The sequence below is a fragment of the Benincasa hispida genome, chromosome 9 (assembly GCF_027475165.1).
Source record: "Benincasa hispida cultivar pf3 chromosome 9, pf3_genome.v1.1, whole genome shotgun sequence".
NCBI classification, from domain to species: domain Eukaryota; kingdom Viridiplantae; phylum Streptophyta; class Magnoliopsida; order Cucurbitales; family Cucurbitaceae; genus Benincasa; species Benincasa hispida.
The window spans coordinates 4,714,516-4,786,604 of record NC_143486.1 but is presented as its reverse complement, the minus strand read 5'-3'; the positions used below and the strand labels follow the sequence as shown (position 1 = coordinate 4,786,604).

The following is a 72,089-nucleotide window of genomic DNA, read 5'->3' as shown; positions in this document are numbered from 1 at the left end:
TATTTTCTATGTCGACATTCTTCAACATATTTTGGTTTAGGATTCTCATTTTCAGATATAATATCAAGAGCAACATTACGTAAAAATGTTATCAATAATTACATTAATTCGATTCCATCTTTTTCCTAACATGACATAGTTTATTGAAATCTCATTATTATCTTTAGGCATTTCACCTTCCTCACTAGTCATGTCGAAGATTTTTTTATGAATATTTACATACCCAACCAAGTATTTTTCACTATTAATTATTTTTCGTTTTCGAGAATTTTTATCTTTGGAATCCACTGGTCTTCCACGCTTCTGGCATGTTCCAGACTCATTAGTGACAACTTGATATGTTGGGATATCGATTTTTTGATAGAACATTTGCAGTTGGTATATGTGACTTTGTTACATTTTTTGCATCTATAAATGCATATGGTAATTGATTTACTATATCTTGCAAATGAATTATTTTTTGAACTTCAAGTTCACATTGATCTGTATGGGGATCTAATGAGACAATAACGATGCATTCCATGTAATTTATTTTTCCAACTTCTTAATTCCTCCTCTTAATGTTAGAAAATTTATTTCATTAAAATGACAATTAGCAAATCGTGCAGTAAATACATCACCCGTCAGGGGTTTAAGATATTTGATAATTGATGGGGAATCATATTTAACATATATTCCTAACCTCCTTTGAGGATCCATCTTAGTGCGTTGTGGTGGAGCAATTGGAACATATATTGCATATCCAAAAATTCTCAGATGGGAAATATTTGGCTCATGACCATAAGCTAATTATAATGACGAGTACTTATGATAAGCTAATGCGTACAAGTGACGCTGCAAGCAAGATAACATGTCCCCATACAGATGAAGGAAGCTTGGCTCTTATAAGTAATGGTCTTGCAATAATTGCAAACGTTTTATAAATGATTCTGCTAAATCATTTTGTGTATGAACATGAGCTACAGGATGTTCAACACTTATCCCAATTGACATACAATAATTATCAAAAGTCTCGGATGTAAATTCACTAATATTATGAAGACGAATGGTCTTAATTGTATAATCAGAAAATTGAACTCGTTACCTAAATATTTGAGTAAGTAATCTTGCAAATATTAGTAAATATATAAACAAATAAATTAAAATAATGATAAATAAATAAAATAATAGAAAATAGGAAAATTCTTAAAAAATCTCCACTTTCTCCAAAATTGATGGAGTTTCAACCAATATATATATCTTTACAAAATCTACAAATGACCACTTATTTATAGGAAATTTTGGCAAATAGTAAGTGGTACACTTGAACACTATGCATAGGTGTTTGAATGATACAGCCAATACATGTGATAATGAGAAAATGACACTTGACATTGGAGACTAAGCATGACACTAATGGACATCTATTATTATTATATAATATTTATTTATAATAAAGATGTCCTAATTGATAGTAGTTGTAGCAATAATTAACTTGTCCCATCTTGAACAAAAGTTAATGGTTAATATAGTTTCTGAATTTTAAAGAATATGTGCACTTAAACTCAATAATTGAGAAAAGATACCTTTTGAAAACTTAAGGATCAAATGCACTTATTCTTAAAATCTAAAAAACTAAAAATGCAAATATTTAAAATTCAAAGATTAAACGCACGTACTCTTCAAAACTCGGACTATAAAGGAACTTTATACATCCATATCCTACTAGACAACTGTTAAAAGTCCTATTCTTCAAATTGTTATTACAATTTTTTTTTTTTTAAAAAAAGAGTATTGTGAGGAGGGGTGAGAAATTCTCTAGTACTACAGTATTATGGAATTTTTTTATACTACATTCATTCATTGTTTGTTATAATAATAATATTTAAGAATTATATATGATCTATGAAATAAATAAATAATAAATAATAAATTATTTATTAACATGTCAAATAATAAATAAAAGAAGTTGGTATTTTTTTTTCCGGAGAGGATAATTTATAATTGTTAAAAAAAAAAAAATAGCAGCTTTGGAGGCATATTTTCGTTACTTCTCCATTTTCCAACAATTCAGGTTCCAATGCTTTTATGGTCATTTTTTATATTCTATTATCTCATCTATTGAGATGAAAGAATCAAATGCAAAAACACTTCAAACTTTCTTTTTTTTTTTCCTTTTGTGAAAAAATTAAGTTTTTTAAAAACAATACAAAGCTTAAAGATTCTTAAATGGATTATATGCTCTAAATCATCAATGAAGTTTGATAATCTTCAATCAAATTACACTTTGGAGAGTAATAAATTTGATCATTCATCTCTTTAATGGACATGGAATTTTCTTACTTTGTTAAGATTCATTGATATCGAAGTTGAGTAAGAGAGGAATAAGGTATTATAAGTTGTTAAATAACTAGTGGCTCTATTGTCGAGCCAAATTGATTGAGGAAGAATAATTTAGAATATGTTCGATTAAAGTTTTATTCTCGTATCACGTTTCTAATTTAGATTGTATTTTTTATTTATTGTATTTAGTCTTAAAAGAGAAATGTTTGGAATTATATAAAGTTCTCTAACTATATTTATAACAATAATTATTACTATTTAAATTTAAACTTTCAATTATTTAAAAAAAACTAATGAATTTGTTACTTTGGTCCTTTCCCCTCATAAATTGTGTAGATTGGAAAAAAAAAAAACACAAAAACTTTTGAATATTTCTATCGGTAGAAAGCCATTCTTACGCTTGGTTTGGGGTTGTTGAAAATTTAAAATAATAAATATATCAATTGTTCGATTAAAATAATTAATTTGCCATGTGGAGTGAATTTGTATTTGATAAATTTTAGATTAAAACATGGAAAAGTCAATTTTTAGTACACGGAAAAATTAATTTTAAATTGTTGCAAAATAGTTATAAGAATCAAAATAACTATATATATATTTCACAAGCACCAACTTGTTTTAATCTAGGGTAGCTTTTCTTGAACAATTGACTAATAATCTAAACAAACAAATAAGTTATTTTTTATTTATTTATTATTTTTTTTTAATGAATGCCCAACAATTAGATCACATCAACACTAGAAATCTCATGGGCCTCTTAAGACAAGGATGGGTAAGCAATCAATTGGGAAACTCATTCTCCCAAAAAAAGAAAAAAAGAAAAAAGAAAAAAAAAAGAGAGCCAAACTATGAGCAATCTTATTCCCTTCTTGATGCATATATATATGAATAAAGTACACTACATAAGGAAGTTTTTTTATTTTTTTTTATTTTTAATAATACAACCTCATAGATACTAATACCCGTATGCCAATTAAGATATGTTCGATTTGGTTACAACAATGTTGTTAGAGATGTTTTATTTTCATAGTTACCACTTAAGATTTAATAATTTCAAAGTCTTATTTTGAAGGTAAAAAAGTGACAGAAACACAATCTAATTTATAGGAATGATTGTGTTTAAATTGATAATATTGAGTGACTCAACAAAAGCCAAACCCATTGATATATTTTTTTGTTAAAATGTAAATTTAGTTTATATGATTTATAATTAGAATTTAGTCACATGATTTTGATAAAATCCTCATAAACAATTCCTATATTAGCAAAGAAATTTATTAGACCATAGAGATTATTTATAATGTATTATCAAATCATAAGTATTAAAATTTTAAAATTATTTGGATTAGATTTGTAATTTAACTCATTACTTATCACAAAATAAAAATAAACGGCTAAAATAGAATTTTGGTTTTTAGTTAAAAGTGGTAATTACTAAACACATTCTATTTTCTTTTGTGGGAGAAAAAAAAAACGAAAACGAAAACGAAAACATGGGGCAAAGAAAACAACGGTAAAAAAAGGAGTGTTACTAAATTGACCACTTGAGTGTAAGTAATATTTAATTAATTAATTAGGAGAAAAAATAGAGACGTTTAATTATTAATAAACACGTTTTACTTGGTAGCATTCTTTCTTAGTAATTTTTATTAATTTTGTTTATAAAACCGAGTGAGTGCAGGGCAGGTGGGTGTTTCTATGAAACTTACTTCACACTTTATTCATTTATTGTTTTTTTTTTTTTTTTAAAAAAAAATATAAATAAATAAATAAAGAAACTGGTCAATGTCATCTCTCTTTTTCTTTTTTCTTTTTAATCTTAAAATGCATTTAATTTTAGAAATCTTCAAATATAATTTTAATAGGTTAGGTTTGTGAATTATAAAAGTTGAAAAGTACTTTCTTTAGATTTCAATAAATGTGGGATTTATTTATTTATTTATTTTAGAGAAAATGTTCACCAATGTATGTTCAAATTAGTCTCACATTCCATGTAGTCTAGGTCTAAATTGTATGGTATAATTAATTATAAAGAAAGTTTATATAAATTGTATTTAGTTTGAGTTTATAATCCAATTATTAAGTGATTAGATACTTTCTTTTATAGATTAAAAAAAGAGATGGTTACAAATATAACAATTAGACTCAAATTGTATTAGTAGATATAACATAATGTAAAAGAACTTGCAAATATAATAAGATTTAAATTGAGCTCTCGAATTCTATCGATGATAAACTATATCGTCGAAGAAGTCTATCAATAAGAAGAATCTAATAGAGTTTCTCGCTGACAGATTTTGTTATATTTATAATTATTAAATTATTGTTATATACTTAATTATTAGTCCTAAAAATATTACTAACAAAAATAAAATAAAATATAGAGTTTGGGCAAAATGTTCCTCCAACAAAATAAGGCGTCTTGCCTTATAAAAATTAACAATAAAAAGAAGCATTTTCCATGTAAATTTTTACCTCCACATAGCTGAACAAAACAAATAACAATATAACAATCATAACAATAATAATTAATAAATAAATAAGTTTTTGAAAAAAAAAATTAATTTATACACCTAAATTTTAAAGTCGTATTAATTTGAACCATAAACTTTTACAAGTAGATCAATTTACGTCTTTCGTTATTTTTTATTTGAACAAATGTGTGAGACTTATAATATTATCAATTAAACCTCTACGCTTTCATAAACGAATCAATTTAAACTCTCAAATAGAATTGAGCACATCAATTCTCAACGACCATTTTGGTCATTCGACATGTGAAGAAGTAGGGTTGACAAAAATTTTCGCAGGGACCCGCCCCGATCGGGGCGAAGAATCCCCGGTTTGACTGGGGATGGGGTCAAATGGGGGACCTCTTTAGGGTCCCCCAATTGGAGACGGGGCGGGGATGGAGAGAGTGTCCCTGACCCCGACCCTGCCCTGATTAGATTTTTAAATATTTTTTCTATATATATAATTAGATTTTTAAATATTTTATCTCTTTGTATATATTAAGTATTTAACTTTTTACATGTAGCTTGGTTTTTAGTTTAACTCAATCTAAGTCCAAGTAAAGTGTCCAAGCCTAAACCAAATATAATTTTACGAATAAAAAATAAAAAGAAAAGTCTCCATAAGAAAATAAAAGGGAAAACAAAGTCCCTATAGGAAAATAAAAAGGGAAAACGGGGAATAGGTCCTCGCGGGGACCCGTTTCCCCGACGGGAAATCCTCATCCCCGTCCCTACCTTGAAAGGGCGGGGATGGGAATAATCCCCCATCGGGGACGGGGACAAGGAACCCTCTCCCGCCCTGTCCGACCCCGTTACCAACCCTATGAAGAAGTCAACACAATATAAGAATTGGTAATTGGGATTTTTTTAAAAATAATCTTAACAATGAGTTTAAATAGATTCATTTATGATAACATAAAAGTTCAAATAATTAAATGGTAAGTCTCATGCAATATTTAAAAAAAAAAAAAAACATATAAATGGATACATTTATAGAACTTTAAAGTTTAAATGGATATAAATATTTGTTCAACATTTAAATTGATATAAATGTTATTTTTCCTAAGTTTTTCTATAATAATAAGAGAAAATATCAAATCATACCCCTAAACTTTTGAAGTTGTATTAATTTAAATCCCAAACTAAGAATTGTATCTATTTAAACCTATACGTGGAAGGTTATATCAATTTAAACCACGAACTTTTGAAGTTGTATCAGTTTAAACCTCAAACTAATAATTGTATCAATTTAAACTCTGAACTTAGACTTTCATAAATATATCATTTAAATCTTGAACTTTCGTAAGTGTATTAGAATATAATAGAGGATTTAAGTTGATACAAATATGAAAATTTATGGTTTAAATTGATATACTCACACGTTAAAGGTTTAAATTGATACAATTATACATTTGATGTTTAAATTGATATAATTTTCAAAGTTGAGGGTTTAAATTAGTATAATTATTAATTTATAATTTAATTTGATACAACACAAAAAGTTCAGAGTATAAATTGATATATTTTTCTAATAATAAAAAAAAAAGAAAATTCACAGTTCATCAAACAAGTGTGACTTGTGAGTACTGTATACAGCAGAGGAATAAATTAAAGAGAAAGATGAAGAACAATAAAACTTATGGTCAATCGGCGCCCATAGTGTAAAGAAAAAGAAAAAAATAATAATATTTGAAGCATAATAATAAAAGTGTCCTTTTCTCATTTTCCACGTTTTCATTTTCATAACAAAAACTCAGCTTTTCCCTTTTGTTCCTGTAGGGAAAAAATCATGATGGTGGAAACCAGATGTCGGGTAGTGAACCATGTCGTTTTATTATATATATATATATTTTTTTTTTTAATTTTTTTTGGTGTACATCAGTTTTATTTTATATATTATATATAACGTCATATCCGATTCCTTCACACTCTTATCATCTTCCCCGTTCCCTCTTTTTTTTCATCTCTCAGTTTCTCTCTTTCTACAGTTCTATCCTCTGCATAAAATATGCTTCCCAAATTGAGCAGTCCCTTCAGAATGAAGAACAGAAATGATAATTCCAGAAGTTATTTGAAGGGTGTTGGATTAGGAATTCTAGTACATCGATCACCAGAACCAAATCTAGTGGTTAAACAATCCAGAAAATTTTCTCCTTCACTTGTTTCAAGTTCTAATAATAACCCATCTTTTCTGAAAACATGTTCTCTATGCCACAAGAATCTGGACCCCCAAGAAGATATTTACATGTACAGGTACTAAACTTTTTCTAAATTAATTATACCTTAGATTTTGCTTGTAATTCATCATGATTTAGGAGATATATGTCTCATTTCTAAGTCTATAACAAGTTATTTTGTTCAGTGCTCATCATCAGATCATGGAATTTGAAAAATAATTTACCTTTCTTCTTCCTTTGAGCTGTTGAAATTCTTCAAGACCATTGGTTGATGTTGATGATATTATTTGGTGCTGTGAAACAGGGGTGATCAAGGTTACTGCAGCATAAAGTGTAGGAATCAGCAGATTGATATTGATGAGAAGAGAGAATTAGAAGCTTCCACCAGAAAAATGGTGGCTTCTTATAGACAATGTCTTAAAAATGAACAAAGAACTGAAACTCGCTTCCTTTTAGAGGATCTCCGGCAGCAACATAACCGGCTTCCTCATCCAAGAATTCGACCAGTTGTTTCATAGTCGTTTCTCCTCCTTTTCCTTTTCCTTTTTTCTTTCAATCTACTGCAAATGATAACAATGTAATTAAAATGTTTAAAGGAAATAAAAAGAAAATCAAAGGGAAGTTAGATCTTATTTGTTTCTAATCCATCCATTACCAGATCGATGTTGTATCAAGGGGGAAAAGAAGCTGTAAATTTTGAAGCTCTATGAGCTTTACTCTCTTTAATTTTTGGTTAAGAGTAGTATTATCAACTTTCTTTGTGTGTGCGCGCGATAATGATGTAAGGCTAAAAAGACACATGTTAGGGATAATGTACTAACGTTATCCTCAAAATATCTGGCACTGCATTATTGAGTGGTTGGAATCTAGATATGGGTATTTTACACTGACAAAGTGTATATAATTTGTTCATCCAGAAGTTTCTTCTCTTATAACTTCCTCACAAGAAAACAATTACTGTCAGTATAATTGAATTGTAAAAACTACACTGGTTATCCCAATTCTGCTCCCTGGTTTGATCTGCAAAAGATGTTAAGTGACATAAAAGACTGCAAGTCAAGGATTCCCATAAGTTAGAAGTAAAGAAACTGTGATCTGAAAGTTCCCAGTGTGGGTTACTTCAAAAGGGTTGAATATGAAAAATGATCTTAGAAAGTTCTTGGACTTTTAGCTGAAACTGTTAAGTATAGAACAGTTAAGTTATGGAAGAGGTAAGCTGTGGAGAAGTTGCCTGAAACTTCTTGAATGATTGTAATTCAATGTTTGCAAGTTATGAGGCAATCTCATCTGGTTCCTCAGCAAAGTTGAATTGTTCAACCTCAATCCTCTCAGCTTTTGAAGTCGTTATTTCTACAGGATTTTTTTCTCTCCCTGATGTGGTTCTTTATGTGGGTCATCGATATGTGAGAACTTATGTATGTATATAAAAGCCAACAAATTTTTAAGTGAAAAAAAGGGAAAAGAAAAGTTTTTTAAGTATTTAAAGAGTCATAGATATGGTCTAACTTCTAAGTTCTAGGTACCCATTGGCACTAGTGCATCTTAGCCCGCAACTTTTCTGCAAACTCGTACCTTTATGCAAGCTCTATAATACATATGCATTTGAAGAAATGTTAGCGTATGTGAATGAATCCATGCACGATCTTACTAACTATGAACGATATAAATTGATAACAAAGATTTGAAGAAGAAGAAGATCATGAGAATCCAGCAAAGTCCCAAGAGGAACCACTGCCTTAATTCTGTTATGCTTCAGGACCTTGTAAAGCAGAAAGAACAAAGTTGCTCGTGCATCATTTCCTTACAGAAAAACTACCTTGAAATAAAAATACATACTTGAAAGAAGAAAGGAAAAGGGATGTTCATCCTTGGATTGAGTATCTAGGAGCAAGAAAATGGTGCAGGGTTCATAAATTGGAATCTAAAGGGCAGTCGTCTGAAATTCTTGGCGTCGTGGGTTAGACCGTACGATTGGTTTGTTCAAAATTCTTTAGGAAAAGTAAAGAAATCAGTTACTTGTTTTTAATCAACGTAAGGTACTTTTCAAATACACTACGGTCTTTTCCTTTATTTAAATTAAATTTTTTTTCTTTTTGGGGTTTTGGGAATTAGCTTTCTTACTTTATGAATCAGTTCATCAAAGGGCCTTTAATTAATCCCTGATGTTGGTCGTGTATTTTTCCCTTCGAAATTTCGCGTTTATTTGCAATGTTTGACCTTAACTTGGAAATTCCGGAATTGGATGTATTTATCTGACACCCACTTATCAATAGATGGGAATTATTTTTTAATAATTCTGGTGACTGTGAGTGTTTTGAATTTGTGATTTCCGTGAAATTTATAGAGAGAGAAGTATATAGCTGCCTTTTAGTTTCTAATTATTTTTTGGATTGTAAAATTTTAAAGATATGAATTTAAGGGCGTAAAGGATTCTCCTCCTTGGTGGACTCGAATGTTGATCTTTAAAGCTACGAACTACTTAGGGTTTTCGATTTTCCTAATTTTTTCCATTCGCTGCTCGATCTTTCTTCCTCTAGTCGGTGAGTTCGCCTAATTTCATCTTCTGGGTTGCTTACTTTTCCTTCCTTATTTATTATTATTATTTTTTTTTTTAATTTTTGAGATTTTTCATGTTCTTTCCTCAATTTTGAACTCTTTGAAGGTTGAATTCCGAGGGCTCTTTCGCATTCGGAGCCCATCGGCAGAAGAAGACTGGTGTTGTTTTTTATTTTTTTATTTTTTTGTTTTCTGTAATCCAATCTTCTATTCTTTCAAAACGGCTAAGTTCTCTCTGGGTCTCTATTGAATTGTGTGATCATATTTGTGAAGGAGTTTCATTTTCCTGGTTAGAATTTTTTAAGATATAGCTAATCTAGAGCTAGCATTCCTTCATATCTCTCAAAGTCCATTAAGTTTCAGTCAACTCTTTGAGAGACAGTGGCTTTAAAGTTATGAGTTGATGCTGGAGTCAAGGATTTTAAACTCGCTGGAAGTTTGGTATTTCAACTCTCCTGTAAGAAGCTGGAGAGAATACATTGGTAGAGAGGCTCCGTTGCTCTTATATAACGCCAATGGTTTTTTATTCCCAAGTTCCTGCTAGATATACTTGTAGGCTTCTTGCAATCCCCTGCGGGAGTATTCCTGAAGATAAATGTAAGAAGGATAATCCAGAGGATCAGAAGAGATATCCCTTTCCACAATTAAATTCTTCTGGGCGTTTGGAGGTGCGAATTTTTTTACTTCTCTATGATTAATGTTCGCCTGTATGTTCCTGCAACTACCCTGTTAATACTCATACTCCACTGTGTTGTAATTATCTTTCTTGCATATATTTGCAGGTCCAGGTTTTGTCCAATCCTAGTAAAGATCAGTTTTGTAGGATTATTGAATCATATAAACCAAACATTGTTTACTTACAAGGGGAACAAATCGAGAACGATGAAGTTGGTTCTTTAGTATGGGGAGGTGTTGATTTGTCCACAGTAGAAGCGATAAGTGGGCTCTTTAGTTATCCGTTACCCACCACTGTATGTTCTACACTTTTTTTAATTATCAGCTTCATATTTTCTTGCATCCTTATGTAATTGTAACCCTTGCAAAAGGAAAGACTTAACAGAAACAAAATAATAATAAATAAATAAATACATGGTCTTGGTTGAAACAAGGCTGCCTCTGATAATCATCACAACTTCTTGTGTCCTTAACATTTCACTCCAATTTTTACTAATGACTTTGGTGTGTGGATCTTCAGGTATATTTGGAAATAGCAAAGGGAGATGAAGTAGCAGATGCACTTCACTCCAAGGTGATTTTTATTTAGTTCCCATATCTACCTTCAGTGTTTACTGTCATTGGCAATTTTTGGGATTTGAGGTGCTAAGACTAATAGGATTTATTTTGAAAGCTGCAGACTGGAATTTCTGATATGCTTGTATGAAGTGTGACTGTGTGAGCTTTTTGTTTTCAGGGTATTCCTTATGTCATATACTGGAGAAGCACATTCTCTTGTTATGCAGCATGTCATTTCCGTAATGCATTCTTTTCGGTTCTTCAGAGGTATCCCATTAGTATAACAATGCAGATTAATCATTTAATCCAGTGGAGGCTATGTATAGGTGGAAAGTAAAGGATAATTGAACAATGACTATTTTTCTATGTGAATTGCAGTTCATCTGCTCACACATGGGACGCATTTCAACTTGCACATGCTTCATTTAGGATGTATTGCTTGAGAAACAACCTTATTCTTCCTAACAGTAGTCATGAAGAAGTTAGTGAAGAGCTGGGTCCACATCTTCTAGGGGAACGCTTGAAAATAAATATCGAACCCCTTGAGGCAGCTGATGATGAAGAAGGTTCACCGGAAATTCCTTCTGTGAGCATACTTGATAATGATGTTGAAATGAGATTTCTTGTATGTGGGGAGCCAGGCTCATTGGTAAACAAAAACGAACGTCTATTTTTAATTTGCCATGCTAAATCCCAATACACAAATGTGCAAAACTAGTATTAGTACCCTTTTAGTTTCCTATTGGCATGACATGTAGGTTTGCTCTGTACTTCTTAGGATGCTTATGTATTAGGAGCTCTGGAGGATGGTCTTCACGCCCTATTGGACATTGAAGTAAGTAGGGGAAGCTTGTTATTGCTAGGACTTAAGTTTTTAATAGACAATCTAGTTTCTTGATTTGTTTTATGCCACGTTAATCGGAGCAAGAGCTTTCTTCTAACACTTCTCCCCCCTATTTCTGTGTTTTAGATTCGGGGCAGCAAACTTCACGGCAAGTTCAGGTGCTTTGGTTTTTTAGAATTATTCTCCTGATTTATTTCAGAGTTACTTTATGTGAGCTTGTATTATTTTAATTTTGTTTTGTAAACTAAGATTGATTGCATCACCTGGCTAATGGTTGATTGAGATATACACGGCATTTGAGGGTGATTTTTTTATGTTGTTGGAGTTTTATGAATTTAGTCACTGCAAAATTCTTCTGACCTTTGATTGGAATTGTAAACTCCACATTGTATATTGGCTGTCAATTGTATTAATTCATCTGATGTGCACAGTGCCCCTCCTCCACCTCTTCAGGCAGGAACACTCTCTAATGGTGTTGTGACCATGCGCTGTGATATATCGACATGCAGTTTTGCCCACATCTCACTATTGGTATCAGGTAGTGCACAAGCTTGTTTTGATGATCAGGTAATGTAGAAGCTCTCTGGTCAGGTTCTCATTGTGTTTTGCAGCTGTTAGATCTTATTTAACTTCTTACTGGTTTGTATTCAGCTATTTGAAAATTATATAAAGAATGAGATTATAGACAGAGGCGAACTAGTGCAGACATTAATCGATGGTGAAGGAAGTAAACACTTATCTGAGCCACGAAAATCTGTTTCAATTGCTTGTGGCGCAACAGTTTTTGAAGTTAGCATGAAGATTCCTTCATGGGCATCTCAGGTTGTCTGATCACTTCTCATCATCTTTTACGAGATTGTATCCTTGGGATTCTGATTCTATTGTTTGGTTTAGCATCCATATGTTCATGAATCGATAATGGATTATTTCACCTGAGAATCAGAATGGCCCGTCTCCTATCTAGCCTTAAATGCAGCGTACTGATTAGTGATTTCTGTAAATTTGTTTCTCCTGGCCTGGTGCTTGCTTATGGAATATAAAGAAATTAATGCTTGCTGATATCTATCTGACTCCAGTGTTAGGGAATCAGAACTGAAGATCTGTGGAGCAATATCTCCAATTCATTTAGTGATGACTGATGATTATGATCAAGTTCTTATAACGAGTTTTATTTAAAATCTAACGCGTAGATGCTTGTCCGTGGCTGTTTTGCAGATTCTGAGGCAGTTGGCCCCTGATGTTTCTTATCGAAGTTTAGTGGTACTCGGCATTGCTAGTATCCAGGGTTTGTCTGTTGCTTCTTTTGAGAAGGATGATGCTGAACGCTTCCTTTTCTTCTCTTCAAGGAAGGAAAAAGATTTATTTCTGAGCAATTTAACCGATAGCACTCTCCCAATCTGGTTGAAACCACCTGCTCCTAGAAAGAGATCAAAATATATGAAAGATACAAGCCTTGGTTCTCATGATGTTATTGAACATCTGAAGGTTTCGTCTGGTAGGAGAATAGATAGTCCGAACATGAAAATAGGATCAAGGAATGGTTTTAGCACTCCCATGTTTCCATTCACTAGAAAGAGAGGCATGAAAATTGCTGCAATGAGGCCCATTCCTCATGTTAATCGCCATAAGATGATCTCTTTTCATGGGATAGCTGAGACAGGTGGCAATGGAAGCCTGATTAAGGCTAGTGTTCCTTGTAATCCCGCAAAACATGTGACTGTAGGTTCAGCTTCAGTTTTGCAACAAAAATTGTTTCCAAGTGCATCTCAATATAAACAAATCATTCCCATGAATCCACTACCTTTGAAGAAGCACGGTTGTGGCAGAAGCCCAATACAGGCTTGCTTTGAGGTAATTGAATTCCGTTGGAATTTCTGCTCCTAGAAAATATGTGCTTAAAGAATGTCGAGAAGTTCTAATCTTGTGCTTAAAGAATGCGAAGGAAGTCAACTTTAGATTTGTTGCTAATCCTCAGGTGTTCGACCCAAAAATTTAGATTGATTTCTACTAAATTTTTTATTGAACTTATTCTCATGTAGGAGGAATTTTTGAAGGATTTGCTGCAGTTTTTATCTCTTCGAGGTCACAATCGACTTATTCCTCCAGGTGGGCTTGCTGAGTTTCCAGATGCAATACTCAATGGAAAGCGTCTTGACCTTTACAACCTATACAAGGAGGTAAGTCCGTTTTCTGAGTTGGAATCATGGATATAGTGTACTGGATACTAATTCAACCCTGAATGGATGGTCCTCATCAGGTGGTTTCAAGAGGCGGCTTTCGTGTTGGAAATGGCATTAACTGGAAAGGACAGATCTTCTCAAAGATGCGCAATTACACCATGACCAATAGAATGACTGTATGGATTTTATGCCTAACAACAAAATTCTTATCCTGATGAACATTTAGTTTGGTATAACTGTGTGTTCTGGAATATCTAGAATGTTTTATATGCATGACAAATAATGGGAATGTTTTTTCTTGATGCTTTTAAGAAGAGTTCAAAGAAGATTTCCACAGTGATAGAAAATAAAAACTAATTCTCCTGTAGGGTGTTGGAAACACGCTTAAAAGACATTACGAGACTTATCTTCTAGAGTATGAATTGGCACATGAAGATGTAGATGGTGAATGTTGCCTCTTGTGTCACAGGTGTGTATACTTCCATTCCTTCCATTCTCTTCTCAAATATTTTTTTTCCTCCCATTTTTTGAAAAGAAACAAATATTTCCTTGATTGCATTGAAATACTTCATATGTTCCCTTACGCTGAAGTGCTGGATTGCTCTAACAGTAGTGCAGCGGGGGACTGGGTGAACTGTGGCATTTGTGGGGAGTGGGCTCACTTCGGTTGTGACAGAAGGCAGGGTCTTGGCGCATTTAAGGTATTTTCCTCATTCTACTACATCTTGGTGATACAGATTTTAATAAAAGTACAAACTGTGTGGATTAGGACAAGAAAAAATTCCTTTCTACGTGCAAACTTAAGATCCCTTTGTTATTTTTACAAGGTAGGAAAATATGGGATGAGAGATGAGTGTTTACTCATCATAATGATGCATTATGCATGATTTTTGCAGGATTATGCAAAAACTGATGGATTAGAATACATATGTCCACACTGTAGTGTTGCTAATTATAAGAAGAAGAAAGTTGCAAATGGGTTGTCTCCAGGCTTCTCCTCAAGACCAATGTGAAGTTGATTTGATTTTGAGGTCAAATTGGTCTCTGCCGACCTATAACGATAAGAGAACCAAACCGTTGCGGCCGTACATATAAAGCTCAATTTCCTTAACTACGTGTATTGCTGTGCTATTAACCTAAATCTACAAGTATATATACATATATAATGTATCCAGGAAAACAGAGAAAAGTCAAGCAGAAAACTATTGATTTTTTTTTTTTTTTTTGTATTGTAGGATGGGGTTGAGTAATACTTAGGTAATGCCTTAGGATATAGAAGGGGAATGAATACTACAGTTCTCCAACTTAGTTGAGGGCTAACTTAGATTTTATGTAGAAGATGATGAATTGGACGATCCACTTGAACTTACATGTAAGCTCACCATTTTCCCCCTTTTAACAATCTTGTGTATGCTTACAATGTAAAGGTTTATGCTTCTTAATTAGTTTATCTACTTTTTGAGAATAAGTCCATTGGAAATTCAATTCTATGAGTTTGTAAATGAGGCAGAGGTATTTTCACTGGGGACCAAACTAGATAGGACCAGTTGGCAACCTAGCATAAAGTTGTCTGACCTGACCTGGGGTTGGGTTGGTTTTCTGGTTTAAGCACATCAGTTTTCAAATGGGCTGCAAATTTAACTGGGCCAAACCAAATAATCGATTAAATTACCCCTCTTTCTAAATCAAAGAAAATTGGAAGATAATATATTCAGGATTAGATAAACCTGAAACATAATAAAATAATATGGAACATGTATTATTGTTATAAATTATACAAAAAAATGTAATATTTACATCGTATTCGTTCTATTTAAGAAAATATTTGAAATAGGTAAGTATGTTCTAAGAATCGAAAAACTTGTATCATGAAAAATTGAATAATGATTAAAGAAAAAGAAAAAGAAAAGAAAAGAAAAGAAAAAGAAACTATTTAGTCGTTCAACAATAATGAAACAAGTCTATTTACATCTTCTTGGATTGATGGTTGTTTGAATCAAATCTAAAGAGGGAGTTTGGTTACACCTAATTGACTAGAAACATTTAGAAAAGATTGATTAAGATTTTGAAATGGTCTCCTAATATATATCAAGGAACATAATTCAAACAAAACTGAAAAGTAAAATGAGAAGGAATCACCAAGTAAATTTTCGATTTGGCCATAGAAAATGGTGTATTTTTTTTTTTTGTTGTTGATTGAGTTGAAGTTATTTTATGTAGTCTAGCTTTGTGGTTCTATCACATAGTGCTACGTGACAAACTTGGAGCGAGGTTCAACTAACAGTCAAGTATTATTCAAACATATACCCTATAAATTCATAATGAATGTAGATGTCCCACATACATGAGCATGAACTAGAGGAACAGAAGAGCAGACAACAGCTCCACTGCTTAAATGATACTGCTGGAGCATTGATGGATGCATTCAATGCATCACTCTTTTTTGGGCAAACCTCAAATTATTTGTAAACTCAAATGTGGGTTTCCAGTTGTGTTACATTAATGGTTTGTTTGAGATGGATGTTATTTGAGAATGGAAAGTCCTTTTAGTTGAATTGAATTGAACAAATATAAAATATTATGGTAAGGAATTTCGACATGAAGATTTACATTTTTTAACAATGAATTAGCTACATCATAGAGCTGGGCAGAGGTAGAATAGTTTAATTCTAATGTACTCCTCTAAACTCTAGGGTCCAAATCGTAAATAATATAAATATGTCAAAAACAAATTCAAGACATTCCAGTATATTAGAGAACAATAATTAATGGTGTATTTGGGGCGAGAACTATTTTAAGACTATAATAACCACCTCTTATTTGCTACTACATTCCAAACACATATAATTATAACTCAATTATAATAACCTAGAACGGTAATACTCAACTTTTTACCCCAAACGTCCCTTAAAGAGATAGGGAAGAGATGTTCCAATCTTCTGGAAGCATTGAGCTAAAATATTCAGTTGATTTCACAAAGGAAAAGGGCAATGAAGCAAAAAGGAAAAGCTTTTATTTTTCCATTCTTTTGTAATTTGTTCCATTAAGGGTGCAAAGGGATTTTGAAATATGACAAAAAAAGCAATGGTGTATTTAAGATCCACACCTCAAATAGTGAAGAGGCCCCATCCATCCCCTCCCTAACACTCCCTTCTATAACACTTTATTACCAACACTAATTATGACATTGCCAATAATTGCATGCTAAACTGGACAGACTTACCCTCTTTCAATAATAATAATAAAAAAAAAGATAAAAAGACAGACCTGCCCTTTCTTTTCTTTTTTCCTCTAGGCAATATGATTTTATCTTTAAAATAGTTGGTGAAGATATAATCAACTTCTATTTTTGTCTCCTTTATTTATTTATTTATTAGTTATTTTATTTTATTTTCAATCCATCATCTTTTCGTACTTCTTGAGGAAAATACCTTTTATCCATAGTTTTTTTATATCATTTTCGACTAGTCTCTCAATTTCAAAATGTGGCATTTTACTCTTGTTTTTTTAGTTTAATTTCTATTTGGTCTACTCGTATGAGTTTTTAATACTTTTTATTTGGTCAATACATTTCAAGTTTTAGACTTTTATCTCTTAAATTTTCACTACTTATCACTTATTTTAGTCATGGTTAATTTTCTATCCATTAGTTTAAAATAATTAAAATAATTTAAAGTAAATTAGTTTTCATATTTTTTATTATTATTAAAACTAATTAAAAAATTTACATCATAACTATTTTAAATTAACTAATTGAAAGTTGACATTAAAGTGCAAAAATGGGTATAAGTTACACAGAGATAAAAGTGTAAAATCTAAAAATCTAAGGATAAAATGTAAATTGAGCTCAAAATTTAAAAATAAAATTGTAATATTTTAAAATATAGAGAGGTACTCAAAACTTAGTATAAAAAAGTATTTTTCTCAAATTTAATCTATATATTATTAAAATTTTCAAAGCGTCAACATAATAATATAGTATAAATGTGTATTTATAAATCCAGCAAGATTCAAATTTTAATGAAAACATAATCGAAATCCAACACAACATCAAATAAACTTCAAAGTATAATAATAAAAGTTTAAATTATGAATAGCGGTATTCATAAGAGTAATAATAGATACAGGACACGTCACATCCATCTCTATGCATCATCTTTAATCACAAGAAACAATTATGTTATGTTATATATATATTAAAAAAATCACGCGACAACTTGTAATTGGACACTTGGGTGGATGCGTTAGATGCACCAAGTATTTTTCTATTTATAAACATAATAATAAATAAAAGTTATAAAATTTTTTAAAATACAAATGAAAACGTTATCCTTAATGAAATATCTAGTTTGAAGATATCAATAATTTTCTACAAATTTCATTCGATCAATTTTAGATAAATGATTAACTCACATTTATTTTTGCTAAATTAGCATCTGATCATGTTATCTTAATTAGATTTAACCTATATTTTTATTTTAGTACTTCACCTTATCCTTTTGGGCGAATTATCAACGTTGGTGGATTTTGAGCCAACAATAATTTACATACTTCTCTGTTATATGTCATTTATTCATTTATCTCATGAGACTCCAGAGAAGCATTTAAAACCGCTCATAATAATATGGACAATTATTTAGAAACAGGTCCAAATTTTTGTATAATGGCTAACCAAAAATTAGCAACAATAACCAAGTATAAGTTTTTTTTTCTTGTGTAAAATTTAGAGATAAAATAGAATTAATTTATACAGACTAAATCAAGGCATTAAGATGGGACAGAATATATTTAAAAAAGAAAAAAGAAAAGAAAATTTAGAGATAAATAGAATAAATTTATATGGTTTATATTAATTTTACTTGGGAGGTTTAAAATAAAAAATTCAAAAGATTGGAAGTTTGGATCACCGACGGAGTGTCCACCTGAAAGCAGTTACTTTGTCTGTTGGCTTTATTTGGTGTGTTATTAATCTCTTCCTTTGACTTCATTATTCTAATTACCAAATCTTTACTTGCTTCTTTAAACTTTAGTTCTACGAAGTGAATGCTGTCTCTCCTGTTTCTCACTTTGTCCTTTCTTTAACTGAGTGGCCACTACTTGTTTAAAACATGACCACAACAGAGCTTTTTCATGGGCCTGCTCAGTGCTTCAAGCTAAATTCACACAAAAAGGATATATTTAAATTTCTCTCATATAGGATGCTATCGTAATCCAACTTTTCTATTCAAGCTCTTCTAATATCATAAATCATTTTTTCTTTCACTAATATTGATTTATATTGAGGGTTGCCCCAAGCAACGCCCAGAGAACATCGGTGGGCCCATACCGAGGGAAACTAAGAGACGGCATAGAGAAACGCATGTCCAAAAAAAAAAAATCAGAACATCAAGTTTCGAGTTGAGCTGGTGAATATTTACTAATCGAGAAGTAACGGAGTCGTGCTTGATCTAGCACCCTATGGCCTTGAGCGCCACAAACTACCTTAACATCGTAGGAGTTTTAAGTAACTACATGAGAGTGTTAGAGGAAGGTTATTACTCATTCGACGACCCAGGGAAAGTAAGTAATCTCCCAAAGAGAGTCCTAATCTTATTTTTGTGCTTAAATGAACTATATGTTGGGATAAACATTATATTTTTTGGATCAATTGTCACACTCTCGTGTGAATTTAATAGAATACTAATCAACTGCAAACAACAATAATAATCAAGTAAGGATACAAAGAATTTTAACATGGAAAACCCCCCTCGATGTGAGGAGTAAAAAAACCACAGACCAAAGTCAAAACTCTACTATAATCAACAACCGGTACAATAAAGTTCTCCCTAATCACAACTAGAGGCATACACAAATTAATATCTCAAGATTAACAATCTCGGCAACACAAATTAATAAAGAAGAAAATAGAAAGATTAACAATCTCGACAACAAATGACAACAATATAAAGAAGAAAATAGAAAGATCTCACAATAAGTGGCAAACAACTATCTACTAGAATCTGATTGTAGATAGCTCCAAATGGAATCTCCACCGTCCAAATTGAAGACCCTCGTGTCAAGAACACGTTGTCAAAATATCAACTCGATCCACGGATTGACCCTCAAACAGCTGAAAAACGAAATTGAACGGAAAGCCTTCTTTTCTCTAATTTTCCTCTGCAGTTTTTCTCTCCTCGGTCTATGTGTGATTTTTCAACCAATTACTGCTTGTTATTTTCAAAATAAACTAATGCCCACTTAATGAGCCTTAATAGGGTTTTCACTAAAAAGTGAAATAACCCAACAAATCTCCCTCTATTTCACTTTTTGGAGGAACTTGTCATTCCCACGGCGGAACGACAAAACTTAAGCTTCTCTCTTGATAGATTCTTCGTCGATATATCAGATCTGTTGTGATCAGTATGTATCTTCTCAAGCTCAACAATTCATTAATCAAAGAATCTCTCATCTAGTGATACCTCACATCTATATGCTTTATTTTTGAATGAAATGTAGCATTCTTACCGAAATGAATAACACTTGTCACAATATATCACATATCTTCATTGCTTGAAGCCAAGCTCCTGTATAAAGTACTTCATCCACAACATCTCTTTACAAGCCTCTGGTGCTGCAGTATACTCTGCTTCAGTTGTAGAAAGTGCAACACACTTCTGCAACCTTGACTGCCAAGACACTGCACCATTTGCAAATGTCATCAGATCACTGGAAATAGACTTTCTATTGTCTAGATCTCCTGTTATACCCGAATCTATGTACCCAACAAGTGTTGGGTTTCCATCTCCAAATGTGAGCTTCAAAGTAGAAGTGCCTCTCAAATATCTCATGATGTACTTGACTACCTTCCAATGTTGTTTTCTTAGATTGGACATAAAACAACTAACAACACCAACAATATGAGCAATATCAGGTCTAGTATATACCATGACATACATCAAACTCCCAACTGCTGAAGCATAAGGGATCTTGCTCATATCTTCCTTCTCTTTATATGTAAAAGGACTATGTTTACTACTCAGTTTGAAGTGACTAAATAAGGGAGAACTGATTAATATTGCTTTACTCGTGTTGAAACGCTTAAGGACCTTCTCTAAATATTGCTCCTGTGACATATATAATTTCTTGGAAGCTCTGCCTCAAACTATTTGAATTCTAAGAATTTTCTTTGTTGGCGCCAAATCCTTCATGGTAAAGGATTTGTTCAATTGTTTCTTCAATCTGTCAATTCTTGAAACATTTCTGCCAACAATCAAAATGTCATCAAAATAAAGTAATAATATAATAAAAACATCATCAGAAAAATTTTGAACAAAAACGCAATGATCAAAAGTAGTCTTTTTGTAGCTTTGCTCCTCCATAACTGACTCAAACTTTTTGTACCACAACCTCAATGCCTGTTTCAACCCATAAAGACTTTTCTTCAATTTACACATCAGATGCTCTTTGCCTTTCTGCTCAAAACCATATAATTTTTCTATATAGATTTATTTATCTAAATGTCCATGAAGAAATGCAAGTTTAACATCCATCTGCTCGACCTCTAAGTCAAGACTAGCTGTCAAATCCAAAAGTACAAGTATATAAGACATCTTGACAACTGGAGCAAAATTTTCATCAAAGTCGACACCTTTCTTCTGACTGAACCCTTTGACAACCAATCTTGCTTTGTAACACAGCTTTGAGGTATGTTATTCCTGCTTCACTTTATAAACCCACTTATTTTTCAGTGCGATTTTTCCTTTAGACAATTTCACAAGCTCAAAAGTGTGGTTTTCATGCAAAGACTTCATCTAATCTTTCATGGCATAAATCCACTTTCTTTTTGCCCTTCTTCTATGGCCTCTTCATAACTCTTAGGCTTTCTTCCATCAGTCAATAATAAAATATTCATTAACTAAATATCTTGTTGACGGACGTCGATCTCTGATAGATCTCTTCAGTGAAACATTTGTAGGAACTTCTATTTATGATAATTGTTCTTGAACACTGTCATTTGCATCATCCTGCTCTGAATTCTCATCTGAATCAACAAATTGTTCATTCTGAACCTCATCTTCTATTTGTGTAAAAGGTTGAGTCAAAGAAATTGAACTCGAATCAATCAGATTATCATTGTGCTCAAACTCTATTTTACTTGTCGTCTCAATATCTAATATTGTTTAGTCTTCTACAAACACAACATCTCGACTTTTTATGAGCTTCTTCTGAACTGGATCATACAGTCTATAATTGAATTTATCTTGGGCATTTCCAAGAAATACCACGATCTAGTTTTTGTATCAAACTTTGATCTCTCATCTTTAGGAACATGGACAAAAACTTTACAACCAAAGACACGTATGTTATCATAAGATATATCTTATTTGACTATATTTTGTTTGGAACTTTTGATCCCAAAGGAACACATAGTGTGAGATTCAAAACATGTATAATTATATTCAATGCTTCACCCCAGAACGATTATGATAATTGTGACTTTGAAAGCAAGCATCTCTTTCTCTTAACTAGTCTTCTGTTCATTCTCTCAAGTTATACCATTTAACTGAAGAGTCTTAGAAGGTGTCTTTTGATGTCGAATGCCATGATTTCTATAATACTCGTCAAAAGGTCCATAATAATCACCTCCATTATTAATCCTAATACACTTCAACTTTTTATCAGTTTCTTTCTCAATAAGGGCATGAAACCGTTTAACACTTGTAACACCTGATCTTTACACTTCAAGGTATAGACCCACGTTTTCCTTGAATGGTCATAAAAAAACATCACAAAATATGACATACCTCCAAGTGTTTTTATTTTCATAGGACCACACACATTAGAATGTACCAAGTCTAGTATATTTGGTTTTCTTAAATGTTAAAAATACTTAAAAGTAACTCTTGTTTGCTTTCCTACCAAACAATGAGGACACCTTTCTAGGGGTGCACTATTTATATTAGGAAGATGATTTTTCTTAGCTAATATCTTCAAATCCTTCTCACTCATATGACTGAGTCTTTTATGCCAAAGCTCAACACACACTTCATCATTTACTGTATTTATATCACAATCCCAAGGTGACACGGTGAAGCATGAATCTCATTGTGTAAACTCTTAAGGACATGAGAACTAAGAACAATATATTGTATATGTTATTAATCTCCCATTAAAGTGTTCTAACAACATATCATATATGTTTATCAATCTCCCACTGACGTGTTTTACTTGTTCGGATATACTTTTACTTAGGTTTATTCTGACTAATTAAACAACCTAAGTCTATTTGGTTTATCCAAGTATAACGGTTATAAATGGATTTAACCTATGATGTCTAGGTGATAAACCAGTTTTATTACCTCATACCACTCACGCATTACCAAACATCTAGCATTCCCTCACGCTCGGTGTCACAATCGCTCTTTCGGAAGCTTCTCTTAGCGATTGTGCGGCACTTGTTCCCGCTCACGAACAAGCCAGCCAACTCGATTACGGACTGCCGATGGCACACCGAGTGCCTCTTGCAACCTCCACCCCCGTTTTAGGGAAAACGGTTTTAGAAAACGGGTTTGGAGAAAAGGTTTTCGTAAGAAGATTTGTGAGTGTGAATAAAGAAAGAAAGATTGTAGTAGACTAGAAAGCAATAAGCAACAACAACGGCTTTATAGAGTACTACTCCGGGTATGAGGAAATGATGGTTAGTCTTATCCCCATATAGTGCATTCTGAACAAAAAGCCAACTGGCGCCCTTGCATATGCAAAAGGGCGAGTGGTCACTTACAATGAAAATGTAAAGAAAGCAAGCTAACTACACTAATACAATACAGGATGTGAAAGTAAGCTAGAAAGGGGTTGGATTGGGCATGCGGCCATGGGCAACAGGCCCTGGACAAGCATGACCGTTACATTCTCCCCCACTTAATTGGTTGACGTCCCCGTCAACCGACCTTGTTCAAAACCTGCAATGGCTGGAGCTGCATTCTTCAAGTCTTCGGCCCGCTCCCAACTGATCTCTTCGTCGGGGAGATCCTTCCATTTCACTAAGAACTCTGTTAGTTCACGTCTGGGTCTTCCAATACGGCGCGTACGTTTATCCAGGATTTGTGCAACTTCTTTCTCAGCAGAACTCTTCATCGTGACCGGTGGGCGTCTTAGCATGTTTCGCTGTTCGTCCTCGGGATCGGAATGATAGGGCTTCAGGATACTCACATGGATGACAGGATGAATCTTCATCCATGAGGGTAACTGAACCCTGTATGAGGTTCTCCCGACCTTCTCAATTATCTCCACTGGACCTTCATATTTCCTTACTAGCCGTTGGTCTCTCTGGCCTCGGAAACGAAACTGTTCCGGTCGTAGCTTGATCAGGACCTTGTCCCCAGCTTGAAACTCAAGGGCCCTCCGCTTCTTATCAGCCCACTTCTTCATCCTCTTCGATGCTCTTTCTAGGTAGGCGCGAGCGATCTCAGAGGTTTCGCTCCACTCTTTAGTGAAGTTATGTGCCTGAGGACTTTTGCCTGCATAAGGGTGGTCCACCAAGTGTGGCATGAGTGGCTGTCTGCCGCACACGACTTCGAAGGGTGTTTTTCCGGTCGCGGAACTCTGCTGGCTATTGAAGCTGAACTGAGCCACATCTAACAACTGGACCCAGTTCTTCTGCTTAGCATCGATAAAGTGACGCAGATATTCCTCGAGCATACTGTTGAAGCGTTCCGTCTGTCCATCGGTTTGGGGATGATAGCTAGAGGAGATATTCAGTGATGATCCCAATATTCTGAACAATTCTGTCCAGAATGTCCCAGTGAATCTTCCGTCCCGATCGCTAACAATGCTCATGGGGACACCCCATAATTTCACGATGTGTTTGAAGAACAACTGAGCAGTCATCACGGCTGTGCACATTTTCGGCGTTGGGACGAACGTGGCATATTTCGAGAACCGGTCGATGATAACAAGGACCGATTCAAACTCTCCCACCTTGGGCAAATGGGTGATGAAGTCGAGAGACACACTCTCCCACGGTCTAGAGGGCACAGGTAGGGGTTCCAGCAGACCCGCTAATTTCGCCCTTTCAACCTTATCTTGTTGGCAGACAAGGCAAGTCTTGGTAAATTGCATGACATCGTCTCGAAGACTTGGCCAATAGTAGCCTTGCTTCAGAAGGGCATAAGTCCTCTGCCAACCATTATGTCCTGCCCACGGTGTATCGTGACACTCCTTCATCAGTGACCTTCGTAACTCCCCGGATCTAGGGGATGTAGAGGCGATTGCCTTTGGTGTATAGTAGATCATCTTCCACCCAGAACTGGCGTGTCTTCCCCTCCCTGGCCAACTGTAAGATGGCCTGCGCTGCTGTATCATTTGTCAAGTGAGTTTTGACAGTTTCTCGTACTGTTGCACTCAACGTACTTGCTTGTAGGCGGGCGAACATGCACAGGGCCGCATGTTCGCTCTTTCGGCTAAGAGCGTCAGCCGCTTGGTTGCTCTTCCCCGGTCTATGTTCGAATTGGAAGTCGAACTCCGCTAGACATTCCTGCCACCGTGCCTGTTTGGACGACAACTTCGGTTGGTTGAAGAAGTGACAAATGGAGTTATTGTCGGTCTTGACCACGAACTTGGCCCCCAAGAGATACTGTCTCCAGGCCCTCAAGCAGTGAACTACTGCTAACATCTCTTTCTCGGAGGCGGCATACCTCCGTTCTGCATCATTTAGTTTTCTACTCTCATACGCGATGGGGTGTCCGTCTTGGAGGAGAACACCGCCCAACGCGAAGTCAGAAGCATCAGTCTCTACTTCAAATGGCTTGGTCACGTCGGCAATTCCGAGGACCGGCCCCTCAATCATCACTTTCTTCAAGCCCTCAAAGGCGGCTTGACATTCAGGAGTCCAGCTCCATTGGCTATCCTTCTTCAACAGTTCGGTTAACGGCCCTGTTCTTCTCGAGAATCCTTCTACGAACCGCCTATAGTAGTTGGCTAGTCCGAGGAAGGATCGTAGTTCGGTCACGGATGATGGTACCCTCCAGTCTCTAATTGCGGCCACCTTGCCCTCTTCCATACCAATCCGACCACACTCAATCACGTGGCCGAGGAAATTTATGCGCTCTTGGGCAAAGGAGCACTTCTCTCTCTTTACATACAACTGATTTCTCCTCAGCTTTTCAAAGACTAGTTGGAGGTGACGCCGATGGTCCTCCAACGAGGCACTATAGACCACAATGTCATCAAGATATACTACGACGAATTTGTCGAGGTATTCGTGAAACACTTGGTTCATTAGGGTACAGAACGTTGCTGGAGCATTGGTGAGGCCAAAGGGCATCACGAGGAATTCGAAGGCTCCATATCTCGTGACACAGGTCGTCTTGGGTTCGTCTCCTTCAGCAATTCGAACCTGATAATATCCAGACCGTAGGTCCAGCTTCGAGAAATACTTAGCACCGTGAAGCTGATCAAATAAGTCAGTGATGATAGGAAGGGGATATTTGTTGCGGACTGTGAGCTTATTCAAGGCCCGATAGTCGATGCACAACCGGAGGCTCCCATCCTTCTTCTTCTGGAACAGTACTGGGGCTCCATAAGGAGCCTTTGCCGGTCTAATAAATCCTGCCTCTAACAACTCGTCTAACTGTTTCCGAAGCTCAGCCAATTCTGGCGGGGCCATCCGATATGCATTCTTGGCAGGCGGCTTTGCCCCTGGCAACAACTCAATCTCATGGTCAATCCCCCTTCGTGGGGGTAAGGACTTGGGCAGGCTTTTCGGCATGACGTCCCGATACTCTTCCAAGACAAATAGAACGTCTTGGGGGATCTCCTCTTCAGTGGACTCAACTGATTCTATCGGGATGGCCATGAATGTGGGTTCGTCGTGGGCCAGGCCCCTCTTTAATTGGAGGGCTGAGATCATTCTCACCCCATTTGGCTGCTTGATACTGGCTTGGACTACGGTCGGTGTAGATTCGGTAATGACTAAGCATTTGGCAAGGGGCATTGGTATGACTTTATGTTCAAGCAGAAATTCCATTCCCAGTACCACGTCGAAATCATCCATCTTGACAATTACGAAGTCAACGAAGCCCTTCCAATCTTCTAACTTCACTGGAGTTCTCTTCGCTATCCCCGTAATTGGTAGGGCTGCGGAATTCACAGCTTTCATCTTCCCTGCATCTCTTTCCCAATTCAAGTTCAGGCGGCGAGCTTCCCTTTCAGCCATGAAGTTATGGGTAGCCCCAGAGTCAACCATCGTGGTCTTGGCCGATCTTTGGTTGACCCAAGCGTCCACATACATGAGACCTTTCTCTAGTGGCTCCGTCACCTTTCCCATATTCTTCTGAAGTGCAGATAGGAATTTCAATGCCCCCATCCTGGGATTCTCAATTTCTGCCACTGGCTCGTTTACCGTCTCCTCCAGTTCAGCCTTGTCTTCGGAGGTAGAGGCCAATGTGGCTTGAAAAGCATTGAACGCAGTTCGATTTGGACATTCGCCCGCCCTGTGTGGCCCTCTACATATGAAACAAGATAGGGGGCGATTGTAATTGTTATGCTGTTGTGGCGGCCCCCGCCAGTTGTTTCCTGATCTCGGTTGGGAGGATTTACGGTCCCCCCCTGTGTTCTTGTCTCCTCCCCCAGGTCGGGGAGGACTGGAACGGCTGTTTCTGTTTCCCCCATTGGAGGAAGTTGATTGTTTCCTCACATCTTGCGAGTCAGTGCTAAGGTCGTACAGCCGTTCAGCTGCCGCGTAGGCAGAGGGGAGATCCTGTACTCTCTGTTCATATAGTTTTACTTTTGCCCACGGTTTCAGCCCTTCCACAAAGCAAAAGACCTTGTCTTTTTCAGACATATCTCGTATGTCTAACATAAGTCCTGCAAACTGTTTTACATAGTCCCTGATGTTACCTGTTTGCTTTAGCTCTCGAAGTTTTCGTCGAGCCAAGATCTCGACATTTTCAGGGAAGAACTGCGAACGAAGTTCTTGTTTCAATCTATCCCAAGTATCAATAGTGCAGCGTCCTTCCTGTATGTCTGTAAATCGTGATCTCCACCACAATTTCGCATCTTCAACTAGATGCATCGTTGCTATTGTGACTTTCGACTCTTCAGTCACTGTGTTCGTCGCCTTGAAGTATTGCTCAAGGTCGAAGATAAAATTTTCCAGGGCCTTCGCTTCTCGCACCCCACAGAAGGGTTTCGGTTCTGGGATTTTTATTCGGCTCACTGCCATTGCTCCCCCAGGTGGGGCTTGGTTCCCTACCGCTCGGATGGTGAGATTCACTCTAGCACTCACATCCGCTATCTCGGCTCTGACGACATCCAGGGTCGATCGAAAGTCTTCAGATAAGTTAGTTACCATCTGAAGTATTGCTTTTTGGGAGCTGTCCAGCTCTTCGACACGCTCCTCTATGTGGGCAACAGAGCCCGAGGAGCTATCGCCTCGTTCAAAGCTGCCGGACCGTACTGTCTTGGTCTCAAGGGTCTCTACCCTCATCATCAATTCTCTGACGGGTAATCCGTCTAGGCGGCCTGCCACCGCATCAATTCCATCGGCTTTCTCGGCAACTTCTTGTAGCCGAGTCTCAAGGAAACGAACATTATCTGGGACCTCTCTCAGGTAGAGCATTTGTTCTTCCATCTCTACCAATCTGTCCACATGGGACTTGTTCAGGTTCTTCGTCGCCGACATGATCACTGATCTCTCTCTATAAGCCAACCTTGGCTCTGATACCAACTGTCACAATCGCTCTTTCGGAAGCTTCTCTTAGCGATTGTGCGGCACTTGTTCCCGCTCACGAACAAGCCAGCCAACTCGATTACGGACTGCCGATGGCACACCGAGTGCCTCTTGCAACCTCCACCCCCGTTTTAGGGAAAACGGTTTTAGAAAACGGGTTTGGAGAAAAGGTTTTCGTAAGAAGATTTGTGAGTGTGAATAAAGAAAGAAAGATTGTAGTAGACTAGAAAGCAATAAGCAACAACAACGGCTTTATAGAGTACTACTCCGGGTATGAGGAAATGATGGTTAGTCTTATCCCCATATAGTGCATTCTGAACAAAAAGCCAACTGGCGCCCTTGCATATGCAAAAGGGCGAGTGGTCACTTACAATGAAAATGTAAAGAAAGCAAGCTAACTACACTAATACAATACAGGATGTGAAAGTAAGCTAGAAAGGGGTTGGATTGGGCATGCGGCCATGGGCAACAGGCCCTGGACAAGCATGACCGTTACACTCGGCACCAATACCAACGAAATCGAGTGCAAACTCCCATAAAACCAGTTAACAATGCTCAATTATTTAACTATAATCCCCAAGTATGAGGTATTCTGTAGACCGTTAACTTAAATACCTCCAACCTTAGACAGGATTATATATTGGAGTTTGTAACTGTGTTTTATAAAATAACGATCTATTTTAACTATTAAAACAAATGGTTAACCTACGTGAGCATGCAACTTATCTTTGTTATGGATTTTAATGTCTAATCCAATTACATAAAAACTTATAAAATAATAGCCATGTTTTGCATCTATAACATACATCAAAAGCATTCAAACTTTAATATAACACTTATATTAAACTTTAGAAAACCTAAACATGCATACTATATATTATAACTCTTTATAACATATATCTAATGTATGTAACATGCTTCCCATGGTGGGATTTTATATATGCATGGCCTAAAAAATATGCACATACATGTTTCACTTTAAATATAACATACATCACATGCATAAATATTTAAACAACATTGATATGGTTCAACTTTGGCATCCTAAGCAAGTAATAATAACTAATTATTACAAAAACTGCTCCAAAACGGTTCTAGACTGTCCAAACTAGACCCAAACCGCCCGAATCGGCTCTCCAAGGCTTCAAATGAGGTTAAACCAAACCAAAAGGGGCTGAACTAGACTCCATGGTGTTTAAATCGGACCAAAGAAGAACCAAACCAGTCGAACCAATTTTCATTCGAGTGAACTAGCTCACAAACGCGTGAAACTTCCTGGGTTGGCAAGAGCAACATTGCAACACTTCATCCCAGCGTTGCAATGCCATGGGCTTCATCAAGAGCAGCGTTGCAACGCTGGCTGGCAATGGCTTCTTCTTCCAGTTTTTGCTGCTGATCACGCTTGCTTCAAACTTCAATTACAGCCTAAATTCTACACTATTGGCCCCAATAAAATTAAGACTCTATAGCACACATATAAGCTCATCAATATAGAGCCAATTACAAATTTAACAATTGAATAAAAAAGAAATCTAATGTCAAAGTTGAATTTCAACCATATCAGTCAACCAAACATGCATCCATAGAAATTCACCCACCAAACTCAAATTAATGTTAATTTAATGCATAAATCACGCTCTAATACCAATTGATAGAACACACAAGCATGCATCGGAAGAAATCAGGATCAATAAACACTTGAATTACACTTAATTTGAGTTCTAAAAGCATGCAAGATAACAACTTAACAAAGAAGAGAGTTTCAGAACTTATACCTTTGATTAAATCTCTCAAGTCCAAGCTGCTCTCCATAAAATTGACCTTCAATTCAACAGTAGACCACCAAATAGTGTCTTCTATACTATTCTTAGCCTTGAATTTGAGTGGTGGAACTCATAATTCAAGTCAATTGAGTGAGGGATATGGAAAGGGTTTGAGAGAGAGACAGTTTCTACAGAATTTCTTCAAATTCCAGCAGCCTTCTTCTTCAATCCCATAAATTGGAAACTTTTATATATCTAATACATGCAAGCACTATGTGTATCAGCCATTGCCAGTTTAAATGGCAATGAGAATGTGGGTTAGGTGTTTGGATTGAGATGAAGACACTAAAACATCTAAAAAATTGGTTGTTTCCACTATCTCAATTTTATTTTTCAAATTCCATTTACTAAATTATATTTAATTATTTTTCAGTTTCCATTATATGCAATTAAATTAAATATAATGCAAAAATTCAATTTCTCAAATTTAAATTGATTTAATTTAAATAATTAATTAAACAAATTTAATTAATTAAACACACATTTCATATATGAATCATATTCATGTAATTTAATATTTAAATCAATATTTAAATATTTTAAACTCTCCAATTTTGTTTAATTTCAACAAAATCCAACGTTAATTATATCAACTATAACTATTCAAACCTTAATTTGAAATTGAACATTTCAAATTCAAACCCTAATTGAAAATTTGAACACTTCAAATTGTAATCCTGAAATTCAATTTGAACAATTCAAATTGAAAACTAGAGCAACACATATGTACAGACATTTACAGAATAAACACCTAAAACTTCTCTCTAGACTTTGGACTTTTAACTAGAGTCTTGAGTGGCAGAGTAAGGTGACAACTAACCTCTGGGGAGATGACCACTACCTGGGAAAAGAAAAACATTTGAAAGAATGAGTTACTCGCCCAGTGAGTGACTTAATAAAAACATAAATCTAATGCTTAAACTGAAAGCTCGAAAACATAATACTAGAACTAAAATATGTCAAGCAAACGTGTATATAAAACTTTTAAAACCATTGTATCTGAAAACATAGCTAAACTGATTCCCGGTTGAGAGAGAACCCTCGTGGTTCAATCTCAACGTCGGATATCATTTTCAAGATAGAACCCTTTTGTTCAGTCTCTCAAACATAAGCCTGGGCTGGGGTGAGAACCCTTTTATTCAACACCTTTTAGCCAACGCTAGGAAAGAACCCTTTTGGAACTAACTGAATCTTAGTTGAGAATGAACATCCATCGCTCTAATTCCCAACATCAAACCATGGCCAGAAGAGACCCCTACTTCGACCTTTTCATACTGAATGGCTAGAGAGACCCCTACGTCGATCTCTTTATTGAACTACCTACGTGCACGTGGAGTTTTCTAAGTACCGTCAATACCTTAGGTACATTTACTTAGATACCTTCCTTACCTTCAGTATCCAGCTCACTTAAGCTATCAAGTTCTCAAAGAGCATTAAAAAGAATAGTTTTCAAATATAGCATAGAAATCTCTTTAGGATACCTTCCCTACCTTCAGTATCTTTTTTTTTATTGTGTTTAGGAATACCAACACATATACTTTGATAACCTTAGGTATTTAAAACATAGAACATCAAGCTTCATTCAACCTTAGCTTTAACCCTAACGCATGCTCAACAACATTAAGAACACATATGCTTTAAAACATAATACAAATACTTGTAACATAAACATGTCATAGAATTTCCTTTTGAAAACTACCATGGTTCAACCATTGTACCAAAGCATATTTCATAAACTTTGTAACTAGCATGCGTTTATAAACTTTAGAGAAATGCGTTGCTTGGAACTTCTTATAAAATAACCAACATAAAGGTAACTGTCAATAAAGCATTGATTATTAAAATATTTATAAATCATTTATAGTCACTCACAGATCATTGGGGCTCTTAAACGGTTTATATGCCTCTCCTAAATTTTCTCGGTCTGAAAGGACATAATCCTCGATTAGATTTCTTAGAATTCTCAGAAAAAAGCTTCAGGTAGCTCACTTATTGATGAAACTTTCACCAACAAAACAGCATTACTAGTAAGATGATCATCATGAGCGAGATCACCCTCATGAGCGAGATTTACCACTTCTAGCGAGATCTTCATCCTTAGCGAGATCCTCCTCTTGCTTATCTCTCACTTGCTCTCGCTCATTTTCTTATCTCTCGCTTGCTCTCGCTCACTGTGGTGAGCTGCCTGCTTAATCTTCCCAAGCAGCTACCTGCTTATGCACCGATTCCTTGTTCCAACTTCAAAAATTCATAACTCAAAATCCAGAACTCTTTTTAAGAAACTTCCTTCTACAAGCTTGTTTAGAATTGAGTAACTTTATTACCTTCAAAATATCAGCCGAAAATTCCTTGTAGTTTGTCCTAGAGCTTCCAATCTTCACTCCGAACTCTGATTAATTCGAGAATCTGCCCCTTCAGCAAATTCTTCACTTTTTGCTATTCTCCATGTGAGATCTTTCTTCGGCAAAACAATCTCAAAAACTAGATTCTCCCAACTTTCAAACGGCACCAATCTCACTTAATTTGCTCAAGTCATTTTCCAAAACCGAGCTTCTGAAGTTCCTCTCTCTTTTATACTTCCTTCCACCTCCCCTGTTCAAGGGTTAAACTGCCACCTCATCCAACACTTAGTGCTTCTGGCTAATTCTCATTAGTGAGTTTCTTCAATTAATTTATTTTTCCCTTCCCTTCCTTCATAACCTACGTTAGGCCTTTGCCTCATAATATAAATTTAGCGTGCATCACATACTCCATCGTCTAACGCCCAACGCCTATCGTCTAGTGCCCAACGTCTATCGTTTAGTGCCCTGCGCCTATCGTCTAACGCCCAGCGTCTATCGTCTAACTCAATCGTTTAGCAAACGATCTCGCTCTCAGCAATCTCGCGCATAGACTATCGCTTAGCTACTACACGCATCGTTTACCTCCGTCATTTAGCACTGATGCCTTAACATCTAAGGCATCCTCTAATCGTTTGCGTCATCACCCAGCCTTGCCTATACGATCGCCTACCTCATCGTGTAGTTCCCTGTTCTGCTATACTATCGTCCAGCGCCCGCCTACACGATCGCCTATCTCATCGTGTAGCGCCGCACACTTACTATACGATCATCTGCCCCATCACCTTGCGCTCAGCATCTCGCTTTCTCCACTCTCGCTCACGCATACCCAACACACGAGCAACTCTTGGCAACGCCTCTTGCCAATACTTCGGCCAATCATGCGTCCAACCTTACAAATGCATGGTTGCCTTCTCATATTATGCGTTAATGTCTCCTATAACTTAATGCATGGGTCCTTTTTGACCTTACACTAGGTAAATTTTCACTTGTTATATTATCTAAAACTCACCCTTGACTAAGTATTTCTAACACTTAGAATTTTCTTCCTCCATCGGCCTACTTTCTTTACCTCATTTCATAATTTTACTTAACACGCTTGTTACTTACTTATGTAGGAAAAATGGAGTACGGGGTTTACACTAGTAGAGGGACCTTATGGACCTACAGATCATGAGCTCCAACGATTTGAGATTAGTTGGCTAAACTCTTTAGACCAAACTAATCAATGTTCATTAACTACCGAGGCACACCGCTATAACTCGATAGTTGCACTCTCCTCACTGTAGATATATTTTTGTCCACTTGATTTAACTATAATTAGTAAGTTGACCCTTCACAGGTTATTCGTAATAACGGTTGGGTCAAATGTTGTTCTACCTCCAAAATTACATCTTGTTCCTTAAGTTCCATTGATGCTCTAATGAATTATTGTTTTGTGATCCAATCATTAAACCGAATCCTTCTCGGGTCAATGAGATGGTGAGGCCCCTTGTTCAAGACATGGATTCAGTCCTTAAGAGAATAACCTTTTTCCTATCCCTAATTTGGGTAGGTATAAATTCTGTCTTGCACCCTATGTCTCCAACTATCTACCCGGTCTAACCCTTGAAATGGGAGGCTTATTGAGCCGCCACTGTTGAGTCAACCATCATCTATGCAAATCTAAAGATAATTCTAAATAAACAGGAGTTCACAGTTAGCTTAGGATTAAGGTCGAGTTACATAGGTCATCTATTCGAAATAGTCAATCTTAAACAGTAAACAACGTTACAAAGTAAGAGTCACTTATTTCTTGATCCGATCTTATGCAAACTCATTACATAGACACTCCCACTTTTCATGTCTCCACATGAACGATTCAGGATCACATCGTTTATACTATCTACAAAACGGGCAGCATCTGATAGTGTTACCAAAATAAAATACACAACATTATTCATATACTATAGACCGTTTTGTCTATTTACTCGAACTTGATCCAACTTTATGTCTCCACATAAAGTTCAAGTATTCATATAATAGCCATGGATCTTAGTTTATTGGATTAATCTTTATAAGTGCAATTTACATATTCAACAATAATTTTATTGAATAAATGTCAATAACATCTTATTGATAATAGAAAATGTTTAACATTATAAATTGCGAGTTTTAGAACATACAACCCAACATAAAATGCATTAATAAAGTGGGCTAAGTGTTGAAGTTTGGATAAATCCACTATCACGACATGAAATTGAATAAATCCACTCTCAAATTAATTTTTATTTTTTAATTATATTAAAACTAAATTAAATATAATTTAAATTGAATTTCTGAAAATTAAAAATTAATTAATTAATTAAATAACAATAATTTAGTGTCATATTAAATTAATAAAACACATAATTCAAACATGTATCCTATTCATGTAATCAATATTTAAATCATTATTTAAATATATTTAACTCTCCAAATATGTTTAATTTCAATAAATTAAACGTTAATTATATCGAATATAATTATCAAAATCCTAAAATTGAATTTGAACATTTTCAATCAAAACCCTAAAATTGATTAAACATTTCAAATTCACTCAATATTTTAATCCAAAATTTAATTTTTTACGAGCTAGTAGAGGGACCTTATGGACCTACAACAATTTGAGATTAATTGGTTAAACTCTTTAATCTGAATTAATCAATATTCGTTAACTAGCTAGACATACCATTATAGCTTGATAGTTGCACTCTCTTTACTATAGATATATTTCTGTCCACTTGATTCGATCCTTTGTAGGTCATTCATATTTACAGCTAGGTCAAAATTATCGTTTTACCCCTGTAAATACATCTCGCTCCTTAAGTCACCACTGATAACCTCTCTGAAATGGGAGGCTTATTGAGCAGTGTTGTTGAACTACTCTCACCTTTGTAGACCAAAGGCTAATCCCGATTAAACATGAGTTCATAGTTAGGTCAGGATTAAGATCGAGTTACCCTAGATCATCGAATTGAAATAGTCAATTACAACAGTAAATGGTCATTATAAAGAAAAGTAGCTATTTCGCGGTCCAGTCTTATGCAATCTTTTGCATAGGATGCCCCCACTCGCATATCTCCACATGAAAAATTTCGGGATCACATCGTTTGTATCAGTATACAAAATGGGTTGCATCCATAATGTCCCCAAGATGAGGTACCCAATCTCATCCATATACTTATAAACCTTTTAGGCTATAGACTATTACTTGATCCTCTTTTATGTCTCTACATAAAGTTAAAGTATTCATACAATAGTCATGGATTCGTTTATTAGATTTTATAATAAAGTGCAATTTCAATAACATTTTTATCAAATGAAGTCTCAATAATACTTTTATTGCAAAATAGAATATGTTTCATATATTACAAACTACGAGTTTTAGGACACTCCCAACACTAACATGGGTGTTTCATCTTGATACTTCAATGCATCATTTGTTTAATCAAAAACATTTTATTATTACGAGTTTTAGAGGCATAGAGCGACTCAAGCTTGTTCCACATAGTCCGCGCATGAGCTTCTTCAAGAATATGGTTTAGAAAATTATCTTATGCCCAAAGTCCCATAATCCCACACATTTTCTTATGACCTAATTCTCATTCCTTATCTGTTTTTTCGACAGGTTTCACTTCAGGAAAAATTGGAAGATGCAAATCATTCACATATAAAATATCTTCCATCTTTCTTTTCCAAACTTGATAATTTGACCCATTAAGGGTAACCATCTTAGCTGAACTAGTATCCATTATTCAACACAAGACAATGACAATTAAATTAAGCAACGCTCTGATACCACTTTGTGGGATAAATATTATATTTTTGGATCAATCATCCCACTCTATGGTGAATCTAATAAAATACTAATCAACTATAAACAACAAAATAATCAAGTAAGGACACAAGGTTTTTTTAATGTGGAAAACTCCTCTCAATGTGAGGAGTAAAAAACCACGGACTGAAGTCAAGACTCCACTATAATCAATAATCAGTACAATAAAGTTCTCCTTAGTCGCAACTAGAGACATACACAAATTATATCTCAAGATTAACAATCTCGGCAACAAACGACAATAATAATAAAGAAGACAATAGAAAGATCTCACAATAAGTGGTAAACAACTATCTACTAGAATCTGATTGTAGATAGCTCCAAACAAAATCTCTACCTTCCAGATTGAAGATCCTAGTGTTAAGAATATGCTGTCAAAATTTCAGCTCAATAATGGATTGACCCTCAAACGGCTAAAAAACGGAGCTAAATGGAAATCCCTCTTTTCTCTAATTTTCCTCTATCATTTTTTCTCCTTGGTCCGCGTGTGATTTTTCAACCGACTACTGCTGGTTATTTTCAAAATAACCTAATGCCCGCTTAATGGGCCTTAACGGGCTTTTCACTAAAAAGTGAAATAACCCAACACTATATATTTCCGTATTAATTTAGGCATCAAAGCGTGGTAGGCTCGACATCACACCGATTTGAGAAACTTTCATGCAGATCAACTTGGATAGCAAAACCAGATTAAAAGAAGTAGGTCGACGTACAAGTCCACGACAAACCCACGATGACGATGAACACGTTATCGCGCCAATAATTTCTATTTGTTAGACTTTCTACAAATTTTCGAAGCCACAAAATGTGAGGAGTGTCCAAGTTTAACTTTTGATTAAACGAAGAGGGAGCTTGAGTTTGTACTGGTTGAGTTGCATAGTCCCCACCACCAAATTCAGATGGTTTCTTTTGAGATGTTCAAATATTGGAAGCTAATTGGGGGGAGGAGAGACAGGCAAAGACTCAAAGGAGAAGAATGATGGTTTTGGGACCAGTTTTGTTTCTGATGGCAATCAATGTGGCCCACAGCTCCATTATGATGAACCACATTGTCCTACCATGCGCAATTTTTTCACCTTACGTTGGGCTCCACCTCACACAATCTAGCCAAATTGAGCAGGTTCTCAACCAAGTACTATTCTTCTCATAATTTTACATATAATACAAAAATTGACAAACAAATATTTCTTGCCCCCACTATAAATCAAATCTGCCTCCATACTTAAACATTGTCAATCCCGTTGTGAGATCAGAACAGTGAGACTTACGCTTAGAGAAGAAAGAATCAAACCCCAAGTTCAAACTTCAAACATGTGGTATATGAATTATGTTTTGATTGATTAAATGAGTTTTACAAAAGAAAACGTAGGTATTTTGCAGTTGTGGTGATATAGTACATCTGTTTTTTTTTTTTTTAATGGAATAGTACATCTGTTTAAACATGAAGATTATAGTCTTTCCTCCCACCTTCCTACCCCACATTTGTTATACTAGAAATTGAAAAGAAAGAAAGAAAGAGGGAAAAAAAGAGGCTTTTCCCTTCCCTAATTGAATGTATGCCCAATCACATTCACAAGTGATACATCTGAAGAGGTGAGCTAAAGGGAAAGTATCCTTGGGCTTTGAGAGTGCATTCTAATTTATAGGTTTGGTTGTAAATGGTACATTGGAATAGCTTGCACTCTCTCCCATCATGTGCAAGTTTTAGGAGACTTGGTTACCTGTCCTACGTCAATTCATATCTAAAGATTAATTTTTCAATTCCTAGCTGGAAATTTTTCTAAGAGCTTTTTAAAGAGGAGATTTAATGTAAAAGCATCACTTGAGAGTATTTCACTCTTGATCTCGAATATTTTAATTGGTTATGATTGTTTGGAAGTAGTCATTTAAATGATGGTGCATTCTATATTTTCGAGACTAGAATGAGTTGGGGATCTGGAAGTTGTTGCCTTCTCTCATGTCCGACATAGTTCAAATGAGCTAGCTCATTATGTTGTGTGTAAAGCTTTGGAGGAATCGAGAGTGTATCATCCTTCAGACTCTTTTTTCAGAATGGTTTACATTACTTTTAACTTGAGATGTTATCTTGTAGTTTGTTTAGAATGTTGTCTTTTGAGTTGTTTGTCTAAAGAAAATAAAATCAAACTTCTCAACTCTACGAAGAAGACTAACTGATTGAGCTTTCAATAAGATATTTAATTTCACGTACACCTTGGTTGTCTCGTACAACTGAAGATTCGTGGGGCTGCCTTTATTCTTGTAGTTCTTTAAGATTAACAACATTGAATTTCCTCCCCAAGTTATCTCCAGTCTTAGCCACCCAATTCGTTTCTCCAATATTTGTTATATACTTCAATGTTTGTGATTTGAAAAGTCACACAACACCGTACCAAACTATTAATCAACTGGCAATGGCTTAAAAGTTAAGACCCCCACGTCTCTCAAGTTAACAGTCTTTAATGAAATCCCATCTATAACATTCTTGTTTGAGATTTTTAAAAATAACAATGATTATTATTATAATTACATCTCTGATACGTTTGTAAATATTTAAATTTTTGTTCCTAAGGCTTGATAGAATCTACGATGGTAGGATTCTTTTAAATATAATTTTCTCTCCTAATCTTGTTTTCACACCCGGTGGGCTACGTTGATCTCGGAAACCAAAGCTAACAAAAACTTCAACAACCGTCAAAGGGATGGTATAAATTATAGGAAAATGTTGTAATTTTGTCACGAGGAAGGCAGATTCTTTCATGGGACTTTCTGTTGTGAATGTGGTATAAAATTATTGAATAAAAATCTAAATGTGCTCGGGCATCTTGGTAAGAGTGCTGTGTTTGTCTGTTTGGTTAAAATGACACCTAATTTACTTTCCCCCATGACGATGCAATTGCGATGAACCTACCCTAGAAGCACCAGAGAACATAATTTTTTATAGTATTCATTAGAATTTTGCCTTTTTAGGTATAGGGTTTATCAATATCTATATGTACATGTACTCATTGATATACTTTTCAAAGTATTTTTCAACTGGTAGGTACTTTTTCAAGAGGAAAAGAATCCCTATTATTTTAAAAGTTTCACTTAATTTTTCATAAATATTATAACTGATTGACGATGAATTATGTTACACTGATAATTCAATTGATTAAAACATATTTTCGATTTAAGAGGCTAGAGGCTTGAATTTTTTTAATAATGTTGGATATATAAAATTAAAACTCTGATTTTCATGAGAGCAAAAGCACTTCCAATTACCTTTACGTTAAACTCATTTCATATTTTATCATTTTTCATTCGATAATAAATTTTTAAAAATAACATACACATTCACCAATGAAGGATAACTTAATTTTCAAACATTATTTCTCCATGATGGACTAATGCAAAACATATCTTTTAGCCTCCTAAAATTTAACATTGTTTTTTTTTTCCTTCTGTTAAAATGGTAAACTTGTTTCATTATTCGTTTCTTTCAACTTTTTTAAGACGCCAATTAACCCATTTTTTAAAACAAAAATACTGTAAGAAATTATGTTTTTTTTTCTTTAAATATAAACAAAGTTTAAAAAGTACTTGTTTTAGAAAAATATTTCACACAAACAAATAAATTTTAAATGAATCAGCTTTGTTTTTTAAAAGTAGAAAACTAAAAAGTTGGCATTATTTGATAACTATTGGATTTTTATTTTTAAAAATTATGTTTGTTTAAAACCATTTCTTGAAATTTGGTTCTAAAAGTTAAAAACAAAATAACCATCAATCCCTCACTATCAAACCTGGCTTCAAACTGTAGTTTTTAAATTTTATTTTAATATTTTGGACTAATCAAAGGGGGAAAAAAGTTAAATTACAAATTTAATGGTTGAATTTTAAGGTTTATGTTTGTCTATTTGATCTCTAACTTTTAAATGTGTCTAATAAATCTCTAAACTTTATTTTTTTTCTCCAATAGGCATCTAAACTTTCAATTTCATGTCAAGTAAATACGTAAATTGTAAAAAATATCAAAGTTTAGAAATTATATTCATAGTTTCAAAATGCTAAATAGACACAAATTCAAAACTTCATGAATTAAAATTGTAATTGTAATATAAAGAACTTGCCTGAGTGAAGAAAATCAGATACCTCGATCTCTAGAGCCTTGAATTCAAAATTTTAAATTTTTATTCTTTTGGGAGTGGGCGCACTCAAAATTTCAACTTGAAGAAGTATAGGGGTATGGTGATGGAATGGAGTTCCTACTTTTTGACCATTTTTTGCCAACTAATTTCCACTAAATTCCAAGGAATAGAGCACTAGAGTACTTTCCATTTGCAAATAAATTTTTACCAAAACCCCCATCTAAAATCAGGAGAGAGCCAGAGTCCAACAACGCTCTGCCCGCCTCTTCAAACTTACTGCACTCTACGCGTTTTATTACTACATTTGTTGCCTCTCACGCACTCCCACTACACTACACTCCACATCCCCACGCATCTCTCTACACGCACTTCCTTTTTAAAGTTTTCTTTCACTGGCAGTGACAGAGCATCCATCGGCAGACCATTGCCAGACCTCCTCCTCCTCCTCCTCCATTACCAAAACCCCTTCACTTTACTTCTCTTTCTGTTCTCACTCATGGCTGCTCTTCTTCCAGCAATCTTTCTCTTCTCTCTCCTCATCCCATTTTCTTCTTCTTCTTCTACTGATGCTTCAAAGAAGACCTTCATTGTGCAGGTTCACAAAGATGCCAAACCTTCTATTTTCCCAACCCACAAGCACTGGTATGAGTCGTCTTTGACCTCCATCTCTCCCAACAAGGCAACGACGTCAAACCCAGATGCTTCTAGTACTGATTGTGGAGCCATCATTCATACTTATGAAACTGTCTTCCATGGCTTCTCTGCAAAGCTCTCACCTTTTGAAGTTGAGAAGCTTCAAACCCTCCCCCACATCGCCTCCATTATCCCCGAACAGGTTCGCCATCCTCACACAACTCGTTCCCCTGAGTTTCTTGGCCTTAAGACATCCGACAGTGCTGGGTTGCTTAAAGAGTCCGACTTTGGATCTGACCTTGTAATAGGTGTCATTGATACTGGTATTTGGCCGGAGAGACAGAGTTTTAATGACCGCGATCTGGGTCCTATTCCTTCCAAATGGAAAGGCCAGTGCTTGGAGGCTAAAGACTTTCCAGCCACTTCTTGCAACCGTAAACTCATTGGAGCTCGATTCTTCTGCAGCGGGTACGAGGCCACTAATGGAAAGATGAATGAGACCACCGAGTACCGCTCGCCGCGAGATTCCGATGGCCACGGTACACACACAGCGTCCATTGCTGCAGGTCGTTATGTGTTTCCAGCTTCAACTTTAGGCTATGCTCGTGGTAAAGCTGCCGGAATGGCTCCTAAGGCCCGTCTTGCCGCCTATAAGGTGTGCTGGAACGCTGGCTGTTACGACTCCGACATTCTTGCAGCTTTTGATGCTGCCGTTTCCGACGGTGTCGATGTAGTATCACTCAGCGTCGGCGGTGTGGTTGTGCCGTATTATCTCGATGCCATCGCTATTGGGGCTTTTAGAGCGGTGGCAGGCGGGGTTTTTGTTTCGGCATCAGCCGGTAACGGTGGCCCAGGTGGGCTCACTGTGACTAATGTAGCACCATGGGTTACAACCGTAGGAGCTGGAACCATGGATAGAGATTTTCCTGCTGATGTTAAGCTGGGAAACGGGAGAGTTGTACTCGGTACTAGTGTCTACGGCGGACCGGCTTTGGTTCCGGGTCGTTTGTATCCTCTTATTTATGCAGGAACCGAAGGCGGTGATGGATATTCTTCGTCTCTATGCTTAGAAGGTTCATTGAACCCCAATTTAGTGAAAGGGAAGATTGTACTATGTGACAGGGGCATCAATTCAAGAGCTGCTAAAGGTGAGGTCGTGAAAAAGTCTGGAGGATTGGGAATGATTTTAGCAAATGGGGTTTTTGACGGTGAGGGTTTGGTAGCTGACTGCCACGTACTACCTGCCACCGCCGTTGGTGCATCCGGCGGCGACGAGATTCGCAAATATATTGCAGAAGCAGCGAAGTCTCATTCACCGCCAACCGCAACAATTTTGTTCAAGGGAACTCGGCTTGGAGTCAGGCCAGCCCCGGTTGTTGCTTCATTTTCAGCTCGAGGTCCTAATCCAGAGTCCCCTGAAATCGTAAAGCCTGATGTGATTGCGCCAGGGTTGAACATTCTTGCCGCTTGGCCTGAAAAAATTGGGCCTTCTGGAATTCCCACAGACAAGCGTACTACTGAGTTCAACATACTTTCCGGCACTTCCATGGCCTGTCCTCATGTCTCCGGCTTGGCTGCCCTGCTCAAGGCGGCACACCCAGGATGGAGTCCGGCAGCTATAAAATCAGCCCTAATGACCACAGCTTATACTTTGGACAACCGGGGTGAGACGATGTTAGATGAATCTTCAGGCAATACTTCCACGGTCTTGGACTTTGGAGCTGGTCATGTTCACCCACAAAAGGCAATGGACCCTGGTTTAATCTATGACCTGAACACATATGATTATGTTGATTTCTTGTGTAACTCCAACTACTCCACTAAAAATATCCAAGTTATTACGGGGAAGATTGCAGATTGTAGTGGGGCGAAAAGGGCTGGCCATACTGGGAATTTGAATTACCCTTCATTGTCTGTGGTGTTTCAACAATATGGTAAGCATAAGATGTCCACACATTTCATAAGAACTGTGACTAACGTTGGAGACTCCAATTCTATCTATAAGGTATCAATAAAGCCACCAAGTGGAATTTCAGTGACAGTGGAACCAGAAAAGCTGGCGTTTAGAAGGGTTGGGCAAAAATTGAACTTCTTGGTTAGGGTCCAAGCAATGGCTGTTAGACTTTCCCCTGGGAGCTCTAGTATGAAGAGTGGTTCTATTGTTTGGACTGATGGAAAACACGAAGTCACGAGTCCTTTGGTTGTCACCATGCAGCAACCTCTGCAGTAGGGATCACCATAATTTTGCTCTTCCCAACTACCTAGTTTTCTTCTCTGTATGTATAATGGAAATGCTTTTTCCTCTTCTTTTCTTTTTAAAATTTTTGCTCTTTTTAAGTTTTCAGTATCCGAAAACTGGTGCGGTTTGGTTTGTAACACACGGTTAAGGATGATGATGGGTATCTTTGGTTGTAAGACTATGGAGCATGTTTGTAAAATAGTATGTTTAGAAGAAGAATAGACAAGACATGAATGCAAAAAGTCTTTTCTCCGGAATCATGTTGTGGGTTGAAATTCGATTCAATCAAAAACTGCTTTGAAAAGCAATTATGCTTTGGCAATCAAATTTTTTATTCAAAAGAACATAGACACACGTATGCTGAAAGCATTAACACTTGAACCTACCACAGTGGAGACAGTCATTAAGACACAAACACAAGTGGGGTTCCTTCTAAAGGTAAATGGCCTATCCTCATTAACCCCATTGTTTATTGCTTAGAGTTGCCGAACTTTTGCCTTTCGGCTTTCCCTTTCCTAGTCCAGCAAACATAAGAATGTATCTATATACTACACGCTAGTAAATTAGTAATATAGAATTTGGGATATCATTTCTTTTCACATGGATCCATAGTCTGTTTTTATAATAATTAACACAATATGAGATTGACTATGGTGAAGTGTAGTGCACTCAACTTTCCATCAGTTGACCCGTGTTTCAAGCAAAATACGAAGAGAGTACCAAAGGATCACCAACTGTTTGATTAAATTCCCATCAGTAATTTCAAATTGGAAGAGATGACAAATACCTGGCGATGGTCCATTGTCAATTATCGGTGTAAAAAGCTGAATCTCCGCAGATTATGAGCTGGAAGAGAGAGTAAAAACATAAGTTACCGCCGTATACAGAATTGAATACCATGGAAACGACCAATAATTAGGAGAAGATTACAATTGCCTTTCCAACTATTTGTTGGAATGGAATACAAAGATCGGCATGATCAAATTGTCTGTTTCGCTTTTAAGAAGTGAATTTTCACTGTGAATTGAAATTATGAAAGCAAATTAACAAGAAAACAATCACCAATCCAATCCATAGCTTTGCTTTATACCCGTGACCATAAGAAACGCGTTTTCATGATGATTCATGTCCGATTCTTCATATTCTGCGAAACAAAAAGGAATGGAACATTACCTCTTCTGCAGTCTTCAATCTGAAAACTCAGAACTGTTCTTTCAGTTTCACCCATTTTCTACTGACCGAGAATTTTCCCTCCATTTCTTTTCCTTTAGGAACGTTTTCGGCAATTTTGTTCTCACGGCTCCGCTCATAATTGGGCCTACGTTGGCCCGGCCCAATAAACGGGCTTTGCGTCACATGAAGCCCAATAAAAAGAATTCGGTTCAACGTAGGCTCGGCCCAATAGATATATGGGAAACGTAACATATTGCACAATTCTATAAAAATTGTCTTTTTCTTCTAAAAGCTACAAAAGGACAACTTACCACCAAAGTCGTTCACATGGGCTCGTCTTTTTATGAGGGGTTTTTTTTTTTTTTTTGGGCGATCCTATTAATACATTTTACCAATAAAATTAAGAAAATCAGAAATTGTTGGCAAGAATTGTCACTATTTGATGAATAGTGACAATTATTAACTAAAATGAACTTTAACGTGACATTTCATTTAAAGCTTAAAAGATTAAGTATATAGTTTCAAAGAAAAAATAGTAGACACATGTTTGTTAAACAATAAAATTTTATAATTTAACCGAGCACTTTTTATGCTTTTTTTTTTTAAATTAAATTTCTAAATGTTTAGTTTAGTGTTATTTGTAATAGAATCGTAAACTTTAAAAAGGTTCCACACATTTAAAGCTAAGTCTAATAATTCATTATATATTTAAAGAATGTTTGAATATTCTATTGTGTGTTTAATAAATCTCTCTTTTACAAAAATAGCTTTCAAAGTTCAATAACCGATATATGAGAAAAAAAAAATCAATAGTTTTATAAGGATGTATTATTTTTTAAGTTTAGAAACTTATCCAATACAATATTAAATTTTGTCCGATCAATCAAATTTGTAATCTACCCTTATTAAATTATATAAATATTGTGTTTTAACAAGATTTGTGCCCAAAAAGACGTAAACAATGGATGAGGATATGGATTTTGCATCGAAGTGTATAATTGTCTTGTATAACTTGTATTTGTAAGTAACTCATCTCATAATTTTCTAAAATTTGTGTTTGAATTTATTTACTATATAGCATTTAAAAAACATTTTAGCAGTATTTAAAAAAATAAGAATTACTGTTTCGTTGAATAATCATTTAGGTCTGATTTGGTAACGATTTCATTTCTAATTTCCTGTTTTTAAAATTCGTACTTGCTTGTTCACTTTGGTTTAGTATGATTTTCACAATGAAACCATCTATCATCGTAATTTTGTTTATATAAAGTTGGATATAAACATGGCTGAATTTCATGTATTTATATATTTTATAATAAATCAAATAGGATGAAGTAATGTTTATATATTACAAACTAAATTTTGAAAAAAAAAAAAAATGTTATCATTTATCAACTTATCAGACTTCAAGGGAACTAAGGTTTGACGTGTTTAATGAAGGATGTGTCAGGTTGCTGTTGCTATGGCCGAACCATATGAATTCAATATGGTCATATTCCTATATCACTGCCACATAACATGGCGCACCGCAAGCTTTTTCCTTTGTTCTTTTTTTATTCTCAATGTCCTCATATTTCTAAAACAATTTAATCCTCTTCCTCCCTATCTTTTATCACCTTGGCACGATTATTCGTGTTTCGGATCATTTTGGATCAAACTTGTTTTTGGCTGCTTGAGAACTTGGCTTTATCACACTGATAGTGGAGAACTTTACGATCACTTTTAGAACTAGTAAGAAAAGTAAACAGAACAGGGTTTTCTTTTTCCATAGGTTTCTATCTATCAATTACGAGGGTAGGTACGCCTGTTTGGTACCGAGCTCTTTGAGGGCCTTTCTTTATCCATTCACGCTAAAAGGTAGTGATCATAGCTAGTACTAATAGATACTAGTAGGAACTACAAACAGCTATCAAGACCGGATCAAGAATCACAAATTCAAAAGAACATAACATGAAGAATAGAATTTGAATAGAATAGTCACGTTAAAGTTAAACGAGTTTACAACCGACCAAGAAAAGAGAAAACAAAAAGAAAAGAAGTAATTTGCTTGAACAATCACGTCAATTGCAGTTATTTAATCTAGAACTCTAATTTTGAAATACATTAATTATTTTTTGTAAACAAAAATTTGAAAAAGTCACTTTCATTGTCTTTCAAACGAATACCTACGTTCGAAAAATCACATCCACTCGACGAAGGACAAGAATTTACACACAACAAAAAAATGCAAGAGTAGAAAGGGTATGCAAATATTCTCCTTTAATATATATATATTTTGATAGAATGTGACTATTTGAAGTTGAATGCGATTTGACTCTCCCATAGTATCATGTTGAATACATTGTAAACACCAACTTGCTGGGACGGGATTGTTTGAGACGGGTTTGACTTTTTCATAATATTTTTCTGCTAAACTCAATAAACGTGCAATTGTTAGCAATTGGATGCATTTGTTTACATGGAAATTGTTACACATCATCGTCAAATAATTGTTGCATTACATTTTTTATTAAAATAATTTATTCAATTCAAGTTTAGAGAAAATTATAGACAAATTTATAGAACTTAATCCAATCAAAGTAGTTATATGGTGAAACAACGCATTCTTTGGATATGTGATTGTGACTTTGGTGATAGATATGTGACAATATTAAAATACTAAAATATTAGTCCATTAATTCGATAACTTAGGTCCCATTTGGTTTGTGATCTGAAAATTTGTTTCCGAGAACAAAGAGTCAATAGAAAACAAGAAACAAATTATTCTTTTTTACAATATCCGAAAACACGCCTGGTTACAAATTAAAATTTTTTAAATTTGAATTCAAAATTTAAAAATTGTGTTTGGGTGTGAATTTGAAAATGCGAGAAAAGATTAATATGTATTTGATAAAATTCACTATTCTAGATAATTAAAAATAATAATTTAATTGTTTTGTTATTATAATAAATTTTTATTGTTAATAAGGGAAAAAAATAGTAGAGAGAGATTACATGATGGAGAAAAGTGATCAAATGTGTAAAAGAATAAGAAATATCTTATGAGAAAATAATATAAATAATTCAATCGAGATAAAAGTTTTTTTTTTTTAAAAAATTATCAAAAAGGAAGATCTTACAAGTTTGTAGGATTAATGTTGATAAGATGTTGCACTATTTAAATTAGTGGTATATTTATATTCCTTCATATATTTAACGATTAAAAAAAAAACTCTTCACTAAAAATTGCTAAGATGTACAATTTGTAGATAGAAGTAAGCTTCTCAACTTTGAAGAAATAATTTTTATTATTTAAATTATAATTTGTGCAGGCTGACATAAATATTTTAAATGTATTTTGTGTCCATAATTTTTTTTTAAAAAAATGACAATTTATTGTTTTCGAAAATGAGTTACAGTAAGCATTGTTTTTTAACATAATTTCAAACATGTTTTAATTATTTTCCTTATTTTTTTGTTGAAAAACATAAAAATAGCACTATTTTTCTCTTTTCTTACCATATAATATATTTTTATAAAATAAAAATACAATGATATGAAAATATTAAAATAAAAATTATTAAGTTGTTCAACTTCCAAAAAGCTCAAACAAAATTGTATAATATTTCTTTATTATATGCTAAAAGTTTGTTATTTAAAAAAAAAAAATTAAAACTACTCAAAAAATGCAATGCAAATTACAATATTAGCCCTCAGTGTTTATATTCATGTTTTATTTCATCTTTGAAGTTTAAACGTCTTTGATACGTAGATTAATACACATACTTGAAGTTTGTTCCTTTTTCTTTTTTTCTTTATTTATTTATTTATTTATTTATTTATTTATTTTTTGTTGCTATCAAAATAAAGACCAAATACTAAATTGTTGTCTTTTTATTCTAAAATTAAAAATTTCACACAATTGAATGTTGAAACTCGAATTTATTAGTCAAAGTAGTATAAGATTAAGTTGGGTTTAACTTTCGGAGGGTTTATTTATGAAAATAAACCATTTTGGGGAAAAAAAAGTATTTTAAATATGTTTTTTTTATTAAAACAGTTTAAATGAAAATGATTTTTTTAAAACATTTTTTTCTTTAGTAAATTCAAAAACATCCTAAATCTGAATAGATAATTGATATCTAAAAAGTTCAGACTAAAATCCCCCAAAGTTGGATGATTAATTAAAACGAATTATCTTGATCATTATTATATATATATATATATACTCAGTAAAATAAGTGTAGAATAAAATTGGGTTGGGCTTTAAGAATTTAGTCCTAATAATAAGGGATTACTAAGTGAATTTGTAAGAGTATTGGGCCAAAGCCGAATTTGAATTTCCATTTCCTTTAAATGGTTTTAATGAAATGGGCCACTAATGAAAATGAGTGGGATTGGTCTTTTTGGGTAAAGTAAAGAACAGTGACGGACGCGAAAGCTGTGATGTATTGGAAATTTGAAACGGAGGTTGTCTTTTAAATCATTACATGACGTGACGTGATGTTATTGGATGGTGACCAAAGAGGGGACAGGGTCGGTGTCACTCTATCATGAAAGATTATAATTATCTAAAGCCAACCCAAACGGGGTTGGACAGAGGGCATGTACCGACTCCTGTGGTCCTCCACTCCACGTCGGATGATTCATCTATCCAGACCTTCTTTCACGGAACCTTCATCATGACCGTCCGATCAGTCAACATCACGAATACGTAATCTTCCCCAATTTTTAACGCCCCTTTTTTTTAATATTACTTTGATGCTATCTGCTTTGTACTATTCTTTTTAAACATTTTGTGATAATCATCTTTTATATATATATATTTTGAAAAATATGTATATTTGATCTCTAAATTTTACAAATGTATCTTCTTAGATCCAAAATTTTATAAGAATAAATTCATTTGATCTATGAGATTTCAAAATATGTTTATAAAAATAGGTTTAAAAGATCCTCAAATAATTTTATAGTATTATTTTGAATAATTATATTATATTTTAAATTAGAAGATTAATTTTTAAAAATCAAATTCTCTCTAAAACTATTTTTTTCTAAATTTAAATATCATATAAACATTTTTAAAAAAACAAACAAAAAATATTTTTAAAACCTTTTAAAATATTTTTATAAACTTAGAAACTAAAAAGTTACATTTTCAGAACCCAGAGACTAAAGGTATATATTATTAAAAATTTGGGGACTAAAAAGTTAATTTTTTTTATATATTTTTTTTTAATTTGAATGATTTAACTATCTTCTTAATTATGTACTTTAAAATTTCATCTAAATCAAAATATTATTATTGTATTTCAATTTTGTGTTCAATTGATAAAAAATGTATTTATTATATCTAAACCAGAATATTTATTAATTATGCGTCTTAATTAAAAATGAAAACCTCTTTTTCTATAGAATCGCAAAAACAAACAAAAATTAAAAATGAAGAGATAATTGAAGTAAATAAATAATAATAATAATAATAAAAAAAGAGAGGTGATGCCTACTTTTGGAATTAGAAAAAAAATAGAAACTCGGTGACAAAAAGACATACAATGTTAATAACTTTTCTTTTCTTTTTTTTAAAAAAGAAAAAAAAATAATATGTAGACATATATGGATTGGGTTTGGTTAGATTAGAGAGATTTTTTTATTTTTTTGGACTAATCCAAAAATTTTGGTTGGTAGATTTGGCTACCCTAATGACCCAAATACGGTATTCAACATAACCCTTAAAATTCGGGTTTGGTTGGGTTGTTGAGTTATTTTTTTCTTTTCCTTAATATATTTTTTTATTAACTTAAAATTCTTAAACTTGTCAATAATACATATTAATAACTAAAATTTCATTAAAATTCAAATGTTAAATATCAACATTCAAGATATTTATTACAAATCTCGAACAAACATCATAACAATATATATAAGTTATAATATTTATAGTTATAAGATTGGAATTTCCTACCGTGGAAACAATTGGATGCATCGATCTCTAAATTTCGTTTTACATAATACATAAAATTCACCGTAACAGAGACCATGAAAAAACATAAACCTAAGCATGCTTTCTAGAGTTCAAATAGAAAGGAAGGGATTAAGAAATCACATACCCTTAAAGACCAAATTTTCACGTTCCTCTACAATTTAAGTCGTCTTCTTCCAATCTCACGAACTTGGCATCCATTAACTCAACGAACAGGAACAGACACCACCAAGGGGTCTTCCTCGTTATTCTCAGGGATGAGAACCGTGCAGAGGTGTGGGCTTTCACTCAATCTTGGCATGAGGAATGGAGAAGATAACTGAGACTTTTTTCTTGTCTGTGAAATTCAGAGAGATAAGGAGAACCAAAGAGACACAGAAAAATAATTTTCCCCATCTTCTAATTTGTTACATGTGAGAGGGAAAGATTAAGGGGTGAGGGAGTAATGACTCCCTCCCGTTTATTTTTAATAAATTAAAATTCAAAAATTTGAATTTATTATATATATATATATTAACCACTTAATATATATTTAAACTATATGTTATATCACATGTAACATATAACCCATAGTTAATATCATATCACATATAACATAAATTATAGTTTATTATTCTCTCGAATAACCTAAAGTATTAATATGAATCGAATTCATATTAATTTTAACATATAGTTTTTATATGAATCACATTTATATAAAAATAATTGAATCATGTTCAAATTATAATACCCCCAATAAAATATATAAATTTAATATGAATCATATTCATATTAATTTTAACATATAACTTCTATATGAATCATATTCATATAATCAATATTTGAATCATATTCAAACATTTATTTTTCTCATAAAACTATATAAATTCAATATGAATCATAGACATCTTAAATTTTAACATATAGTTTTTATATGAATCATATTCAAATATTTATTTATCTCATAAAAATGTATCATCATATAGTATATTATATAATGTATCAATATATATTATTTAATTGTATCTTCCAATTAATACCCGAATCAATATGAACAATTCAAATTAAACCAAAATTAATTTGAATCCCATCGGTTCTTATTGAGCTAACAAGTTGACCATATGAATCTATAGATTAAAGCTTCAATCGTACGAAATTAATTGATTAAATTTTTTTAATCAAATCAATCAATATTCATTAATTGTCGGTCATTCCACTAAAGACCGATATCTGAACTATTTTCACTATAGATATATTTATGTAACTATTGGATATAACCAATCAAAAGTATATTGACCCTTCACAAGTTGCTCATAAGTATAGCCAGGTCAAATTACCGTTTTACACCTATAATTACATATAACTCCTTACATACCACTCATCCCTCTAATGAATAATTAGTCACAGTATAACTATGGTCGAACCCCTCTCGAACCAAAAGAGGGTGAGACGCTTCATTGTTCAAGCCCCGGAATCAGCCCTTAAGGGAGCCATTTATCTTCTTACCCTAATTATAGGGAATGAGTGAATTCCTTCTTATTTAGTTGTATTCCCAGCTCCCCTATTAGACAGATCCCAAAATGGTAGGTTTATTGAGTCAACGAATGTCACTCTCACCCATACAAATCAAAGGATCGCCTTCGTAAACAAGAGTTCACAACTCACTCAAGATTAAGGTCAAGTCACCTATGGTCATCCTGGTGAATGTAAGTATATTCTAGCAATGGTGTTATAAAGGGAGGCTTAACATTTCGTGATTCAGTCTTTATACAAACTTTTTTTGTATAAGATACCCTACTCACATGTTTCCACAAAAATGATAAGGCTCAGATCATTTGTAGTACTTTACAACTACAAAGCAAGGTCGTATCAGTAGTGTTACCAAGATAAGGCACCGAATTTTATTAGTATACTACAAACCATTTAGGCTATCACTTAAACATGATCCACTTGTATGTTTCAACATACATATTTAAGTTACGTCAGATAACCTTTGATCTTAGGTTAATGGATTATTGAACAAATAACAATTTCACATCTTTTTACAATCATCCATAATTCATTAAGCTTCATTATTGCTTGCTCCAAACTTCAATTTTCTTTCTTTCTTTCTTTCTTTTCCATATTATTCTTGAGAGAGATTTATGTATGGTGAGAATTGATGTGTTGTGAGCTCAAAATTTGTAAATCCGCCATTTTAGAGAGTTTCTCAAGTGTTCTTTAATTTTTCCAAACATTTTTGTAGGGATTGCTCTTGATTCAAAAAAATGAGCGGTTGCATCAATTTGATCCTAATTCGTGGAAAGGATCAAGTTTACTTTCGAAATTGCAAAAAGAGCGGTGTCACTATTGGGTTCTAATCCGTGGAAAGAGTCGATGAGATCCTTAATTTCAAGAGGCGCCTGGGGAAATGAATATAAGTCGAGTTTGACCGAATCACTATAAAAATTCTTGAAGTTAATTGCTCATATTTGTATATCTTGATTGGTAGTTCTTAAATTTATATATTCATTATCAATCTTGTCATTATAATCAAATTATATGCATTAAAGTAGTATTATTAACTTATTGATAATTTTGGATTGAATTTATTTACATATGTTTGAAACTATTGTTTAAATTATTTGTTTTTAAAAAATGGTTGTTGATTTCCTTAATTATGTCCACTTTAGGAAAAAGTTTTAATTAGTTTAACTAAACTCTATTCACCGCTCGTCTAGAATTGTCATAGTGATCGTATATTTAGTCCATCCGATTTGTAGAATGATTTTAAATGGTCCATAATTTAACTTTAACGTAAAAGAATGATGTTTAGATTGCTTAACTGGATTGATGATGTGTGGTTTGTTTTATTTCTTGACAAAATAAACTGAAATTTCAATCTAAAATTAAAATAGTTTAAAGTATTAAAACCCAATTTTCTTCTTCATTCCATCCCTGTCCTCATTCACTCATCGTCATCGCATCACTAAACAATAAAATTGGATATTTAAACTATGTTTATTAACCATTTGAATTTTTGTTTCAAGTTTTTAAAAATTAAACTTACAAATAATCATTTCACCTCTAAAATTTTGCTTTATTATTTAATTTTTACAATTATTTTTTAAAATCAATCTATATAGTATTACGAAACTTGTTATCGTGGTTTGAGAATTTGATAATAACTCAACTATTTTATTTTTTAAAAAATTAGTAAACAAATGGATAAGTAAATGGACTTTAAAAAAAATATAAAATGAAATAAAAATGAAATGGGACCCACCTTACAAATTGCTATTTTTATTTTATTTAATTTAGAATATATTTATGTTTAAAAAATAAGTTGGGGCCCGCACGACGGGCTATTAGCTCAGTGGTAGAGCGCGCCCCTGATAATTGCGTCGTTGTGCCTGGGCTGTGAGGGCTCTCAGCCACATGGATAGTTCAATGTGCTCATCAGCGCCTGACCCTGAGATGTGGATCATCCAAGGCACATTAGCATGGCGTACTTCTCCTGTTTGAACCGGGGTTTGAAACCAAACTTCTCCTCAGGAGGATAGATGGGGCGATTCAGGTGAGATCCAATGTAGATCCAACTTTCTATTCACTCGTGGGATCCGGGCGGTCCGGGGGGGCAGTAGTGGATCAAGGTATGCAACGAGCCGAAGTTATGATAAAGGGCCCTGGTCTCGGAAGAGATGCAGCATTAAGAGCTATTCGTAGAAGCGGTATACTATTAAGTTTCATACGGGATGTTGGTAAGTCTCGCTTGGGCTGCTTTAATGGTAGTCTTTACATTTTCTCTTTCCCTCGTAGTATGGGGAAGAAGTGGACTCTAGAAGTACTACTAATTGAAAAATCAAACTGTATTGAAAGAAATATAAATACTTGCCATTGAAGTGCATTTTAATCTAATTTTATTTCGAGTGTTTAATAAAAATTATTTTTTTAATATTTTTTTTTTTTTTGAGCTATCCATAAATTACAAAATTACAAAATATCTTTCTTGTTTTGAATGATTGTTTTTTAAAATAATAAAGAACCAATATGGTTCAAAGTTCAAACCAACTAGAACTATAAATTCAAAATATCCCAAAGTCAAAATCATATGTAGCAGCAACACACACACGCTTATGACTTCAAGTTTATTCATCCATATCCTAATACATAAATAAAATCAAGTGGTATTAAATTATCATAATCGAATAAATATTTACGGGGTAGATAATTAACGTATTTCTTTTTAAATCATGTGCTTAATGGACCAATTCAATATTATAAATTATGGTTGCATTTGCTGTCCACTTGATTTTAGATTTTGCTTTTTTTTTTTTTTCCTCACTATAATAATTTGCTTTATTGTTATTATGTTTTATTTATAAAAATTAAGTTTATAAATATCCCCTCTATGCCATCCATCTCCTACTCGTATTTTCAAAATCTAAGTAAAGATTTTCTTCCCTTCGAAAATAAGTTTCAAATGTTTAATTAACGAAATTCATAGTAAAAATTATTTTAAAAAGAATTTACATGATTTTTTTAAATTGAAAAACAACGTTGTTATTGTACATAATGTAATTAGTTAGCGCATGATGTAAAATGATTATAAAATAGTTAAAATCACCTTTATCATTTTTTAATACGAAACATGTTTTTAATCATTGAAAAATAACTATGATTATATTAAAATTGCATTTAAAAATATAAACTTATTAAATTAATCTGAAATAGTTAAATGTATGTTTTATAGTGATTGTGAATATGACAAAATCACTCTCAAACATAAATTTACTGACACATTTGAGAGTAATTTTAATTATTAAATTTGTTTTTTTATTTTAATTTTTTTTGAAAATATGATTTTTTCAATATTTCAAATATATTGTGATAGTATGAATTTTACACTTCAAGCATAAAATCAAATATTAAATATATTTCAATTATCAAAAACTTGTTTTTGAGCTAACTACTTCCAATCATGTTTTTTTTTTCCTTCTAATGAAACATGTTCTAAGACTTGAATGTGAATGAATTTGTAACAAAAAAATTTTAGATTTGTAATTTATACCAAACTTAAATTACAATATGTGAACAAAAAACTAAAATCAGAGTCGTTTTGTGGGTCCCACTTGGAAGGGGCAAAGTCGACAAATTGGAAAAAGTTGCTGATTATTTTGAATGAGACGCTATTTTGATATAACCACTTGTGCCACTTGCTTTCTTTTAACAACAACACGCACTGACGTGGCTCTAACTAACCTACCTTGAGTTGTTTCCTTTTAAATAGAGTCCACGAATCAAGTTGCCCTTTCCCCATAATATTATATATTATATATTTATTTTTTTTGGTTAGGTTATATATATATATATATAACTTTTGTGAAAGTAATAATTTAATCTCTAAATTTTAGCATTTTATAACTTAGTCTTTATATTTTTAAATTCATAATAATTAATCCCTAACGTTCATTAAAATAGATGTCAATTTTTATTATTTTATGATATAGATATTGTATTTTATAAAAATATTGAGTTTCTAATTAGTTTACCAATTTATTTATAAGAATCTCATTAAATCTTAACATTAATTTCTATAATAGAAACTAAATTATTATAAATTTTAAAATATTACATAGTAAATAAATTGGGAGAAGAAATTAAAATTAAAATTAAAGTTCAGGGACTAAATTATTACATAGTAAAGTTCAGGGACTATTATAAAATTAAAGTTTTAGAAATTAAAATATAGGGACTAAAAATGATTTTTAACCCTTCAATTATTTTTATTAAAATTTGCGATGATATGGAAATAAGGGAGAAGAAAAAAAAAATGCATAGTTCTTTGGGCCTGAAGAGATCCGATGTTATCCAATCCACCATGTGTGGTGTTGGGCCCACGATGGCCCATTGTGGGCCCATAGAATATTTATATTCGAAAACTTGCAACTTGTCTTGTGTTGTGCCTAGAATGAAATATTATTGAAAGTAATAGGGAAAAGACTTGGGTCAAGTGGCATGCATCTATCTATTGTGTAGACCATATTGCACCTACATATTGTTTAAAAATGAATGCGATAATTTAGATAAAAGGGAGTATAAGACTTAGATGTATCATAGGTTACATTCAGATATTGCTCAAATAATATTTGAGAAAAAATTATATATTTTGCTTCGTTCTATTTCCATAATGATTAAAAAAAAAAGTCGATGAGTATCCTTCTTTCATCTACAAAATTATTGATGTGACGATTTTATTCACTAGTAAATAATTTTTTCTTCTTAATGTGTACAAAGCAAGTTGTCATTATTCTTCGATTTTTTATTTTTTGTTTTTAAATAATATCCAGCTCTTTACCTCGATCCTTCTATCCCCATAAGTGAGAATTTAGATGGAAGACCACTCACTCTAAATGTTAATCGTTGTCAATTCTAAATCTCAATCATTATTGTGTGGTGAAAGATCCACTATCTTGAAAGCAAAATCGGCGCAACTTTGATGCTAAATCGCCAGAAGCCGGTTATTCCCCAAGGTTAACACAACACCTTTTTCAGACATGCACTCGTCGAAGAATGATTGAAATTGAGTGAAAACTTTGCTCAAAATTAAATCATTTTTAATAGAGATAAATATCATGCCAAACTCAAATCTCACCCTTGAAAACTAAAACAACTATTTTTCCTTTTTATAAGAATCCAACAAAACCGTTTTTCTAAATTAAATGTGGAGAACATTTCAGATCTTAATTAAATACAAAAACTTTTCATATCTAAATTAAATAGGAAAATATTTCATATCTAAATGAAATACAGAAAACTGTTTTCAAATTTAAATTAAATATGCAAATACATTTAGAAATCTTTGGCTAATTTTATGACAAGTTATTCCAGCAAATGACTAATTGACTAGTCATTTGCAACAATCCCCTACGAATGACTAACAAATTAAAAACAATAAATAATTTATTTGAGCAAATATAGAAGAATAAACTTAAATATCAATATCTTTCGATTTGAATGGATGCATAGTGAAGTAGGGCAACAACTTGATTAAAGAAAGTGAGTTACCTCTTGAACTTTCAATAACTATGATTGACACCCCCCAACACGTTTTACTCCTTAAATTTCCATCGATTCCGCAATAAAAGCGTGTTATTTAAGGCCATACACATAGAACATCAGGTCAATGTGAAAGCTCTAGAAAAAGACTCTTAAACTTTTCCATAGCAGGCGACCACACTTTCACAATCACGTTAATTGCTTCATCAAATCTATCGCAATAAACCATTAAAAACTAAGCTATGAAGACTTCATATCTAGTCTATACTAGGACTAACTTCATCAAGTCTGTCAAAGACAAACCACTCAAATACTGAGCTATGACGACTTTACAATTATCCATTAAGTCCATACCAGGACCACCCAAAGGAAGGGCTATGGAAATTTTAAAGGTTTTAGTTCTGTCCATCAAGTCCGTACGAGAACCACCCAAATGAAGAGCTATGGACTATCAAGTCTGTCGCAATAGACCACCTAGATAAAGGGCTATCGACCACTATAATGGTTTGAGTCTCATACTTGTTGAAAATTCTAGAATTACTCTTGTTGTTAGGCCTTTAGTGAGAGGATCTGCACAATTCCTCTTAAACCTTACAGTGAAATAATCCTCATTTCAGTAATTGTTCCACAGCTTCATGCCTAAGGCATATATACCTCTCTTGCCATCATACACATTATTCTTGACAATTCATATGGCAGCTCGTGAATCACAGTGCAAAGAGACTAGTACTAATGTCCACCCACAATGGTACATCTCCCAGTAGACTTCTAAGCCACTCATACTGATGCCCTCCACAATGGTGCATCTCCCAGTAGGATTCTAAGACACCCAGTCTCTTGTCCTGCTAACTCTAGAGTAATAAATTCAGACTCCATGGTGAACTTTGCTATACAAGTTTGTTTTGCAAACTTCCATGAAATAACTCCTCTACCTAATAAGAACACATCCACTAGTAAAGCTTATTTCGTCGGTTTAGTTACCCAGTATGTATACACTACCCTTCTAGTATGGTAGGAAAATATTAGAATGCAAACATAATCTATTGTACCATCAAGATACCTTAATAAACAACGAAGAAAAATCAATCTTTAATCATAGGTCTATTATAGTTCATAAAAACATAACACTTCCTATAATCTTTGCATATTCAGATCGAGAAACACTATCTTCCTTATTTTTCTTAAGATTCATACTAGCATCATAAGGTGTTCTGATAGGAGAATCATTAAATCAATCAAATCTCATTTTTCAATGTGTGATCAATATAAATAAAATCCATTTTCAGTTTTCCTCATCTTAACACCAAGTGTCACACCATCTTCACCTAAATATTTCATTTCAAATTGTGAGGACATAAATAATTTTATATTGTTACTTACATATATGTTTGTATCAAAGATCAATATACCATCAACATAGAAATGGATAATCATACAATCAGCTCAAATAAATTTGAATAAACACATGTATCAAATGATATTAACATATATTCACATAATCAATTCAAACAACTTGAGTAAATACTTCTTTACATCCATGCAATGTATATACAGATCCTATTAAGGGTTTATAATGGCTATTTCAAATATTTTAGTCATATGAGAATATGCATAAAAATATTTGAAGATTCATTTGAACCTAACTGGTTTGTTTCCTTTCAGAAATTGAAGATCCATGTTTAATTCATAATGTCTCTTCAAAAGATTCTAAATCAACAACCATAAATCAACTATCTTCATTTTCTCTTTTTAAGATCCTAGACATGCATACTTTTAATTAATTGAAATTCTATATTACCCATGATCATCTACTTATCAAATAAATTTGATGATCCTCTCCTTATCTAATAAATGTGGGACTTTTGGTCGCATTCCCAACATTCCTCCCTTCGAACAAAGGACCATCGAGCCTTCCCTCAAATAGTCATTCATCCGCTTAACTCTTGTCTAGGCTAACTCCTCTTCATTAAGGCACGCTGCCTATCTGACAGAGTTCAACTATAGATCATACCACGACATAATTTTGAGGCTCCACTACATGTTTACTCATAAACTAGGGACATGGCTTTAATACCACTTGTTAGGGACAACAATCCTCCAAATATCTCCACAGTGGTATGATATTGTCTACTTTGGTCATAAGCCCTCATGACTTTGATTTTGGTTCCACCTTAAAAGGCTTCATACCAATGAAGATAACTATCCTCACTTATATACCCATCAAGATATTGAAAAAAAAAATTATAAAATATTACACATTTTATAGCTAGACAATGTCTCAACTACCATCAGAATTCTACAAGCTTCCACATAAAATGATGGATTTTACATATATTCATACTACAAGCAAGTTAGATGATGGTCAAAAGAATGTATAGTGCCAAACTTAATTTAAAAGTAACAATAATACTTTATAGAGTTAATTAATGGCCATACATATAATTTATGACATAAATCATGCTCAAGTAGATCACAATAGCATCTTATTTAAGATAATATAGTTTACTACTCATGAAATATTCAAATATGTACCATTAAATTTATATTGAATATCATGTTATAAAATAAAATTGCTAAATTTTCATACCAAATGTAAAAATTAAATTTGTAGAACAATCGGAAAAACCACCAATATGTGAGCTAACTACATCAGCATATGCCACATCAACCTCATCAATCAAGAGAAAACTTAACCCAACAGTTCAACAAAGAGATTGCAGATCAACAATCAACACCTCAAACCATGGAATGATGCATAATTTCTTACCAAATTTCCAATGGCTATAATATCTAGTATTGCAAATGTTACTTTCCTTGTTTGAATATTACACATAGGAAAACCTCACAATTTTCCTTACGTAATAGCTCTCACCATGAGCATATTTCTCTACTTTATATATCCTTCTTTTTGAGAAAATAGTCCCTAGTACATTTTACAACTAATGTACCGTTGGCCTTTTCTCAAAACTAATGGTGAATTAATTATTAGAAAGATTATTATAATTCTTTCCTTGTATTTAGGAGCTCTCCTTTGAGCATTATGGTTTGGACTTTTCAGGAGGCTTGTAGACAATTGGTCATATAAGAAAAAATAAATTCTTTGGTTATTGTAATTGTATGACAAAATTGCCTAAATAGAGTTCAAGAAGTCTCTATCACGTTGAACTCAATTTTTAACCCATCAAAATATCTTCAACATAAATTAAACTTAATCGAGTCAAGAAAAAGGTCACTAGCATCATCATCCAAATTGACGATGATAGTTAACCACAAAGTTCAATATCATGCAAGACCCATTTATTCCAAAAATTATATCACAATAACATAGTCAACATAAATTAATCACTAATTTGTTCATCACAAAGTGGAAATTATATATGTTGAGTTGTCTCTCCAAGTTCCTTAAATTATATCTCTCTTCATTTTTTATCATCCTTTATTAATCTCAAAAGAAGAATCATAGTATAATATCACTCAATATTTTTTCCCAACACAATTCATTCATAAAGAACAAAGCAAGCTAACAATCCAATTATGCTTATATGCTAAAAAGATAAATTGACCTCTTAATTTTGTACCTCTTCATTCATTAAATCCAAGCTGATCGATGATTTCAGATTCGAAGTACCTCATCGACATCCAAAGAGATGGCTTTCTCCTAAAAAAAGAACGTCATGCATCATTTCCTCCATCGACATCCATCACGAACTCGATTTGGGATTCATCAAGTTCTAAATTGATTGACTTGACTGAGATGATCGCAAATATGGATTCCAATTCAAACTTGATCATGAGATGAACCTTTTTGAATCCAATTAAGTGCTTTTCTGGCAACCAAATCTAGTTTGGAGCAGTTGTAAAGATGAGAATGGTATGAGATCCGTTGATAGTTCCAGTGTTCTTGATTCAATCTGGAGAGGGAGATCGAAGATGGAGGTGCAATCGATCGGTATTATTTAATTTTTGCTTTCAAATTGTTAGTTATAATCAATTTCGGATATCAATCATTATTGTGTCGTAGAAGATCCACTACCTTGACAGCAAAATTGGTGCGATCTCAGTTCTAAATCGCTAGAAGTTGGTTGCTCCCAAAGGTTAACACAATACCTTTCTCAGACGTGATGTCGAAAAAGAATTGGAATCGAGTAAAAATTTTGCTCATAATTAAATTATTTTTAATAGAGAGAAATATCATGCCAAACTCAAATCTCACCCTTCAGAACTAAAACAACCATTTTTCCTTTTTATAAGAATCTAATAAAAATGTTTTTCTAAATTAAATGTAAAAAATGTTTCAGATCTTAATTAAATACGAAAAATGTTTCATATCTAACAGAGGCTAGAGAGACAGAGAGTTGAGAGGGAGGTGAGGTTTTGGTTCACGTCTTCAACAAATCTCCCTCTTGAAGCAAAATCACCTTGAGGTCTTCAATATTCGGTAATTATTTTCCTTTATTTAAGTCTACCATTTTAAGTAGACTTAGACAATGATCGAACTTAGGTCTTGGTAAGGCTTTGGTTAGAAGTCACCTGTAGTATCTTCTGTTTTAACCTTCTGTATGTTAACTATTCCCTTTTCTATAATATCTCTGACAAATAATAGCTTTACATTAATATGTTTTGTTCTGTCATGGTATTGCTGATATTTAGTTAAATGGATTGCACTCTAGTTATCACATAATATCTCTACTGATTCTTGTATGTAGCCTAACTTAGTAATTAAACCTTGTAGCCAAAATGCTTCTTTAACTGCTTCTGATACTAGTATGAACTCAACCTCAGTAGTTAATAGAGTTGTTGGGATTGGTATCCTAAATTTCTCTTGTATTCTCATAGTTTGTAAACTCTGTATAAACAATTTGTTATTTTATGAGCATACACTCAATCCAATAAACAAAGATCCTAGGTTATTTTATGTAATTTAAACATGTATGTAGAGACATACAGGTGGATCATATTTAAATGATAACCTAAATGGTCTGTTGTAGATGGATAAGATTATGTACCTTATCCTGGTGACACTATGGAGATATGTGAACTCGCTTTATACTTATTACAAAGTATTGTAAAGTGCTACAAATGATATAGTCCTAATCATTTATGTGGAGATATGTGAACGGGGGTGTCCTATACAAAGAGTTTGTATAAGACAAGACCACGAAATGAATAGTCTCATTATATAATGCCATTCATAGTAGAGATTTGTATTTCACCAGGATGACCATAAGTGACATGACCTGAACCCTAAGTGAGTTATGAACTCTTGGTTATGAAAGTGGTCATTTGATTTTGTGGGTGAGAGTGGTCAGATCACCAACTCAATATGCCTACCATTTTGGGGATTCGTTTGATTAGGGAGTTGGGAACACAACTACACAAGACAAAATTCACTCTTTCCCTAATGTCGGGGTAAGTTGATAAATTGCTCCCTTAAGAGTTGCTTTTGGGGCTTGAGCAATGTGGTACCACACTCTTTATTGATCCAAGAGGGGTTTGGTCATAGTTAGACTATGACTTATTATTCATTAGAGAGATCAGTGGTACTTAAGGAGTTAGATGTAACTATAGGGGCAAAATGATAATTTTGGTCCTAGTTGTACTTACGAGCAATTTGTGAAGGGTCATCACATTGTTAACTGGTTATATCCAATGGACACAGAAATATATCTGTAGTGCGAAGAGTGTAGTTGTCGGTATTTAATGGAGTGATTAGCAGTTAATTGATGTTGAGTAATGTAATTAAAAAAGTTTAATTAATTATTCAGGTACCATTGGAGCTTCAATATACAGGTCCATAAGATCCCTTCTGTAACTCAACTGAGATTATTGAGAATTAATTTTGGATTAATTTGAATTTTTCAAATTAATGGAGGGATTAATTATATATATGATATAATTAATTTAAGTTAATTATATGTGATATAATATATATAATGTATTCTATACATTATAATATAAAGTTTACTTTGAGAGGAATCAAATATTTGAATACGATTCAAATACTAATTATATAGGTTTGATTCATATAATTATATTTAATATAAATTTGATTTATATTAAATGTCATAAATGATGGAGAGTATTCAAATTATAGGTTATATGTTATATAGTATATGTTGGGCTGTATATCCTAAAACTCGTAGATTATAATGTTAAACATTTTCTATTATCAATAAAGATGTTATTGATATTTATTTAATAAAATTGTTTTTGAAGATGTAGATTGCACTCGTAAAGACTACATCCAATAAACTAAGATCCATGGTTATTACTGAATACTTGAACTTTATGTGGAGACATAAAGATGGATCAAGTTTGAGAAAATAGCCAAAACGATCTATAGTATATAAATAAGGCCGGATGTCTTATTTTGGTAACACTATTGGATGCGACCCACTTTGTAGTTGTTACAATTTATTGTAAAATGCTACAAACGAAGTGATCCTGATTCGTTCATGTAGTGACATGAGGAGCGGGGGCGTCCTATTTAATGAGTTTGCATAAGATCAGACCAAGAAATAAGTCACTTTTACTTTATAACATTGTTTACTCTTTAAAACTACTGCTTCAAATCGATGACCTAGGTAACTCGACCTTAATCCTGGGCTAATTATGAACTCCTATTTATTCGGGATCATCCTTAGATTTGCATAGGTGAAGATTGGCTCAACAGCGTCGACTCAATAAGCCTCCCATTTCGGGGGTAAGATCGGGTAGATAGTTAGGGACATAAGATGCATGATGGAATTTACACCTATCTTATTTAGGGATAGTAGAGAGGTTGTTCTCTTAAGTATTGAATCCAGGTCTTGAACCAAGGGGCCCACCCTTTCATTGTCCCAAGAGGGACTCGGTTTAGTAATTGGATCACAAAACAATTGTTCATTAGAGGATCAGTGAAACTTAAGGAGCAAGATGTAATTTCAGGGGTAAAATAGCATTTGACCCAACCGTTATTACGAACAACCTGTGAATGGTCGACTTACTAATTATGGTCAAATCAAGTGGACATAAATATTGGGGTTGATGCCTTAAATCTCGTAATGTCCTGTAGTTTGTAAACATCTGTATGAACAAATGTTTTGTGATTTATAATGTAAGATATTTTATTCACTTTAGTCTATGAAATATGAGATATTTTAGTTGCATCATTAACCACAAACCAATAAACTAAGATCCATGGTTATCGTTGTAACTTAAGTATGTATGTGGAGACATACAAGTGGATCGTGCTTTAAGTGATAACCTAAATGGTCTGTAGTATATGGATAAAGGAGGGAAACCATATCCTGGTGACACTATGACTGTGGTCCGCTTTGTAGGTGTTACAAATGTTGTAAAGTGCTACAACTTGTCTGATCTGATCATTCGTTTATTAGACATGCGAGCGGGGACGCTCTATATAAAGGAGTTTGTATAAGACCGAACCATGAAATGTTTAGTTTCGTTATATAATGTCGTTCATGACAGAGACTTTCATTTCACTAGGATGACCATAGTAACATGACCTTAATCCTGAGTGAGTTGTGAACTCCTGCCTATGACAGCGGTTCTTTTATTTGCATGGATGCGAGTGGCCAGATTGCCGACTCAAACCTACCACTTTGGGGATTCGTCTGATTGGAGAGCTGAGAACTCAACTACACAAGACGGAATTCACTTCTTCCCCGAAGCAGGGGTAAGTAGATAAATTGCTCCCTTAAAGGCTGATTCCAGAGTTTGAACAATGTGGCGCCATACCTTCTCTTAGCCCAAAAAAGGTTTAGTCATAGTAGGACTATGATATATTGTTCATTAAAGAAATCAGTGGTACTTAAGAAGTTAGATGTGACTATAGGGGCAAAAAAACAAATTGGCCCAACTATATTTACAATTGATTTATGAAGGGTCATCGTACTATTGATTGGTTATATCTGATGGACACAGAAATATATTTGTAGTGCGAAGAGTGTAGCTGTCAATCTTTAGTGGGGTGCCTGGCAGTTAACAGATGGTGGATATTGTGATTAAAGAGTTTAGTAAGTTATTCATGTACCATTAGAGCTTCAAGCTACAAGTCTATAAGGTCCCTTTGGTAGCTCAATGGATTCATGTTGAGAATAAGTTGTTGGGTTAGTTTGAAGTGCTCAAATTAACAAAAGGGAATTTGATTATATATATGATATAATTAAATTAATTCAATTATATGTGATATAATTGATATAATGTATTTGATATATTATTTGATTGGAGGAATTAATATAAATATGATTTATATTAAATGCCATAAAGGAGAAAAAGAATTATAGTTTATATGTTGCATATGATGTAATATTAAAACTATAGGTTATAAATATAATATGATAAATTAGTTATTATATTTATTTATAATAAATTAATTATGAGATAATTGATTTTAGTTTTTTCTCCAATAATCGACTTAGTGGTTGGTTATACATGGTTTATGACCAACTGATGGATAAAGAAGAAAAAGAGTTTTTCATTATTCATTCCATACAACACATGGATCGAGTGATCATTTTCATATTCAAGAGAGTAAACAATTGTCATCGAGTTTACTATACGATAGTTACTCGTTACTAAATGATCGAGTACTCAAATCTATATGATAAGCCTATTCCTTCTGTGGCATACTCGATCGTTTAGTTCCTCTATCCCTCTACCCAAATCCATATAGAGCCCACACCTCCTAGATTCTCACTCCGAGAATACCAAAGTAGTATTGTGGTAGTGTTGAATTTCGTTCGAGGGTCGAGGATCGAGGATCGAGTTTTACTCGATTGTGATCGAGGTTTTTCCAGGTAGTGTTATTTGTTGGTTTGATCGTTGCGTTTGTGTTGTTGGATGCATTGGTGTTCGATCGAGGGAAATACTAAAAGAAAAGGATTCTTCAAAGGTATTGTACTCGATCCTTTGTTTGTTCATTTAAGAAGCATGTTGTAATTTAGTCTTTGATGCATAAATGTTATGTTTGATTGTAAATGTTCATGTTCTTTCACAATGGAATTTGGAACAATCCACTTTCGCTCATCGGTTCTCTAAATTTAGAGTTTTTTCAAGAAATATATCTACAGTGAGGAGAATGCAACTATCGAGCTATAGTAGTCTGTCTCGGTAGTTAACGAATATTGATTAATTCGGTCTAAAGAGTTTAGCCAATTAATCTCAAATCGTTAGAACTCATGACCTGTAGGTCTATAAGGTCCCTCTCTTAGCTCGTAAACCTTGGATTAGTGAATTGAGTATTTTTGAAATGTTCAAAATCGAAATAAAGGTTTCAATTTGAAGTGTTCAAATTGAAAGTAGGGTTTGAATTTGAAATGTTCAATTTCAAATTAGGGTTTGGATAATTATATTCGATATAATTAACATTTAATCTTATTGAAATTAAACGAAATTGGATAATTTAATATATTTAAATATTGATTACATGAATAGGATTTATGTTTAAAATTAGGTGTTTGGTTAATTTAATATATGATATTAAATTTTTATCTAATTAATTAAATTTGTTTAATTAATTAAAATCAAATTAATTTTCAATTTTCAATTCAATTTTAGAAATTTAATATTGGAATTGATTGATTTTTAATTAAATAAAAAGAAATTGAAAATTAATATTTTAGTTTGTAGAAAAATCCACAAAATGAGTTGCTTGGTGGATTAATCCTAAATTCAAGACCTATCCCATTATGAAAATATAAATCGAAGTGTCAAAATGCTACCTCCTTAAGTGCTTGCATGTATATGATACATGAAAAGCTCCTAATTTCTGAGATGGAGGTGTTGGGGTTGATGCCCTAAATCTCGTAATATCCTATAGTTTGTAATTATAATGTATAAACATTTTATTATAAATATTTGATATTTTCTTTCAAAATTAGTTGCATTAACCATAAATCAATAAACTAACATCCAAGGTTATCTTGTAGCTTAAATGTATATATAAAAACATACAGATGTATCATTTTTTAAGTAATAACCTAAATGGTCTGTAGTAGATGGATAAGGCTGGATACCTCATTCTGGTAACATTATGAGTATGAGCCGCTTTATAGGTGTTACAATTATTGTAAAGTGCTACAAATGATCTGATCCTTATCATTTATGTGAATACATGTAAGCGGGGATACTCTATACAAAGGAGTTTGTATAAGACTGGATCACGAAGTATTTAGTCTCATTATATAGTGTTATTCGTAATAAAGACTTACATTTCATCAGGATGACCATAGGTAACATGACCTAAATCCTGAGTGAGTTATGAACTCCTATCTTTGAGGATGGTTCTTTAATTTGTATGGGTGAGAGTGGCCAGATTGCCGACTCAACAAATCTACCATTTTGAGGATTCATTTGATTGGGGAGCTGGGAACCTACACAAGATGGAATTCAGTTCTTCTCCAATGTCGAGACCAATAGATAAACTGCTCCCTTAAGATTTGATACCAGGGCTTGAACAATGTGGCGCTACACCTTCTCCTGGCCCAAGAGGGGTAAAATCATAGTTGAACTATGATTTATTGTTATTTAGAGGAATCAATGGTACTTAAGAAGTTAGATGTAACTATTGGGGCAAAACGGTAATTTTGGCCTAGTTGTACTTACGAGCAATTTGTGAAGGGTCATCGTACTGTTGATTAGTTATATCGAATGGACACAGAAATATATCTGTAGTGCAAAGAGTGCAACTATCGCTTTTAAGTTGAATGTTGAATAGTTAACGGATGATGAATAATTTAATTAAACAGTTTAATTAATTATTGACGTATCATTGAAGCTTCAAGCTACAGGTCCATGAAGTCCCCTCGGTAGCTCAATAGAACTAAATGTAAATCAGTTTTTGGATTAATTTGAATTGTTCAAATTAATTGAGTGAATTAATTATATATGATATAATTAGTTAATTTTAATTATATGTGATATAATTACTATAATGTATTTGATACATTATAATATTAAGTATTTATGAGAGAAAATAAATATTTGAATATGATTCAAATATTAATTATATGAATTGGATTCATATAATTAAATTTAATGTAAATGTGGTTTATATCAAAAGTCATTGGTGAGAAAAAATTTGAATCTATAAACTATATTGTATTTGATACAATATTAAAACTATAGGTTATATGTTATATTTGATATAACATATAGTTTAATATATGTTATATGATAAGGTAGTTATTATATTAATATATATTAAATTATTTATTTAATTAAATATATTAATTAATATTAAATTATTTTTATATTAATTAAGGGAGAGAGTTGTGACTCCCTCCCCCTTTTCTCTCCTAATTGTGGAAGTGCGAGACTTAATGGTCAGTTCTTCTTCTTCGTGCAAAAACACACAGGGTTAAGGTTTGTACAATGTTCTCTATAGAATTCCCCTATCTCTCTTCCTCTCAATATCTTTCTTTTCCTCAAAATTGAAAATAGCCAAAGCACTCATTCCTTCTAGGTTCTCTATCTGAGGATACCAAGGTCGCCGTTCATGGTAGTGTTTGGGGATTCCATTAAAGATCGTCTTCAAAGGTAAAAGTTTATGAAACCTTAATCTATTTATGTTTTTGTTTTTTTAGCATTTTGTATATTTTATAATTAAATGCATGATCGTTCTTATTCCCTCTGTAAAATTTTCAATTTTTAAAAATTGGGATTTGGGAGATCCGCTTCCGCTCAAAGAATCCTTTAGTTAGGGTTTCTTTAGGAGGGAAGTAGGTTGCTAGATTTTTTTTATTTGTTGCAAAAATTCTAACACTCTCTCAAACCCTCTAAAAACACTCACTAAATTCATTTCAAGTCTGAGTTCCACCAGTCTCAATCCAAGTTAGAGAATAGTAAAGAAATCTCTTAGTGGTCTACTGTTGATTTGAAAGCTCAGTTCGTGGAGAGGAGCAAGGATCAAGTGGATTTTTTCAAAGATATTAGTTCTTGAAACCCTCTTCTTTTAAATATGTTTTAGCATACTTTTGAAACTCGAATTAAGTGTAATTAGAGTGCTTATTGATTTTGATTGCTTCTGTGTTATGCTTGTACATTCCATCAATATAATATATATATATATGATAAAGTGATTATTATATAATTATATATTTTTAATTAAATTAAAATTGTATTAATTTAATTTGAATTTAATAAATAAGGGAGTTATAACTCCCTCCCCTGTTTTTCCTCTCTTTACAGAACGTGAGAGTGGGAAGTTTTTACGAGATCATTTTCGTAAATATTGAAGTCCTTGGAAGATAGCTTAAACCGTTGACCCATAGGAGTAGTTATCGATTTAGCATTAGACATATTAAACATGTCAAGTACCTTTCGAGTATAATGACATTGAATAAGAATAATTCCTCCCTACTTCTCTATCTTTTGATCTCCATACTTAGGATTCTTTTAGCTGAACCTAGGTCCATTTCAAATTTAGCCTTCGATTGATCCTTAATTTCATTCAGCTCTGACATACTTTTCCCTGCCAACATCATGCCATCTACATATAACAATAAGTAGATTAGACTACCATTGATAAGCTTCTTGTAATAAACACAAGCATCATAAAGGCTTCTCACAAAACTTATTTTGCTGATGAAGACATCAAACCTCTTATACCAGCACCTATGAGATTGCTTTAGTCCATATAGTGATTTATTCAGCTTACAAACAAGTTTTGTCTTCCCTCGAACCTCAAAACCTTAGGACGCTCCATATAGAGTTCCTCCTCCAAGCTTCCATATAGGAAAGTTGTAGTATCCATTTGTTCTAATTCAAGGTCTTCACAGGCCACAATAGAAAGAAGAACACTAATTGATGCGTGCTCCCTCTTTCTGCTTAAAACCCTTGGCAACAAGCCTGGCTTTATATTTCACTTCTCAATTGTTTTCTCCCAAGTTTTTCTTTTTATAAACCCACTTACAAGGAATGACTCCTTTGTTAAGTGTTTTATCAGTCAGCTTCCACGTATTATTTTTATAAAGTGAGTCAATTTCACTCTTCATAGCTGCAAGCCATTCATTTTTCTCTTCATTGTTAAAGGCTTCCTCAAAGGTGTTAGGTTCTTCACTGTCATCATCAATAGAATGATTAGAAATGCAATGAGCCTTTGCAAATCTATAAGGGAGTCTAGTGGTCCTTCTTTCTTTGTCTCTTAAAAAAATATAGTCTTCTAGATTCTCAGTCCGCCTTTCAGTTCTTACTTTAGAGGTGCTTGAAACATCTGAGGGTTTTCATTGTTCATCTGTTGTTACAGAGGTTTCAATTCTAGAATGAACTTCAACATTTGATCTAGAAGAAGGGTAAAACTGATCTTCCTTGGTTGTTTGCCTTACTGTTTCATAATCCATATAGGACTCATTCTCCTTCAAGATTACATCTCTGCTAATTAGACTTCTATTGGAGCTTAAATCCAAAAACTTGAAGCCTTTTACTCCTTCAGGATACCTTATGAACATGCATGTCATAGCTCTAGGTTCCAACTTGGTTACTTATTATGAACATAGGTAGTGCATACAAAAGGCTTTAGGATTGAAAAATTAGGGGGGGTGTTCCTCTCCATTTTTCTTCAAGAGTTTGCATATCAATAGAAACACTGGGGCTTCTGTTGATTATAAAGGTTGCTACGGCTAGAGCTTCTGCCCAAAAATCTTTTGCTACTTTTGCTTCAGACAACATGCACCTAACCCTTTCTATCAATGTTCTATTCATTCTCTTTGCAACTTCATTATGTTGAGGAGTATAGGTTGTTATCCTGTGTCTTCTTATTCCACACTCAACAAAAAAAGAGTTAAAATTATTTTCTAGAAATTCTAGGCCATTATCAGTTGTGAAGAATTTAATTCTCCTATAAGTTTCAGCTTTTATTTTGGTCTTCCAGTTTTTAAAACATTTAAAGGTCTGATATTTATATTTAAGAGAATAAGTCTACACTTTTCTAGAAAATTCATCAATAAGAGATAGAAAATACTTGAAACTTCCCCAGGAAGGAGTTGTTGCAGGGCCCCATAGGCCTCCATGAATATAATCAAGGATGACGTTGGTAGAATGAACTCCTCTTGTGAACTTCATTCTCTTGGACTTCCCAAGTACACAATGTTCACAAAAACCAAGTCTTTTAGTAGCTCTAGACTGAATCAAACATCGCTTCAAGAGTTCATTTAAACCTCTTTCACTAATGTGTGAAAGTCTTCGATGCCACAACTCAAATTCACTGTCCTTCTCAATTTCTGATAGTAGGGCATACTTGGGTTGATTGACCTTCTTCAAAACATATAGTCCATCAATTTTCTTTCTAACAAGGATTGTTCTCCCCTATTTCTCTATCTACAAAGCATTTCTTTCTCCAATGAATGTACAACCCTAGTCATTAGGCATGCCAAAAGAGATGAGATT

General features: G+C 33.6%; 3 protein-coding genes and 2 long non-coding RNA genes across 8 annotated transcripts; 3 read left to right on the top strand and 2 right to left on the bottom strand.

Moving 5' to 3' along the window:
- Nucleotides 1-6,277: 6,277 nt before the first annotated feature.
- On the bottom strand, nucleotides 6,278-7,807 carry LOC150033589 (uncharacterized). Of its 2 annotated transcripts, XR_016532140.1 has the most exons (3): nucleotides 7,668-7,807; nucleotides 7,459-7,572; nucleotides 6,278-7,331 (listed from the first exon to the last, which is right to left on the bottom strand). It is a non-coding gene; the product is annotated as an uncharacterized LOC150033589 (long non-coding RNA). The 2 variants fall into 2 exon arrangements; XR_016532141.1 differs by having other exon boundaries at nucleotides 7,291-7,569; nucleotides 7,668-7,805.
- On the top strand, nucleotides 6,844-7,644 carry LOC120085156 (FCS-Like Zinc finger 17-like). The gene is made up of 2 exons (XM_039041036.2): nucleotides 6,844-7,088; nucleotides 7,317-7,644. Exons 1-2 carry the CDS (start codon nucleotides 6,844-6,846, stop codon nucleotides 7,528-7,530), a joined length of 459 nt encoding a protein of 152 aa, XP_038896964.1. The 3' UTR covers nucleotides 7,531-7,644.
- A 715-nt stretch (nucleotides 7,808-8,522) lies between the features above and the next one.
- Nucleotides 8,523-15,293, top strand: LOC120085155 (AT-rich interactive domain-containing protein 4-like). 3 transcript variants are annotated; one of them, XM_090317861.1, is made up of 16 exons: nucleotides 8,523-9,048; nucleotides 9,951-10,236; nucleotides 10,351-10,539; nucleotides 10,764-10,817; nucleotides 10,980-11,068; nucleotides 11,180-11,450; nucleotides 11,580-11,636; nucleotides 11,772-11,803; nucleotides 12,077-12,212; nucleotides 12,297-12,467; nucleotides 12,861-13,496; nucleotides 13,685-13,822; nucleotides 13,903-14,001; nucleotides 14,194-14,294; nucleotides 14,436-14,526; nucleotides 14,722-15,293. In XM_090317861.1, exons 2-16 carry the CDS (start codon nucleotides 10,084-10,086, stop codon nucleotides 14,836-14,838), a joined length of 2,334 nt encoding a protein of 777 aa, XP_090173987.1. In that variant the 5' UTR covers nucleotides 8,523-9,048; nucleotides 9,951-10,083; the 3' UTR covers nucleotides 14,839-15,293. The 3 variants fall into 3 exon arrangements, with proteins under 3 accessions (XP_090173987.1, XP_038896963.1, XP_038896962.1); XM_039041035.2 differs by lacking the exon at nucleotides 8,523-9,048 and adding an exon at nucleotides 9,200-9,552; XM_039041034.2 differs by lacking the exon at nucleotides 8,523-9,048 and adding an exon at nucleotides 9,288-9,552 and having other exon boundaries at nucleotides 9,675-10,236.
- A 15,550-nt stretch (nucleotides 15,294-30,843) lies between these two features.
- Nucleotides 30,844-44,810, bottom strand: LOC120085755 (uncharacterized). The gene is made up of 3 exons (XR_005484026.2): nucleotides 44,723-44,810; nucleotides 44,337-44,395; nucleotides 30,844-31,196 (listed from the first exon to the last, which is right to left on the bottom strand). It is a non-coding gene; the product is annotated as an uncharacterized LOC120085755 (long non-coding RNA).
- LOC120085754 (Subtilase family protein) lies at nucleotides 40,515-43,806 on the top strand. The gene has a single exon (XM_039041934.2). The coding sequence runs from the start codon at nucleotides 41,174-41,176 to the stop codon at nucleotides 43,538-43,540; it is 2,367 nt and encodes a 788-aa protein (XP_038897862.1). The 5' UTR covers nucleotides 40,515-41,173; the 3' UTR covers nucleotides 43,541-43,806.
- Nucleotides 44,811-72,089: the final 27,279 nt, after the last annotated feature.

Coding starts and splice junctions, on each gene's coding strand:
- LOC120085156 (XM_039041036.2), top strand. CDS start 6,844: ATGCTTCCCAAATTGAGCAGTCCCTTCAGAATGAAGAACAGAAATGAT. Junction 7,089..7,316: donor GAAGATATTTACATGTACAG/GTACTAAACTTT, acceptor GCTGTGAAACAG/GGGTGATCAAGGTTACTGCA.
- LOC120085155 (XM_090317861.1), top strand. CDS start 10,084: ATGGTTTTTTATTCCCAAGTTCCTGCTAGATATACTTGTAGGCTTCTT. Junction 10,540..10,763: donor GTTATCCGTTACCCACCACT/GTATGTTCTACA, acceptor GTGGATCTTCAG/GTATATTTGGAAATAGCAAA. Junction 14,295..14,435: donor TGTTGCCTCTTGTGTCACAG/GTGTGTATACTT, acceptor TTGCTCTAACAG/TAGTGCAGCGGGGGACTGGG.
- LOC120085754 (XM_039041934.2), top strand. CDS start 41,174: ATGGCTGCTCTTCTTCCAGCAATCTTTCTCTTCTCTCTCCTCATCCCA.